The following is a 72,089-nucleotide window of genomic DNA, read 5'->3' on the forward strand; positions in this document are numbered from 1 at the left end:
AATTCTTATATCTTGAAGAATAGTTCCATAATCTACATCATTTGCCTGTCGCATATTTGTAATGAGTTCTTTGTATTCAAATATGACCAAATGTTAACGTTTCCAATACTTCCCAAAGACTTTCTGGTGTCTTCATGCACAAGCGTTTTAAATACTGGTTGCCCTTTTACAGGAGTAAGTTGCAGTAGACCACCAAAACTATCACATGTTTTCCTCCAAATAAGACATCGTATTCTGTTTTTAAAATTTGCCCCATTCTTAAAAGCACAAAGGCAAGCATTACGTTTGAGACCATGCTCACCTCATCAATAATCAGAAGCTTCATTTTCTTTAGCACTCTTGAAACTTCATAACAAGCTTCTCCAGATTGCTTGTGATATTCCAATTTATTTTCATGCTCTACAGGCAGCATTAGTAAATGATGTAATGTAATTCCTTTGATGTTGTGTGCTGACAACCCAGTTGGAGCAGTTACAACACAAGACAAATGTGAGTCAGTTGTTTTCTGTAGATAACTGGTCAAAACTTTAATTAAGAAACTTTTTCCTGTACCAGCTTGACCACTGACATACATTTGGATAGGTTGAAATGATGTGCATGTGCATTCTTTTTTTCATGAAGAAAACCATGGTCAATCTGTTGTTTCACTTGCTGATATATTTCTTTCTGTTCAATATTTAGTTGTTCTTCCAAGTTTCATAAGTCCATAATATCTTCTTGAGCTTGATGCATTGCTGTTTCCACTTCACCCATAGCGATTGCTGCTTCATTTTGAAGAATTGGTTGTCCTAGTGGATCTTGACTCAGTGGAGCAGAACTTTGACTTTCTTGAGAACTGTCTCTAGCAATCTCAGCTGCAATAGTAGCTTCTTGATCAATTTCTTCTTCAACATTTTGAGATAATTTGCAAAAACTGTGCATTCAATGCTATCTTTATATGCATTGAAAGAATCTTCATAGCACTGAAAATCTCCAAGTAATTCCAGTTCCGTACGCCAAGGCTTGAAGAGTTGCAAAAGTGCTAAAAAGTAAAATTCTCTTTTATTAGGAGTATCACAACTCAGTTTCCTATGATTAATCAGATTTCCTTTACTATGTTTCACCAAACATCCTTCTCAACCAATCACTGCATATTTGTCTTCATTTATGTTCTCTGTAGTATTTCTCTTAAAACTGTAATATTGCAGCACTTCATAGACATATGTTTTCAAGATGAGGACTTCTATTTGGATAGTATGTATCCAACATGTTTGTTTTAACAATATCTGTGCTTTCCGGTTCATTTAATGCTAAATACTCGACTTCTTGTATAGATTTAAGTACTCAATTTCGTGTTGCAGCAAGACCTAGACTAACCAAAATAATTCCTCATGACTTTGAATATAAACTTGCAGAGGACAACCGATCTGAGCATTTGTATGCTCCAATCTCTCGATGGGACAGCATCTTCAAACTAAAGCTGTACAATTTCTTACTAAGACTCTTCTCGTGGGAAATTTCTTCCCACATTTCTTTCAGCTCCGTCTTTTCTGATTTTGTTATGTATGATGTTACATACCGAGCAACAGCAATGGAATTATCCGCAACATACTGAATATCCATATTAGCATTCCACATTGAGAGAATAACTGGATTATAATCATTAATATACTTTGATTCTTCACTTCTTTTCAAATTGTAAGTATTTTTGGGAGATTTTCTAGTGATGGTATTTCTCACTGCTGAGATGAAACTGTTTACTCTTCCTTTGGATATTACTGGACGTGGAAATCCAAAATGACTTTTGGTATAAAACATTTCCTTCGACTTGTATTTCCGTTGACAGTATTTGCTGTATCGATGAGTTTGAAATCGTAACACTTGTTGCCTTAAGGTGTTTTCTTTTCTTGTTTTTGGTATAGCACATGTAACATAATATTCAATAAAAGATATAACAGCCTCATCCGACTCAGTTCCAAATTTGGGTGCATCCTTGATCCATAAAAGCATATGTATATGAGGAGCTCCTCTAGCTTGATACTCCTTTATCCAAAAGAAATCAGTAACTTGTCCAAGAGGAGGATTCTTTTTATTGCAGATAAAAGACATCATAGCTTCAAACCTCTGATTGAAATATCTGCATAAATGTACAGTATCCAAAGAACACAATTCTCCAGGAGTCTTGAATTCAATGTTTTTAATAATTGAATTTGCTTCTTGAAGAAATCCAAGTAAATCATCCCATGCGTATACAGCACAGCTTAGGGTAACAAACCACGTAGGAGTTCCTAAGTTCCTTAGCATGCATTTAAGTTCTCCATGACGACTATACCAATATTCACTAGTACCACGCTGACATGCCATTAAATTAATCAGTTGAGATTCTAAATGATCATCTCTCTGATGTACTTTATCCATAAATTCCTTTGCAGAAACATTTTGAAGATGTACTCCTATTTTTAATATGTGGTTGACTGCATATGAAAGTCCAGACAAGTCACTCTCTAACAAAAGATGAAATATATATGGGAAACATTGTCGAAATCTTGGATCTTCTGCATACAATCTTGTCCGATATTCTGATGCAGGAATCTGTACTGATCGTTCGTCATAACGTCCACCTTTTTCAGTTGGGAACAGCTGGGGAAAACAACGAGCTTCCAAACTTTTTTCCCAAACACTCATGGGAGTCCCCTTCACTTTCTTCATTTGTAATAATTCAATAGCTTTCCCCATCACGTTTTTCGAATGTAAAGGATGTACACTATAATGTTCATAAATTTCTTCAGTAATGGACATGTCCACTTTCTCAATTTGACCACTTGACATTTCACTATCATCTCCTAAAAGTATTTCTTCTTCTTCCACATACACATTTTTGTAGTAATCATTGTTTTTATAAGATACAATGTTGCCTTTTGCACTTTCCTGAAATCCACTAATTCCCGCTAGATTTTCGTACTCTTAGGGGCCGATTCCGATGTCGGACAGACTCATGTCCGTCTGACATCGGTCAGAAGCCCTGACCGACCAACCTGCTGTCGTCGGTTACGGCCCTGCAAATACGATGTGACTAAACAGGGTTCGGTCGCACTCGTATACTTCACAATGCAAGCATGCATTCCGAGCGGAATGCATGCTTGCATTACGAAAAGCAGGGGTGCAGTTCATCCCTGCATCCTGTGGCTGGCACCCCAAGGTTCCTGCCACCGGGTGCAGGGATCTACAGAGGGGCACAATAGGTGCCCTCAGGCCACCATTCGGCAGCCTAGTACCCATGGGGGCCCTACTGGGGTCCCCCAAAGACAGTTTCCGACTGCCTTTTCGTGCCAGAAAGACCGTCACGAAAAGGCAGTGAAAAACTGCCATCGTACTCCCTTGGTTGTAAAGAGTCGGCCGGGGGAGTACTGAGGGATATCCGGACGGCTGACGGGCTCTCCAAGCCTGTCGTCAGCCATCCAGAAATCCGAGTTGGATTCCTTTACGACTGAGCCCATCGGAATGGCTCGGTCGGAAAAGGATCCGGCCGACACGTTTCGCTCGGTCGGAAGGGCTCCGACCATCGTTCGGAGCCCTTCCGGCCGAAATCGGAATCGGCCCCTTAGTAGGAACACCATTAACTAGAATAATTAGTGGTTCACTTTCTTCTTTCTCTACACCAATAGTTTCAATATTTTTCTTTAAATCTAGAGGTAAATATACAACTCTTCCTTTAAATCCTCTCTGTAAATCTGTGGGAGGCAATTTACCTGTTTTAGTTAGGCTCCATACGAACAATAGCCTGAAATGGGTGCACAGATTGGTTCTGTCAGGATGATTGCAGGAGTGGACACAGAGTGACAGTGTGATTGTTGCACTGCATGACTACTACCTGGGTTTTTGCAGGAGTGAAGCAGTAGTGTGGAGGGGGTTAGGGGACTGCATAGATTGTGCACATTTGACTGTAGCACTGCGTGTGTTAATGCTTGAGTCATTGTACAAGTGCATGGATAGTGACTGGATACTTACAGTGCTGCAAATTGAGAGCAGGGTGAGTTTATATGTGCTTTTGTTTTGGCACAGTAATTAGATAAGGACATGGTTCTGTCAGGATGATTGCAGGAGTGGACAGAGAGTGACAGTGTGATTGGGGCACTGCATGAGTACTACCTAGGTTATTGCAGCAGTTAATCAGTATCTGCAGGGCGTTAGGGGACTGGATAGATTGTGCACATTTGACTGTAGCACTGCGTGTCTTAATGCCTGAGTCATTCTACAAGTGCATGAATACTGACTGGATAGTTAGAGTGCTGGTAGTTGACAGCAGGGTGAGTTTTTAAGTGCTTAAATTTCAGCACAGTGATTAGATAAAGACATTGTTCTGTTAGGATAATTGCAGGAGTGGACAGAGAGTGACAGTGTAATTAGGGCCCTGCATGAGTACTAACTAGATTATTACAAGAGTGAATCAGTAATCTGCAGGGTGTTAGGGGACTGGATAAATTGTGCACATTTGACTGTAGCACTGCGTGTCTTAATGCCTGAGTCATTCTACAAGTGCATGAATACTGACTGGATAGTTAGAGTGCTGGTAGTTGACAGGAAGGTGAGTTTATAATTGCTTGTATTTCAGCACAGTGATTAGATAAGGACATGGTTCTGTTCGGATAATAGCAGGAGTGGACAGAGAGTGACAGTGTTATTGGGGCACTGCATGAGTACTACCTGGGTTATTGCAGGAGTGAATCAGTAATCTGCAGGGGGTTAGGGGACTGGATAGATTGTGCACATGTGACTGTAGCACTGCGTGTCTTAATGCCTGAGTTATTGTACAAGTGCGTGGATAGTGACTGGATAGTTAGAGTGCTGGTAGTTGACAGCAGGGTGAGTTTATAAGTGCTTGTGTTTTGGCACAGAGATTAGATAAGAACATGGTTCTGTCAGGATGATTACAAGAGCGGACACAGAGTGACAATGTAAATGGGGCACTGCATGAGTACTACCTGGAATTTTGCAGGAGTGAATCAGTAGTCTGCAGGGGGTTAGGGGACTGCATAGATTGTGCACATTTGACTGTAGCACTGCGTGTCTTAATGCCTGAGTCATTGTACAAGTGCATGGATAGTGACTGGATAGCTAGAGTACTGGTAGTTAACAGCAGGGTGAGTTTATAAGTGCTTGTGTTTTGGCACAGAGATTAGATAAGAACATGGTTCTGTCAGGATGATTACAAGAGCGGACAGAGAGTGACAGTGTGATTCGGGCACTGCATGAGTACTACCTGGATTATTGCAAGAGGGAATCAGTACTCTGCAGGGGATTAGGGGACTGCATAGATTGTGCACATTTGTCTGTAGCACTGCGTGTGTTAATGCTTGAGTCATTGTACAAGTGCATGGATAGTGACTGGATAGTTAGAGTGCTGGTAGTTGACAGCAGGGTGAGTTTATAAGTGTTTGTGTTTTGACATAGTGATTAGATAAAGACAAGCTTCTGATAGGATGATTCCAGGAGTGGACTGAGAGTGACAGTGTGATTGGTGGACTGCAAGAGTACGACCTGGGTTATTGCAGGAGTGAATTTGTAGTCTGCAGGGGGTTAGGGAACCGCATAGATTGTGCATATTTGACTGTAGCACTGCTTGTCTCAATGCCTGAGTCATTGTACAAGTGTGTGGATACTGACTGGATAGTTAGAGTGCTGGTAGTTAACAGCAGTTTGAGTTTTTAAGTGCTTGTGTTTTGGCACAGTGATTAGATAAGGACATGGTTCTGTCAGGATGATTGCAGAAGTTGACAGAGCGTGACAGTGTGATTGCTAAACTGCATGGCTATTACCTGGGTTTTAGCAGGAGTGAATCAGTACTCTGCAGGGGGTTAGGAGACCCCATAGATTGTGCACATTTGACTGTAGCACTGTGTGTCTTAATGCCTGAGTCATTGTACAAGTGCATTGATAATGACTGGATAATTAGAGTGCCGGTAGTTGACAGCAGGGTGAGTTTATAAGTGCTTGTGTTTTGGTACAGAGATTAGGTAAGGACATGGTTCTGTCAGGATGATTGTAAGAGTAGACAGAGAGTGACAGTGTGATTGGGTCTCTGCATGAGTACTAACTAGATTATTGCAAGAGTGAATCAGTAGTCTGCAGGGGGTTAGGGGACTGGATAGATTGTGCACATTTGACTGTAGGACTGCGTGTCTTAATGCCAGAGTCATTGTACAAGTGCATGGATAGTGACTGGATAGTTAGAGTGCTGGTAGTTGACAGCAGGGTGAGTTTATAAGTGCTTTTTTTCACCACAGTGATTAGATAAGGGCATGGTTCTGTTAGGATAATTGCAGGAGTGGACAGAGAGTGACAGTGTGATTGGGTTACTGCATGAGTACTACCTGGGTTATCGCAGGAGTGAATCAGTAGTCTGCAGGGGGTTAGGGGACTGGATAGATTGTGCACATTTGACTGTAGCACTGCGTGTCTTAATGCCTGAGTTATTGTACAAGTGCGTGGATAGTGACTGGATAGTTAGAGTGCTGGTAGTTGACAGCAGGGTGAGTTTATAAGTGCTTGTGTGTGGCACAGAGATTAGATAAGAACATGGTCCTGTCAGGATGATTACAAGAGTGGACAACGAGTGACAGTGTGATTGGGGCACTGCATGAGTACTACCTGGATTATTGCAAGAGTGAAATCTGTAGTCTGCAGGGGGTTAGGGGACTGCCTGAGTTATTGTACAAGTGCGTGGATAGTGACTGGATAGTTAGAGTGCTGGTAGTTGACAGCAGGGTGAGTTTATAAGTGCTTGTGTTTTGGCACAGAGATTTGATAAGAACATGGTTCTGTCAGGATGATTACAAGAGTGGACAACGAGTGACAGTGTGATTGGGGCACTGCATTAGTACTACCTGGATTATTGCAAGAGTGAATCAGTACTCTGCAGGGGATTAGGGGACTGCATAGATTGTGCACATTTGACTGTAAAACTGCGTGTCTTAATGCCAGAGTCATTGTACAAGTGCATGGATAGAGACTGGATAGTTAGAGTGCTGGTAGTTGACAGCAGGGTGAGTTTATAAGTGCTTGTGTTTTGGCACAGTGATTAGATAAAGACAAGCTTCTGACAGGATGATTCCAGGAGTGAACAGAGCGTGACAGTGTGATTGCTGAACTGCATGGCTACTACCTGGATTTTTGCAGGAGTGAATCAGTAGTCTGCAGGGGGTTAGGGAACCGCATAAATTGTGCACATTTGACTGTACCACTGCGTGTCTTCATGCCTGAGTCATTGTACAAGTGCATGGATAGTGACTGGATAGTTAGAGTGCTGGTAGTTGACAGCAGTGTGAGTTTATAAGTGCTTGTGTTTTGGCACAGTGATTAGATAAGGAAATGGTTCTGTCAGGATGATTGCAGAAGTTGACAGATCGTGACAGTGTGATTGCTGAACTGCATTGCTATTACCTGGATTTTTGCAGGAGTCAATCAGTACTCTGCAGGGGGATAGGGGACCCCATGTATTGTGCACATTTGACTATAGCACTGCCTGTCTTAATGCCTGAGTCATTGTACAAGTGCATGGATACTGACTGGATAATTAGAGTGCTGGTAGTTGACAGCAGGGTGAGTTTATAAGTGCTTGTGTTTTGGCACAATGATTAGGTAAGGACATAGTTCTGTCAGGATGATTGCAAGAGTAGACAGAGAGTGACAGTGTGATTGAGGCTCTGCATGAGTCCTAACTAGATTATTGCAAGAGTGAATCAGTAGTCTGCAGGGGGTTAGGGGACTGGATAGATTGTGCACATTTTACTGTAGCACTGCGTGTCTTAATGCCAGAGTCATTGTACACGTGCATGGATAGTGACTAGATAGTTAGAGTGCTGGTAGGTGACATCAGGGTGAGTTTATAAGTGCTTGTTTTTCAGCTCAGTGATTAGATAAGGGCATGGTTATGTTAGGATAATTGCAGGAATGGACAGAGAGTGACAGTGTGATTGGGGCACTGCATGAGTACTACCTGGGTTACTTCAGGAGTGAATAAGTAGTCTGCAGGGGGTTAGGGGACTGCATAGATTGTGCAGATTTGACTGTAGCACTGCGTGTCTTAATGCGTGAGTCATTGTACAAGTGAATGGATCCTGACTGTATATTTAGAGCGCTGGTAGTTGACAGCAGGGTGAGTTTATAAGTGCTTTTGTTTTGGCACAGAGATTAGATAAAGATATGGTTCTGTCAGGATGATTACAAGAGTGGACAGAGAGTGATAGTGTGATTGGGGCACTGCATGAGTACTACCTGGATGATTGTAAGAGTGAATCAGTACTCAGCAGGAGATTAGGGGACTGCATAGATTGTGCACATTTGACTGTAGTACTGCGTGTGTTAATGCTTGAGTCATTGTACAAGTACATGGATAGTGACTGGATAGTTAGAGTTCTGGTAGTTGACAGCAGGGTGAGTTTATAAATGCTTGTGTTTTGGCACAGAGATTAGGTAAGGACATGGTTCTGTCAGGATGATTGCAAGAGTAGACAGAGAGTGACAGTGTGATTGGGGCTCTGCATGAGTACTAACTAGATTATTGCAAGAATGAATCAGTAGTCTGAAGGGGGTTAGGGGACTGGATAGATTGTGCACATTTGTCTGTAGCACTGCGTGTCTTAATGCCTGAGTTATTGTACAAGTGCGTGGATAGAGACTGGATAGTTAGAGTGCTGGGAGTTGACAGCAGGGTGAGTTTATAAGAGCTTGTGTTTTGGCACAGAGATTAGATAAGAACATGGTTCTGTCAGGATGATTACAAGAGTGGACAAAGAGTGACAGTGTGATTGGGGCTCTGCATGAGTACTACCTGGATTATTGCAAGAGTGAATCAGTTCTCTGCAGGGGGTTAGGGGACTGCATAGATTGTGCACATTTGACTGTAGCACTGCGTGTCTTAATGCCTGAGTCATTGTACAAGTGCATGGATAGTGACTGGATAGTTAGAGTGCTGGTAGTTGACAGCAGGGTGAGTTTATATGTGCTTGTGTTTTGGCACAGTGATTAGATAAAGAGAAAACTTCTGAGAGGATTATTCCATGAGTGGACAGAGTGTGACAGTGTGATTGCTGAACTGCATGGCTACTACCTGGATTTTTGCAGGAGTGAATCAGTAGTTTGCAGGGGGTTAGGGAACCGCATAGATTGTGCACATTTGACTGTACCACTGAGTGTCTACATGCCTGAGTCATTGTACAAGTGCATGGATAGTGACTGGATAGTTAGAGTGCTGGTAGTTGACAGCAGTGGTAGTTTATAAGTGCTTGTGTTTTGGCACAGTGATTAGATAAGGACATAGTTATGTCAGGATGATTGCAGAAGTTGACAGAGTGTGACAGTGTGATTGCTGAACTGCATGGCTATTACCTGGATTTTTGCAGGAGTGAATCAGTACTCTGCAGGGGGTTAGGGAACTGCATAGATTGTGCACATTTGACTGTACCACTGCGTCTTAATGCCTGAGTCATTGTACAAGTACATGGATAATGACTGGATAGTTAGAGTGCTGGTAGTTGACAGCAGTGTGAGTTTATAAGTGCTTGTTCTGACACAGAGATTAGATAAGGACATAGTTCTGTCAGGATAATTGCAAGAGTAGACAGAGAGTGACAGTGTGATTGGGGCACTGCATGAGTACTACCTGGGTTATTGCAAGAGTGAATCAGTACGCTGCAGGGGATTAGGGGACTGCATAGATTGTGCACATTTGACTGTACCACTGCGTGTCTTAATGCCTGAGTCATTGTACACGTGCATGGATAGTGACTTGATAGTTAGAGTGCTGGTAGTTTACAGCAGGGTGAGTTTATAAGTGGTTGTGTTTTGGCACAGTGATTAAATAAAGACAAGCTTCTGACAAGATGATTCCAGGAGTGGACAGAGACAGTGACAGTGTGATTGCTGAACTGCATGGCTACTACCTGGATTTTCGCAATAGTGAATCAGTAGTCTGCATGGGGTTAGGGAACTGCATAGATTGTGCACATTTGATTGTACCACTGCGTCTTAATGCCTGAGTCATTGTACAAGTGCATGGATAATGACTGGATAGTTAGAGTGCTGGTAGTTGACAGCAGGGTGAGTTTATAAGTGCTTGTTCTGACACAGAGATTAGATAAGGACATGGTTCTGTCAGGATGATTGCAAGAGTGGACAGAGAGTGACAGTGTGATTGGGGCACTGCATGCGTACTACTTGGGTTATTGCAGGAGTGAATCAGTAGTCTGCAGGGGGTTAGAGAACTGCATAGATTGTGCACATTTGACTATACCACTGTGTGTCTTAATGCCTGAGTCATTGTATAAGGTCATGGATAGTGACTGGATAGTTAGAGTGCTGGTAGTTGACAGCAGGGTGAGTTTATATGTGTTTGTGTTATGGCACAGTGAATAAATAAGGACATGGTTCTGTCAGGATGATTGCAGGAGTGGACAGAGAGTGACAGTGTGATTGCTGAACTGCATGGCTACTACCTGGATTTTTGAAGGAGTGAATCAGTACTCTGCAGGTGGTTAGGGGACCGTATAGATTGTGCACATTTGACTGTAGCACTGCGTGTCTTAATGCCTAAGTCATTCTACAAGTGCATAAATACTGGCTGGATAGTTAGAGTGCTGGTAGTTTACAGGAGGGTGAGTTTATAAGTGCTTGTGTTATGGCACAGTGATTAAATAAGGACATGGTTCTGTCAGGATGATTACAAAAGTGGACAGAGAGTGACAGTGTGATTGGGGCAATGCATGGCTACTACCTGGATTATTGCAGGAGTGACTCAGTAGTCTGCAGGGGTTAGGGGACTGCATAGATTGTGCACATTTGACTGTAGCACTGCTTGTCTTACTGCGTGAGTTATTGTACAAGTGCATGGATAGTGACTGGATAGTTAGAGTGCTGGTAGTTGACAGCAGGGTGAGTTTATAAGTGTTTGTGTTTTGGGACAGAGGTTAGATAAGGACATGGTTCTGTCAGGATGATTTCAAGAGTGGACAGAGAGTGACAGTGTGATTGGGGCACTGCATGAGTACTACCTGGATTATTGCAGGAGTGAATCAGTAGTCTGCAGGGTTTTAGGGGACTGCATAGATTGTGCAACATTTCACTGTAGCACTGCGTGTCTTAATGCCTAACTACGAGATTGGACAATATAGAACCAGTAAATCTCCTCTCATGTACTTATAATATCACATATTCACTACCTTTACACTCCTCTAATCTGTCAGGCACCTCTCATTAATTCAGTAAATATACATACAACTATATAAATACAATCTAAACAAATACATGAGTCATAACATACTATCTATTTAAGTAGATAACTACTACATACCAGAAAGAGTAAAATGTACTGGTTTTCTTTTGAGCTACATATTGTTCATTAAATCTAGAAATATGCAACATCATCAAACTGTACCTCTCAACAGACTTAATGAAGAAGAGTTTCTAAAACCGCACAAACTGTACAAACTAATAACAGAATCGTAATTATTAACACCTTTTATGATCATATTGGAAATAGCACAGTTGTACCTCATTTGACCAAACTGTCTATAATAATGCTATATGTTTAAACTATACCTTTTTACAGAGAACAATCATGCCTAATAAACTACACCTTATATGAACATTTTAGAAAATACACTTTCTTAGTGCATATTTAACCAATTAATAATAAATAAGAGGCATCATTCAACTATACCTATCAACACACTTAAAAATATATATATTACTGTACATACTGTTTTTTAAACAAACTTCAAATACAATATAAATTATCCCAATATACATCTGTACACTTAATAATTTAATTCAAACAACACAGTTTCATAAAAATTTCAAATCTATTTTAAATAAACCTCAAAAATATATAACTCACCTTTGAAATAAATCTGTTGACTGAAAAATCTGACATACTCAGACAGGATTTTGTTTAACACACAGTCAATATAGAACACCACACTTTCCAAAGTCAAACCAGAATTGGCAAAGTTTCCCTCTATTTTTCTATACATATACACATAAGCAACAAATGGCATTGCTTCCCAGTGTTTTTCCAATTGAAAAACAAATTTCCATTGGTCATAGAGAATAACGCTTTTCAACTGACATCTTCACCCCTTTTGCTTAATGCCAGTTTCCATAGCAACAGCTCATGCAATATTTAACTTAACTGTCAGGTCAAAGGTTCACCCCAGAATGTTGCAAATGACAACAGCAAGTATGGTTGCTTTTGCCAAGCATGCCCTTATCCTTTCTGCTGTACCTTTCCAACATTTGTTACTAACCAATAAGAAACATGCTTTCTAAACAAAGTAAAATGCCCCCTATATTTGAATGTAGAATGTTCTTAAACAGCCAATCAAATCTCTACTTTCTTAAAAACAGCATCTTGTCCACCATTTTAGAAAGATTTCATTCTACCACCTGCCTACCTCTGCTACAGACATCTTTTGATTACCTACAGAGATCCCTTCAAGATGCTTTCAGTGTGGATTGTTAGGCACTGCTATGTTTTCTGGTGCAAAAGGTATGCTGAAAGCAGAGGTATTGACAAAGCCCTAGCTTTGTAAAATGTAGACATTAAATGGATTGGACAGAGAGGATTAAAGTGACACCAATTGATGCCATTGGTTAAAACCGTTATGTATCTCCAACCACCTGACCTCATGATTGTGCACTGCGGTGGCAATGACCTAGGCACATTGACTCGGGTAGTTCTGGAAATGCTAATGAAGGACACCTTTGCAGAATTGATGTTGCTTTTCCCCCAAACTGCCTTTGTCTACTCTAACATATGCCAACGACAGAAATGGAATTGGTCCAATCAATTTTGTCCACAGATTAAGAAAGCTAGAAAAAATGTCAATAAAGCTGTTTCTGCTTATCTCAGAGACTTTAGTATGGGGTCCATATACAACAACAATCTGCGTTTTGATGGATGGATGGCATATACAGGAGTGATGGTGTACACTTCACAGATAAGGAAAACAGAGTCCTTCTCAATAACTTAAGACTCTGCATCGGCACTTACATGTAGCTACAAAAATCTCCCAATAAACACAAGGGCTCTTTTTAGAGCCACCCAATATCCTAACATATAACCTAGGTTAATAATAAAACATCTTAAATATTTTTAATGGAAGTCGCGCACCCATCGTGTTTACACCAGGGGCCGCGCTGAGAACCGCACACCCCTTGCGTTCTCACCAGGGGGCCAAGCTGGCAACCGTGTACCTCTCGCGTTCACACCAGGGGGCCGTGCTGGGAGCCGCACATCTCTTGCGTTCACACCAGGGGGCCGTGCTGAGCGCCGCACTAGGGCCGCGACTACAAATTTTATGGAAAAAAACGCCCCCTACCGTTAATTTATATTCGCCCCAGGGACACCATCCCCCGGGACCTAGCCACTTCGTTGAGGACCGTGGGGGGAACCCCAATGCCCCCATGGTCCCGCCAGCTCCCCGCGTCCTGCTGGAGCCAGCATTGCTTTTCCACATCGGAAAATGCTGACATGCAGCTCCCTGTGTGGAAAAGCAATCTGCTTTGGATTTTGGAAGAGAGAGCAGGTTTCCCTGCTCTCTCTTCCAAAATCCAAACCAGAGTTTGCTATGGTAGAGCGGGAGACGTGCTCCCGCCCTACCATAGCAAACAGCAGTGTCTCAGGGTGGGCACCTCGGGACACTGCAGGAGCCGGCCCTGGGGGGTGGTAGTCCCACGATCCATCGAAGTCTCCAGGAGGGGTGCTGTACGGCCCCCCTCCCAACCTTTGCAAAGCCCCGGGGAGGTGGTAGTCTCCGGGGCCCCCCCCCACACAGGTAATTTTATTTTTAAAAAGAGAGCACCGGGAAGGTAGCAGTCCCTGGGGTTGCGGTGGCACCCGCAGGCCCCCGCTATACATTTTTTAAATACCCCCGGACCTGGCCTACCCGGGGGCTTAAAATTAACGAAGTGCGGAAGCCCTCACTTCCTTTTTTTAAATATTTCGTCCGGATTCGCGCACCCAGCGCGAATGCGGGCGTTTAAAAAACATTTTTTTTTTTTTTGGGCCCAGGGTTACTTGTGGCACCCCCTGAACAGGATGTTTCTACCCTGCCCCCTTTTCTTCTTTCTCACCTTTGTTTCCCTGTTTTCTTCTGACTCGGTTCTACCGAGTCACAAGATGGCTGCCAACACCTCCTGGTTTGGAGTGTTGACAGCCAATTAGAATAAAGCTCGTGGTCGGGAGGGTCTGCGGATCCACCGCGCCTCTAAATATCGAAACTTTTATTTTTTGGTTTTCTCAGCAACTACTGAACGGATTTACACCATTTAAAAAAAAAAGGACACTTTCTGAATCAAGCACTACCTTTTTGCCAAATTTGGTGTAATTCCATTCAGCAGTTTGAGCTGTAGCCTTGTCTAAAGTTTCCTATGGGAAATTCATTTTCCGATTTCTCAGGAACTACTGAACGGATTTACACCATTTAACAAAAAGGGTTCTTTCTGAACCAAGGGCTACCTTTATGCCAAATTTGGTGTAACTCCATTCAGTAGTTAGGGCTGTAGCTGTGTCTAAAGTTTCCTATGGAAAATAACATGGAGAAAACACGTTTTGGGCCCCCCCTTTTTTCTCAGCCCCCTTTCAGGATAGGAGCTGACCGGAGCGGGCCACAAGTTTTGAAAATTTCGAGAAGATTCGTCAACCGGCGCAAAAGTTATTGGGTAAAGAGAAAACGCTCTTCCTATCAAAACTAGGTCCTAACTAACTATCTACTGGCGACTGTAGATAATATATACACATATATATATATATATATAAATATCATCAAACTTTTTTTTTTTTGCCCACAAGCGAAGGCGCGCTCAATGACAGGCGGATCCAGCCTTTCACAGAAGAATCCTTTATTCAGCAAAACCGGCACACACAGCTGATTATTTCATTTTGCCTTTCCCAACGCGTTTCGCAGCTCCTGCCGCTTGGTCACAGGACAGCATGCAAATGGGCAGATGCGAGAGAAAATAAGTCCCCAATAGGCTGTTTTTATCGCCCTCTGCTGGGCTTCCTTCATCACAAGGCTTGTGGGACCTGTAGTTCCGTCGCTGCAATATGACCCTCAGTGGGTTCTGCCTCGAGCATCATTATTTCAAACTCTCCATAGAGCCTTCAGTGCATAGCCAGTTAAAATACATGCAAACCTGCCATTCTGTTTGTACGATTTCAGTGTATCTGAAGTCCACAGTCCATATACCATTCCCAATGGCGGTGCTGCCTTCCCGACCTGGACCGGCGGGTAAATTTCATCAAACTTTTTTTTGCCCACAAGCGAAGGCGCACTCAATGACAGGCGGATCCAGCCTTTCACAGAAGAATCCTTTATTCAGCAAAACCGGCACACACAGCTGAATATTTCATTTTGCCTTTCCCAACGCGTTTCGCAGCTCCTGCCGCTTGGTCACGGGACATCATGCAAACATGCAACAAGTCCCCAATAGGCTGTTTTTATCGCCCTCTGCTGGGCTTCCTTCATCACAAGGCTTGTGGGACCTGTAGTTCCGTCGCTGCAATATGACCCTCAGTGGGTTCGGCCTCGAGCATCATTATTTCAAACTCTCCATAGAGCCTTCAGTGCATAGCCAGTTAAAATACATGCAAACCTGCCATTCTGTTTGGGAAGGCAGCACCGCCATTGGGAATGGTATATGGACTGTGGACTTCAGATACACTGAAATCGTACAAACAGAATGGCAGGTTTGCATGTATTTTGCAGCGACGGAACTACAGGTCCCACAAGCCTTGTGATGAAGGAAGCCCAGCAGAGGGCGATAAAAACAGCCTATTGGGGACTTGTTTTCTCTCGCATCTGCCCATTTGCATGCTGTCCCGTGACCAAGCGGCAGGAGCTGCGAAACGCGTTGGGAAAGGCAAAATGAAATATTCAGCTGTGTGTGCCGGTTTTGCTGAATAAAGGATTCTTCTGTGAAAGGCTGGATCCGCCTGTCATTGAGTGCGCCTTCGCTTGTGGGCAAAAAAAAGTTTGATGAAATTTACCGGCCGGTCCAGGTCGGGAAGGCAGCACCGCCATTGGGAATGGTATATGGACTGTGGACTTCAGATACACTGAAATCGTACAAACAGAATGGCAGGTTTGCATGTATTTTAACTGGCTATGCACTGAAGGCTCTATGGAGAGTTTGAAATAATGATGCTCGAGGCAGAACCCACTGAGGGTCATATTGCAGCGACGGAACTACAGGTCCCACAAGCCTTGTGATGAAGGAAGCCCAGCAGAGGGCGATAAAAACAGCCTATTGGGGACTTGTTTTCTCTCGCATCTGCCCATTTGCATGCTGTCCCGTGACCAAGCGGCAGGAGCTGCGAAACGCGTTGGGAAAGGCAAAATGAAATATTCAGTTGTGTGTGCCGGTTTTGCTGAATAAAGGATTCTTCTGTGAAAGGCTGGATCCGCCTGTCATTGAGTGCGCCTTCGATATATATATATATATATATATATATATATATATATATATATATATATCTTTCCACGTTTCCCACCAAAGCCACTGCTGAACTCAAAAACAGGTGCATCCTTTAGTCGCGAGGGTAGGACTCGCGTGTTACGCAACAACTTAGTCCACAGGTAAGGAGCACTCACGGGGTAATTCACTAGTTTAATAACGCAATACACAGCAAATGCATTTCGGCATTTAAGCCTTCTTCAGTGCTTTCATTGTGTTAAAAAATAGGACACAGTCTCTGATTTGCTTAAATTTCGTCACCTTCGTTATTATTGGTGGATCTGTGGCCAATGGGGGAGCTGCAATCCTGGTAACTTCTTTCTTGCTTGCTTCGGCCAGCATGGATGCCGCGTGTATCGCCATGATGTTATTGCCAATACGGTGTTTTTTGTAATTCATTGTCTGTCCATGCATCCATGTTAAACCCCACTTCTGTGGTACCGGGCACCTTCCACTGCTTCCCAAATGGGCTTCCACTTTGCCGATTCTGTGTCCTTCAGCCCCTCGTTACAGCCGCATGATGATATCAAGGCGCTCTCGCTGGTGCCATTTAAATAAACAGACAACCACCAACTTGGATAGTTAGCGACCTCATTGATTGGCGAGAAGATCCAGCGGCTGCGGTTCAAGCAGTATAGCGTTTGCATATCTTTCCACGTTTCCCACCAAAGCCACTGCTGAACTAAAAAACGGGTGCATCCTTTAGTCGCGAGGGTAGGACTCGCGTGTTACACAACAACTTAGTCCACAGGTAAGGAGCACTCACGGGGTAATTCACTAGTTTAATAACGCAATACACAGCAAATGCATTTCGGCATTTAAGCCTTCTTCAGTGCTTTCATTGTGTTAAAAAATAGGACACAGTCTCTGATTTGCTTAAATTTCGTCACCTTCGTTATTATTGGTGGATCTGTGGCCAATGGGGGAGCTGCAATCCTGGTAACTTCTTTCTTGCTAGCTTCGGCCAGCATGGATGCCGCGTGTATCGCCATGATGTTATTGCCAATACGGTGTTTTTTGTAATTCATTGTCTGTCCATGCATCCATGTTAAACCCCACTTCTGTGGTACCGGGCACCTTCCACTGCTTCCCAAATGGGCTTCCACTTTGCCGATTCTGTGTCCTTCAGCCCCTCGTTACAGCCGCATGATGATATCAAGGCGCTCTCGCTGGTGCCATTTAAATAAACAGACAACCACCAACTTGGATAGTTAGCGACCTCATTGATTGGCGAGAAGATCCAGCGGCTGCGGTTCAAGCAGTATAGCGTTTGCATATCTTTCCACGTTTCCCACCAAAGCCACTGCTGAACTCAAAAACGGGTGCATCCTTTAGTCGCGAGGGTAGGACTCGCGTGTTACACAACAACTTAGTCCACAGGTAAGGAGCACTCACAGGGTAATTCACTAGTTTAATAACGCAATACACAGCAAATGCATTTCGGCATTTAAGCCTTCTTCAGTGCTTTCATTGTGTTAAAAAATGGGACAGAGTCTCTGATTTGCTTAAATTTCGTCACCTTCGTTATTATTGGTGGATCTGTGGCCAATGGGGGAGCTGCAATCCTGGTAACTTCTTTCTTGCTTGCTTCGGCCAGCATGGATGCCGCGTGTATCGCCATGATGTTATTGCCAATACGGTGTTTTTTGTAATTCATTGTCTGTCCATGCATCCATGTAAAACCCCACTTCTGTGGTACCGGGCACCTTCCACTGCTTCCCAAATGGGCTTCCACTTTGCCGATTCTGTGTCCTTCAGCCACTCGTTACAGCCGCATGATGATATCAAGGCGCTCTCGCTGGTGCCATTTAAATAAACAGACAACCACCAACTTGGATAGTTAGGGACCTCATTGATCGGCGAGAAGATCCAGCGGCTGCGGTTCAAGCAGTATAGCGTTTGCATATCTTTCCACGTTTCCCACCAAAGCCACTGCTGAACTCAAAAACGGGTGCATCCTGTAGTCGCGAGGGTAGGACTCGCGTGTTACACAACAACTTAGTCCACAGGTAAGGAGCACTCACGGGGTAATTCACTAGTTTAATAACGCAATACACAGCAAATGCATTTCGGCATTTAAGCCTTCTTCAGTGCTTTCATTGTGTTAAAAAATGGGACACAGTCTCTGATTTGCTTAAAATTCGTCACCTTCGTTATTATTGGTGGATCTGTGGCCAATGGGGGAGCTGCAATCCTGGTAACTTCTTTCTTGCTTGCTTCGGCCAGCATGGATGCCGCGTGTATCGCCATGATGTTATTGCCAATACGGTGTTTTTTGTAATTCATTGTCTGTCCATGCATCCATGTTAAACCCCACTTCTGTGGTACCGGGCACCTTCCATTGCTTCCCAAATGGGCTTCCACTTTGCCGATTCTGTGTCGGCGAGAAGATCCAGCGGCTGCGGTTCAAGCAGTATAGCGTTTGCATATCTTTCCACGTTTCCCACCAAAGCCACTGCTGAACTAAAAAACGGGTGCATCCTTTAGTCGCGAGGGTAGGACTCGCGTGTTACACAACAACTTAGTCCACAGGTAAGGAGCACTCACGGGGTAATTCACTAGTTTAATAACGCAATACACAGCAAATGCATTTCGGCATTTAAGCCTTCTTCAGTGCTTTCATTGTGTTAAAAAATGGGACACAGTCTCTGATTTGCCTAAATTTCGTCACCTTCGTTATTATTGGTGGATCTGTGGCCAATGGGGTATATATATATATATATATATATATATATATATATATGTATATATATATATATATATATATATATACATATATATATATATATATATATATATTCACTGAAAAAACCATAGGTTTCACACATGTTATAGTTAGCTGGACATTTTACTGATAAAAAACCAATGAAATTCCCCCGTTATAGTTACTGTAGGCAACTATAACTCACGCGACCGTAATCCTCTGCTGATGCTAATACTGTATTTAGACACTTATTTGCCCATGTCTTCTTCCATTAAATTTTAGCTATACATATATTACAAATATTTTTTTTTCATAAAGACACATATGTCATCAGCAGAGGATTACGGTCGCGTGAGTTATAGTTGCCTACAGTAACTATAACGGGGGAATTTCATTGGTTTTTTATCAGTAAAATGTCCAGCTAACTATAACATGTGTGAAACCTATGGTTTTTTCAGTGAATTTGCAAGGTTTTTTAAATGCTAATTCCTAACTATAACGTGTGTGAAACCTATGGTTTTTTCAGTGAATTTGTACGGTTTTTTAAATGCTAAGTTACTTTACGCCATTTGTGGCGTGCGCGCCCACTTAACGCAGTTCGTTCCGTGCGCGCACGGTGCGCTTCGCGCACCGCGTGCCCATGTTACGCTAGATGGGCCATGAACGCACGATGCGCTTCGCGCACCGTGCGCACATGGAGGACATATGATGAGCATCGTTGTGACAGGTAAAATATATGTTTTGTTTTGCTGTAAGAAGCAATGCACAAATGGTGCCCTTCGGGCACCATTTGCACACGGGGTGGGGAGAATGTGGATATTTTTTTTTTTTTATATTATTGATTACCGTACGCGTACGGTAAGCGTAATCGGCGAAATTTTCGAAAAAATTAAAATTGCCTTTTTTCACTTGGGGGATCGTTGGGGACTCCCTCGACATGGCTAGGTGCTTGGGAGCTGTCTAAACAGCCCCTTTACATGTTTTTGCACTTTGTTTTTCAACCCCCTGTCAGAGTGCGAGAGAGAAAATGGTGGCCGCCGCTTCCTGGTTTCGACCGATTCGAATGTTTACTAAGATCTAACGGCCAATCAGAATCGCGCTCGCGCACGTCACCGTACGCGTACGGTAAGCGCACCGTAAGCGCACCGTAAGCTGGCTCAGATATATATATTGATTTAAAGGCTATTTTCTCAGAATCTACTGAACAGATTTACACCAAACCTTCAAAAGGCACTTCCTTGACCTGAGGACTACCTCTCTGCCAAATTTCATTAAATTCTGTTCAGCCGTTCGGGCTGTAGCTCTGTCTAAAGGTCCTATGGAAAAATGTATGGGAAAAACGCGTTTTGGGACCCCCCTTTTATCTCAGCCCCCGCTTGACGAATCCCCCCGAGACTTTCAGGGTAGGAGCGGAGCTCAACGCCCCACCTATTTTGAAAATTTTGCGAGGATTCGTCGACCGGCGCCAAAGTTATTCAAAATAGAATGTTGCGGATTTCCTATGGTAAGAGGGTCCTAACTATAACTATCTACTGGCGACCGCCAGTAGATAATATATATATATATATATATATATATATATATATATATATATATATTCACTGAAAAAACCATAGGTTTCAGGGGTGTTATAGTTAGCTGGACTTTTCACTTGTACAAAACCATTGAAATTCCCCCGTTATAGTTAGTTCAGCTAACTATAACTCGCGCGCCCGCAATGCACTGCTGATGACGTCACATATTACATCACTCATGACATGGTCAGTGACATCACTCATGACATCACTGATGACATCTCAAATGACATCACTGATGACATCACTGATGACATCATCCAGTGAATGTGTGTTATTCTGAAAATTAAATATGTTTTATATATGTATATCTCAAGGTCGATGGAAGAATAAATGGGTATATAAGTGTCTAAATGGATGATTTGTTTTTGAAAAATTGATTGTGTAACTGACTGATTAAGTGTATCATAGTGAATACATGGCTTAGTGAGTAATGTTTAAATATGTAAATATCTGTATCAGTCTCTCACTTTGTGTATAAGTGGCTGCATGGGTTGGTGAGTAGCTACATGGGTGTCTATATAGGTTATTAGTTGGTTTTTTGAGTATCAGTCTGAGTGTCTGCATGGTTCGGTGGGGGTATTACGTAGTGCATAGGTGCATGAATGAGTGACTCACTGTTTGTATGTGTTGAACACAGTATGTGTGCAGGACTGTATGGGTGGATGAGTGTGTGTATGGGTGTGTTAGTGAGTGAATGACTGTCTCAATAGTGTCTTTATGAGTAACTACATATGTTTTAAACTAGTATATGTGACTATTGGTGTATATATGTGAGTATATGTGAGAGTGAGAGATTGAAAGAGTTCCTGTATGAATAAGTATGTGTTTCTATAAGTGATTGTTTAAAAGACTAAGTATGTGTAAGTTTCCGTAGAAGTAAGTGTGGTGGTGTGTGTATAACTGTATATGCAAGTAAATGTATGTTTGATTCTTTATTAGCATGAGTGACTATGTGTGTGAGTAACTCTATGGATGAGTGGCATTGTGTAACAGGATGTATAGGTGTATGAGTACATATGATGAGTGAGTACATGTATGAGTGACTGTATTGGACTGTTGGTGAATGAGTGGATGTGTATGTGGATCTTAGAATTACTGAAGAGGTTGTTGGTATTGGTATGTCCATTGTTTTGAAAATTTTAGTCTCTATTTTTGAATGTGTGTATCAAAGGTTATATTAGGGTGAGAGGAGGTCTGCCACTCTATCACAAGGATGATGTCATCAGTGATGTCATCAGTGATGTCATTTGAGATGTCATCAGTGATGTCATGAGTGATGTCACTGACCATGTCATGAGTGATGTAATATGTGACGTCATCAGCAGTGCATTGCGGGCGCGCGAGTTATAGTTAGCTGAACTAACTATAACGGGGGAATTTCAATGGTTTTGTACAAGTGAAAAGTCCAGCTAACTATAACACCCCTGAAACCTATGGTTTTTTCAGTGAATTTCTGAGGTTTTTTAAATGCTAATTCCTAACTATAACGTGCCTGAAACCTATGGTTTTTTCTGTTAATTTCAAAGGTTTTTTAAATGCTAATTTTTAACTATGCCTACAGAGATAGGACATGTGAAGAAAGAAGAAAAAATGCACAGAAAGAAACAAAAGAAGTGCAGAAAGAAGCAACAGAAGTCCTCAAATACGAAGATAAGTGCAGGAAGAAGGATAACGTGCAGAAAGAACAAAAAGAAGAGCAGAAAGAAGCCTTGTTGCAAAATCATCCTGTACCCTCAACTTTTTCAGACGGATACTGGTGGTAACTGAGTCTGACTAACCAGTCCTAGAGCCAGTGCTATGTTAAAAGACACTTAGAATACAGTGAAAACACCTACATACACTAGGGAACATTATGCGTTGGGGTCCCCCTGTGATTAGCCTTACCTCCTCTATAAGCCCCTAGTATATAATAGGGCATGGGGATTAAAACTACCTCTTAAAACAGGCCACAGGGCGTTTTTGCACACGTTAACTCAGGCCCCGTCCCCTCCTTTCACCATTGTGTAAACACGCCCTGTGTCCGTTTTTAGTTGGGAGATTAAGTTCATTTGAGTCCTGAGGGTCCCTAGGGTCCAACTAGCCCACTAGGTACCTCCAGTAAGTGCCACAGAGCTGCGTTGCAGAGAGGTGTAAAAAGTGGCACGGCCTGGACCACCTCTCTGCAATGCAGCTCAGTGGCGCTTACTGGAAGCACTTGGTGGGCTAGTTAGCCCCCAGGGGCCCTCAGTATTGAAGGGAAATTATATCCCCAATTTAAAACGTGCCATGGTGCGTGTTTGCACACGTCACCTCAGGCCCCGTCCCCTCCCTTCACCACTGTGTAAACGCGCCCTGTGGCTGTTCTAAGTTGAGAGATTAAGTCCCCTTGAATCCTAAGGCTCCCTAGGGTCACACTAGACCACTAGGTACCTCCAGTAAGCGCCACAGAGCTGCGTTGCAGAGAGGTGTAAAAAGGGGCTTGGCCTCAGAACACCTGTCTGCAGCGCAGCTCCCTGGCGCATACTGGAGATGCCTGTTGGGGGCGCGTTTGCAGAGTGCTGCATGGAGGGGGCATGGCCTCCGGCACGATGCCAGTCTTTTATTTATTTTATTTTTTTAAGAAGGGGGGCTGTGTGGTTCCCCTTCTTATTCTAATTTATTGGCCCTGATGACCCCATCCCCCAGGGCCTGTCTCCTAATTATATTTTTTTGACCCCAATCCCCAGGGCCGGCCACTGTTTTTTATTATTTTTAAAAAATATATATTTATAGACACACCTAGGACACATGCACACAAAGCCATTCAAAGGGGATTCGACAAAAATTCGACCAAAACTATGCAAGAAACCCCCCTCACAGTTAATAAAACACACATCCACTGCCGGATGTGTAATACTTTTTATTTTACTCTCTGGAAAGGGGACGAACATCACTTGCGAGTCACAGCGCGCTCCTGACAGAGCCCAATGCTGTGTTACACCCACCATTGCCTGCCGAGTGCCACACACCTCTGTATTGTATTCCACTAGCTAGTGCATATGCTATGACACTCTCTAGCCCATGTGCACTGTAACACCACCCCGTGAAAATGTCATTCCACACTTGTCTTCGCACGGGTTATATTGCCCCATCTAACGTGCCTTCCTCGATGCCTATGTTATAACGCACAGTGCTATGCCATACATATTACAATTTGGGATCCATATCTTTGTCACAGTGCATATGCAACGTTACACTCCCCAGCACATATTTTATATTACAACTTTAGAGACTAGTTAGGTTACACAACACTGCCCTGTGCATATTACACTCCAAGGCGCATATCGCATAGCACGCGCTAGTGCCTGTGCTATCTCGCGCTCTCCAATGAATCTGTCATTGCGCACAATGTATTGCATATTATATTTCACGCCTGGTTCATCTTATATCACACTTTTTGGTGCATAGTTTATACCATACACTATATCTAGTTTTCATTTTCAATCGTGCTCTCAGGACTATGTTCTATATAACACTGTGTTCACCTACCCTTTTCACGGGCATTACATTTTGCGATAGGGGGTGGAGGGTCAGGGGGTGTTTTTGCCAAGTGAGCCCGGAGTCACAGTCACTAACGTCTTCTTCTTCCTGAATAAAAGTGAGATTATGCTGCATACTTGTTCATATTTTAAGTAGTTTGCACAGACAAAATGTTTTAAAAACAATAAAGTTTCTAATACCCGCCTTCTCTGAACAGTTAGCTTGCTGCCCCATCCCCCTCCTCCCTATCCTCTGTTGTGTGAATCCATGGACTAGCCTCCTCTCTCCTGCCATGCATGGTCTGATGTGCTGCCACTGCCCTCAATTTAGTATGATGTACCAGTCCACTCCTCCTGCCCTCCATTGCCCAATTCTATGCCCCATCATTGACCTCCTGCTTAAACTCTGTGCTTAGCTTGCTGCCCCTATTCTCCTTCCCCCTGCCCTCCGATGTCTTTGTGCATGCCCCTGCTCCATCCTTTTTGCCCACCATGTCCCATGGACCTGCCACTCCTATCTACTCTGAGTGTTCTGTTGAGCTGCCACTCCCCTCCCACCTGCCTAGCATTGTCAGATGACTGTAACCTGTCCCTGCCACCTCCACCCTGCCTGTCCACATGCCATGCCTCTATCCTCTTCCTCCTGTCCTACATGGTCCATTGTACTGCCACACCCTTCTGCCCTCCCTGGTCTGTTGTGCTGCAACTGCTCCTCCTGCCTGCCCCGTGTGGTCTGTTGTGAGGCCCCTTCCCCTGAACTTTCTTGTCTGTGCACAGGTCCTGACCCTCCCTTCTATCCTCCATCGTCCTTTGTGCATGCCCCTGCACCCTCCTTCTTGTCCATCATAGCCATTGTGCTGCCACTAACCCTCCCACTTGCCATGCATGGTCTTCTGTGCTGCCATGGCCCCTCCCACCTTCCCTGTGTGGTCAGTTAGCTGCCCCTGACCCCCTCCCACCTTCCCTCCATGGTCTGTGTGTATGCCATCACAGTCTCACTGTTGCTCTTCATGTTGTGTCTTGCTTCTAGTGCCCATCCTGCCTGACCTCCATGGCCATCTTGCTGCTCCTGCCCTGCCCCCTTGCCCCCAGCCCTCTGTTTACATGTGCAGACCCCTACTCCCTCCCTCCTGGCTTGTCTGTTCCATTGTAATGCCCCTGATCCGTCCCTCCTGCCCTTTATGGTCTGTTATGCTGCAGCCTTCTCTCCTGTCTGTCCATTATGGTCAGCTAGCTACCATTGCCTCTTGCCCCTCTGTTCTCTGTTGTCCATGTGCATGGTCCTGTCCCCTCCCTCTTGCTTTCTATGGATTGTTGTGCTGCACTCCCGTCCTGCATGCCCTGTGTGGTGTATTGTGCTGCTGCAAACCCTGATGCCTGCCCTGCAGGGTCAGTTTGGTGCACCTCTCCATGTCTCTCCTGTCCTCTGTTATCCAAGTCCATGTCCCTATCCCATTTCCTTCCATGATCCAATGTACCATACTTGCGAACATTTTGAACTTGGTAAGAGGGAGATTTTGAAAAAAAAACTGGGGTATTGATTTTCCCCTTTGAGTTACATTGAAAAAGAGGATATTGTAGACAGGAGACAGATCAAATAAAGCCCATTTGAGCTTAAAAACATTGGACGTTTCCTGGCTGAATCGGGTCTGTTGGCATGTATGGTTGTACTACCATTGCCTCTTCCTTCTGCCCACAATGGTCTATTACATTGCCACAGCCTTGAAGGAGGGTAGATTTTGTATCACAGGGGGCCCCTGGCCCGTTCTGTCCACACCTGAAGTATGAGACCCTTGTCCTTGCCCTGCCAGCCGCATTTGTAGGCCGTATTAAATTGACCAGCGGGTCCTGTGTTGCTATATAATTATCCTGAGACATCCTTACCACTCAGCCAGCATAAAACCCCTGTGTAGGCCCTTCTGTTCAATATGTAGGCCTCTTTGTTAAATTGACCATAGCTCTGCAATTTTAGTGTATAGCAGTCTGAAGGCAGGTCTGCGAGGCCTTCTGCTCCAAACTAGTAGCCCCCACCCTACCCGAGTGCTCCGTGCTCGGTATCAAAGTTCAACATCCCCCTGAAGCTGTCGACATACAGTAGGCTGCATCCTGGACTGGTACTTACTTCCTGGGCAGGTTTCCCGCTTTTAAGGAAGTGGCAACCGCAGAGCGTCAAGTTAGGAGAACTGAGGAGATTTTATACATGAATATATTGAATTCCTGTACAATACCCATTATTTTCTGCTTGCTCTATGGAACTTACGATAAGCGATTGGCCTGAGAGACTGACCTTTTCACCCAGTCCATTGTCAGCATTAAGTGGGTAAATGACGAAATGTCTGGTAAAATCTGCAGACGAAGCTTTTGGGTAGCATACGTAGGTAGATGTAGCATGCAAAGGAGCCCACAAAATGATATAAAAAGGGAGCACCCACAGATATCGACGGACAACTTCGCCGTCTGTATGTAGTTTAACAGGCTGTGCAGGTTTTCCCCAAGAACTGGGAGCTATTGTCTTCCTTTGCTTAAAATGTCTTGCTCTGCTTTGCTTGAAGTATCTTATTCTATTTTACCTATATGAAATGTCATGTTATGTTTAACCATTGTTCTCTTTACTTTTGCATTTAAAAGATGTTGTATTGTAATTGCAGGAATGCTTGCTCTAAGAGTAAATGTGAGTGTCCCTAGGTAACATTTTCCTTGGTGTAACTTGTTTCTCATGATGCATTTATAGATGTGTTTTCTCTCTCTCTCTGTCAGTCCATTAATTGAGATACAGAGAATATCATGACAGCTGTATGATTATCTGGATTCTGTATTTTGTACTTTATGTCTCTATTCTACGGTTTCTTTGAAGTTGCATCTTCTCATTAAACTGCCATTGTATTCTGCCTCCAATTCCATGTCTCATATGTCTGTTTTCTTCATTTTTGGAGCAAGCGTTCCTAGGCACCCCGGCTCAAATTAAGGTGCCCCTTTTGTCCCTGACTCACTCTCCTGCTCAGTTCTGTGGTGGCTCCCGGGGCTCTGGGGACCGCCCCTAGCTTCCTTGACCCGTAATAGATCTTCCCTCCAACAGCCTCTCTTGCAAGTCCTGTATTGTTGGTTTGTTGCCCCTGCCCCCCTTTCCACTGCCCTCCATAGTCTGTTGTGCTTCCACGGCCCTTCCTGCCTGCTCAGTGTGGTTAAATTGTTGCCTTTGCACCCTCCTACCTGCCTTCAATTTTCAGAGTCCGTGCCCCTGGCCTCTGCCTCTCAACAGTATCCTAATGAACAACTAGATTGCTAACATTCTATATTTATTACAAAAGTGTGGAACGCCTGACATCATCTTGATGTAATCAAAACTGTAATACCTAGAGCATTCCTTTAGAAATTACATATATGAGAGGGTCTTATTGGCATCAAAATTATGGTTAGTGCTCTAAAAGACTAAAATAAGGACATATTTTCTGAGTTTTCAAATAGCGACAAAGCACTTTTAAATTATTTGTTATCTTTATGTTTTTTTATCTAGTTGACAACTTGATTAAATGTTGCACTTAGGGGAGAGGATGTGGTGTTACTTCCAGAACTGCAGACTTTGCAACTGGGGAACCAGGTTGAAGTTTCTGCTTCAGCTCGACATTCTGTGATTCTGGTCAAATCACTTAGTCTCCCCATGTCTACAACCAAAATGAATTTGTTCTTGTGTGATGTAACCAATGCTCATGTAAAGCACTCCAATACCTGACAAGTCTGCACTATATAACACTGCAAAAACACAAAATAATAAGTGTTTTGCACACTTCTGTCATTGGGCTATATTTGGGCTATATCTGGGTGATTTTGGGCTACATTTGGGCTCTTTTGTCTCCGGTGGCCATCTTGGGAGATTTATTTGTTATGAAGTTTCCTAATTTCCTCATGTACTGCAGTCTCCTCAGTCGGAAATGCTTTCAGTTTTTTACTTTGATTCCATCATGAAGGTATTTAGATATGTCACACATTTGCCATGAATTCTGAATGTTAGCACTCTAGTTGCTCATTAGATCACTGTAGTAAAACTACTGTTCACCATGGAAGTCTGCTCCTGGTATTAAAAGTGCATGTTTCAGTCTGCATGTCAGAATTTTTTAATGAAATAGAAGAGGATTTGAGAAGTCACTCAAAATGTGCCCTCATTTTCTTTCTTCAGCATTAATCATAATTTCTATGGCAAAATGAACCCCCTCATTGTGTTCCTTTTTAAATTAAATGTTTTAAGTGTTACCAGTTTATTCCAATCAAGATGGCTTCAGGTGTGCCATACTTTTGTCATAATGAAGACAGTAAGTGCTCTAGTTGTTTTTAAGAACATTCTTGGACATTCTGTCATTGGGCTATACTTGGGCTACATCTGGGTGATATTTGGGCTACATTTGGGCTCTTTTGTCTCTGGTGGCCATCTTGGGAGACTTATTTGTTATGAAGTTTCCTAATTTCCTCATTTACTGCAGTCTCCTCAGTAGGAAATACTTTCAGTTTTTTACTTTGATTCCATCAAGAAGGCATTCAAATGTGTCACACATTTGCCATAAAATCAGAATGTTAGCACTCTTTTTGCTCATTAGATCACTGTAGTATAGCTACTGCTCACCAGGGAAAACTGCTGCTGGTATTGAAAGTGCATGTTTCAGTCTGCATGCCAGGATTTGAGAAGTCACTCAAAATGTGCCCTAATTTTTCTTTCTGCAGCACTAATCATACTTTTTATGGAAAAATGAACCACCTCATTTTGTTCCTTTTTAAATTAAATGTTTTAAGAGTTACCACTTTAATCCAAGCAAGATGGCTTCAGGTGTGCCATACATTTATCATAAGTAGGACGGTTAGCTCTCTAGTAGTTCTTTGGAACACTCTGGAAAGCTGCAGTAGAACACAAAGGAATCAACTGACAGTCTCTGCCCTTGTTGGATGTACATGTTTTACTGAGAATGTCAGACTTCATTCTCACATGACTGAGAAAGATAATGTGAATTTACAGAAAATAAGCTCTCAGTTTAGCTTATAGATCACCTTCCAAACCTCTGTGGTAAAAGCATGAGAAAATATTTTTCTCTCAATCATGATATCCCAGCAGAAGGCTTTTTCACATGGTGAAATCACCTTAGAACATACCACAATTCCTAAAATGAGTATGGTACCATCAACAAATGATTTATAATGTAACTAAAGTCTTAAAATCTTCTATTAACTGCAATGCTTTTTAATGAGGTGCTATCATGTATATTGGTCCCAAGATGGCTGCCAACACTTCTTGGATGAAGTGCTGACAGCCAATCAGATCTCAGGATGAGATGTGTGGTTAGGCTCCGCCCACATATATATATTGATTTAAATGCTATTTTCTCAGGAACTACTGAACAGATTTACACCAGACCTACAAAAGGCACTTCCTTGACCTGAGGACTACCTCTCTGCCAAATTTCAAGTAACTCTGTTCAGCCGTTCGGGCTGTAGCTGTGTCTAAAGGTCCTATGGAAAAATGCATGGGAAAAACGCGTTTTGGGACCCCCCTTTTTTCTCAGCCCCCGCTTGACGAATCCCCCCGAGACTTTCAGGGTAGGAGCGGAGCGTAGCGCCCCACCTATTTTGAAAATTTCGCGAGGATTCATCGACCGGCGCCAAAGTTATTCCAAATAGAATGTTGCGGATTTCCTATGGAAACAGGGTCCTAACTATAACTATCTACTGGCGACCGCCAGTAGATAATATATATATATATATATACCACTACTTACCTTAACCACTTTTACCAAGTATATCAATCAGGGGTTTATGATGCGCACTACTCACCCGTGAGGGTCTCAAGGCGCTGGTTGGGGCGGGGGCAGCTCCAAATCAGTCGAAGAGCCAGGTCTTGAGGTCTTTCCTGAACATGTGAAGGGTCGGGGAGCGTCTGATGTTCACAGGGAGCTCGTTCCAGGTCTTGGCTGCGATCTGGGAGGAGGACCTCCCACCTGTTCTGTTTCTGCGGATGCGGCGGACCTCTGCCTGTGCGAGGTCGGCGGAGCAGAGTTTTCACTTAGGTACGTGGAAGGATAATCTCTCATTGAGGCATTTGGGTCCAATGTTGTTGAGTGATTTGTAGGTGTGGGGGAGGAGTTTGAAGGTGACCCTCTTCTCGACGGGGAGCCAGTGGAGGTCTCGTAGGTGCTGGGTCATGTGTTCATGATGGGGAGTCCCGAGGATGAGTCTGGCTTCGGCGTTCTGGATGGTTTGGAGTTTGTGTAGAAGGGTTCTGTTGATACCGGCGTAGAGGACATTGCCGTAGTCCAGTCTGCTGGTTATGAGTGCATGAGTGACGGTTCTTCTGTAGTCGGGGGGGGATCCATTTGAAAATCTTGCGGAGGCTGCGTAGGCAGTTGAAACTGGTGGAGACGACGGCGTTGATCTGGTGTTTCATGGAGAGGGAGGAGTCGAGGATGATGCCGAGGTTTTGTACGTGGTCTCTGGGGGTGGGTGGGCTCCTGATGGCGGCGGGCCACCACATGTTGTCCCAGGCGGAGGTGCAGGGTCCGAGGAAGAGGACCTCGGTCTTCTTAGAGTTGAGCTTCAGACAGCTGTCCTTCATCCAGGCTGCCACATTCTTCATTCCTTCCTGGAAACAGAGTCTGGTGTCTTTGGGCTTATTCGTGAGTGAGAGGATGAGCTGGGTGTCGTCGGCGTAGGATACAATGCTGAGCCTGTGCTGTTTGATGATGGCTGCGAGGGGGGCCATATATATGTTGAAGAGCATTGGGCTGAGCGATGATCCTTGAGGTATTCCGCAGTTGATATTGGTGGGTTCGGAGAGGAAGGGAGTGAGTCTGATCCTTTGGGTTCATCCAGGGAGAAAGGATTGGATCCAGTCGAGGGCAGGTATCCCCATGTTGTGAAGTCTGGCCGCAAGTGTGTGATGTGAGACGGTGTTGAAGGCTGCGGAGAGGTCCAGAAGGATGAGGGCCGCGGCGTGTCCCTGGTCGAGTAGCATGCGGATGTCGTCGGTGGCGGCGAGGAGGGCGGTCTCGGTGTTGTGGTTTCTGCAGAATCCAGACTGGGAGGCATCCAGGATGGAGTTCTCTTCGATGAAGGTGGTTAGTTTGGCATTCACGAGTCTCTCAGTGACTTTGGCCGCGAAGGGGAGGAGAGAGGTGGGACGGTAGTTTTTCAGGTCCGTTGGGTCGGCCGTTGGTTTCTTGAGTAGGTGTTTAACCTCCGCCCGCTTCCAGTCATCTGGGAAGATGTTGGACATGAAGGAGGCGTTGATGGTTCGTCCCAGTTCAGGTGCGATGGCAGCAGAGGCCCTGTGGAATATGTACGGTGGGTAGGGGTCCGAAGGGGCTCCTGAGTGGGTTTTCTTCATGGTCGCATTGATGTGTTCTAAGGTGGCAGGAGTCCAGTTCATGATAGATGGCTTTTGGGTGGCGAGGGGGGGTGGTGTCTGGCGTCTGTTCATTGAAGTTGTCGTAGAGGACCTTGATGTTCAGATGGAAGTAGGAGCTGAGCTTGTCGCAGAGTTCTTGGGAAGGTGTGACGTCCGCGGCTTCACTGGAGGGTTTGGCGAACTGCTGTATAACGTTGAACAGTTGTAAAGTATATGCCTTTACCACTCATGCCTTTGCATGGTAAAGGCATATGCATGGTAAAAGTGTGCATTGTTATGGTAACGCATTGTAACAGCACTTGCGTTGTTACAACTGCGTTGTAATGGCATGTGTTGTTTTGGCATGCAATATAAATGATATATTTGCAATCAGGCAACTTGGCTGTGGAAGCAAAGCTCCTGGGGTAGAGATCAGCAGGACAGGGGGGCAATATTCAGCACAGGGGCTGGACCACCAGTGGCACAGGGGCGGCCGGGTGCAGTGAGCCAAGGCGACATCGAGGGCTCTGTGGATTTCAATGGAGCTCTCCGGTTCGGTAAAGATGCTGCAGGGTCAGACAGGGAGGTTTCCTGGAGGCGACCACTTGCTGAAGAGGTAAGTTTGGATCTTGGGTGATGCCTGGACACCGTCAGTTGTGCCACCCAAGGCCATGGGGCGTCGGGTGCAGGGGAGTGTTTTGGTGTCGGGTTCTTCTTACCAGCTCCGATTGCAGGGACCCTTTAAATTGGGATGCAGGCCTCGGCTTGAAGCTTTAGGAAGGTCGGGGATCACCAGATCCCAGGTCAGGATCACTGGGGAGACCACCTCGTGGTGGTGAGCCACTCGAACTCGGGCCGTGGGCGGTGGGTGCAGAGTGGTGCATAATTGCAGAGCCGCCTGGATCCGAATTCTGTGGGTGAGTATTGTTAAGCAAATCCGGTGCTCACTGGAGACAGAAGATTAAAGATGGTTGCATGGCAGGGTTTCTGGGCTCTGGGGGGCTGCTGGACATGCTGGGTTTTCGCTGTAGTCAGGTCGGAGTCAGGACAGGCCGGTAGAGCTGGGACCAAATCAGTTGATATCCTCTTCTTCCTGGGTCAGCACAGCCCTTCGGTCCTTCTTCTTTCTACCTCGAATCTGAGGAGGCAAGGTTCTGGCTCACCCCTAACTTCAAAATTTAGGGGCGTTAAAAGGGTGTGCAGGTCAGGACCAATGGGTCCTTTCCTTGGGTTAGTACATCCCCTATTATGCCACCCTCCTGTGGGATTGGGCATGAGCCTCTTTCTAATTGGCTTCAAGATGTAGGGTACTAAGATGTGTGCTTCACGTCACCCCCCCACCTGATGTGTGGGGTTGGCAAAGGTGGGCACACCTCTCCTCCTCGCTTGGTTTTCCTGCTGATTCTCCTGCCTAAAGTGGGGGGCAGAACTGGTGGGAGCCAGTTTCTGGGGGCAGCAAAAGGCAGGGACTGATTACAAAGGTGACAGGCCTTTGAAGCTTCCACTTCGTGAACCAGCCCATCCTGGGGGAGGAGACATGACACCTCTGCCCAGGATGGGCTGTGTTTCTGAACCCAGAGCACGGAGGCTCTCTACCCAAGGGTTCAGAAACCTATCTGCTGGGGGCAAATGGCGGGCAGCCATTTAGGAACCACACCAGGGCTGGATGTTTTTCAGGGGCCATCTCTGAGATGCCCTCTGAGTGTATTTTACATTAAATCCCACACTGTAACCAATGTAACCAGCTGTCTTTTGTTATATTGTCCCTGTAAATGATAATACATTTTTTTTTTTAAAACCACACTGGCATCAGTGTGGGTTTAATGTGCAGAGAAGTTTGCGACCTAACTTCCCAGGTTTTAGTAAAGCCATTATGGAGGTGTGGAGTTAGTAATGACCAACTCCCAGACCATATACTCTTTATGGTTTCACTACACTTACAATGTCTAAGAATGGAATTAGAGACTGTAGGGCATGGGTACTCACAAACATTCTGCCGGGGGGCAAAATTACAGTGTGGTTTTTGGCCGAGGCCCGCACTGGTAGGGGTGTGGTCAGTGGGGGGCAGGCTAGAGTACTGCCATCTCACACCCTGTATCTACTACCCATAGTAGTCACTCAGTCTCTCTGTCAGTCAGTCTCTCTCTCAGTCAGTCTGTCTCTCAGTCGGTCTCTCTCTGTCAGTCAGTCTCCCTCTCTGTCAGTCAGTCTCTTTCTCTAAGTCAGTCTCTTTCTCTAAGTCAGTCTCTCTCTCTGTCAGTCGGTCTCTCTCTCTATCAGTCTGTCTCTCTCAGTCAGTCAGTCTCTCTCAGTCAGTCAGTCTCTCTCTCCCTCAGTCAGTCTCTCTGTCAGTCTCAGTCAGTCAGTCTATCTCTCTCTGTCAGTCTCTCTCTGATAGTCAGTCTGTCTCTCTCTGTCAGACAGCCTCTCTCTCTCAGTCAGACAGTCTCTCATTCAGTCAGTCAGTTAGTCTCTCTCTCTCAGTCAGTCTGTCTCTATCTCTCTCTCTCCCTCAGTCAGTCTCTGTGTCAGTCTCAGTCAGTCAGTCTGTCTCTCTCTGTCAGACTCTCTCTGACAGTCAGTCTGTCTCTCTCTGTCAGACAGTCTCCCTCTCTCAGTCAGACAGTCTCTCTCTCAGTCAGTCTGCCTCTCTCTCTCAGTCAGTCTATCTCTCTTAGTCAGTTTCCCTCAGTCAGTCAGTCTCTCTGTCAGTCTCTCAGTCAGTATCTCTCTCTTTCGCTGTCAGTCTCTCTCTGTCAGTCAGTCAGACTCTCTCAGTCAGTCAGTCTCTCTCTCCCTCAGTCAGTCTCTCTGTCAGTCTGTCAGTCAGTCTGTCTCTCTCTGGCAGGCTCTCTCTGACAGTCAGTCTATCTCTATCTGTCAGACAGTCTCTCTCTCTCAGTCAGACAGTCTCTCATTCAGTCAGTCAGTTAGTCTCTCTCTCTCAGTCAGTCTTCGTGTCAGTCTCAGTCAGTCAGTCAGTCTCTCTCTTAGTCAGTCAGTCTCTATCTTAGTCAACCAGTCTCTGTTAGTCAGTCTCTCTCTGTCAGTCAGTCTCTCTCTCTGTCAGTCTCTCTCTCTGTCAGTCAGTCGATCTTTCTCTCAGTCTCTCTCTCTCTCTCTGTCAGTCTCTCTCTCTGTCAGTCAGCCAGTCTCTCTCTCTCTCTGTCAGTCAGTCAGTCTCTCTTTGTCAGCCAGTCTCTCTCTCCCTCCCTCAGTCTCTCTCTCTGTCAGTCTCAGTCATTCAGTCTGTCTCTCTCAGTCAGCCTCTGTCAGTCAGTCTCTCTCTGTCAGTCAGTCTCTCCCTCAGTCAGTCTCTCTGTCAGTCTCAGTCAGTCTGTCTGTCTCTCTCTGTCAGTCTCTCTCTGTCAGTCAGTCTGTCTCTCTCTCTCTGTCAGTCAGTCTTTCTCTCTGTCTCTCTCTCTCTCTGTCAGTCGCTCTCTCTCTCTCTCTCTGTCAGTCTCTCTGTCTGTCTGTCAGTCAGTCTCTCTCTCTCTCAGTCAGTCTCTCTCTGTCAGTCTCAGTCAGTCAGTCTGTCTGTCTCTCTCTGTCAGTCTCTCTGTTAGTCAGTCTGTCTCTCTCTGTCAGTCTCTCTCTCTCTGTCAGTCTTTCTCTCTCTCTGTCAGTCTCCCTCTCTCTCTGTCAGTCAGCCAGTCAGTCTCTCTCTCTCTCTCCCTCTCTCTGTTGGCCTGTCTCTCTCTCTCCCTCAGTAAGACTCTTTCAGTGAGTCTCTCTCAGTCAGCCTCTCTCTGTCAGTCTCTCTCTGTCAGTCTCTCGCCACTCTTCCCTCTCTCTCTCTCTCTCTCTCTCTCTCCACTCTCCTCTCTCTCTCTCTCTCTCTCTCTCCACTGTCTCTCTGTCTTGCAATTCTAACTCTCTCTCATCTCTCTCTCTCTCAACTCTTTATCAACTCTCTTCTGACACTCATAATATTGGGTTTACATTGCCTGCAAGGTCCGCGGGCCGCCAAGGAAGGCGGCGCGGGTTGTACTATGAGTATCACGGCTGTAGGGGTACAGGGCAGTGGCGGCTGGTATTAACGGGCGTAGGGGGCATTGCCCTGCCAGCTTCAGAAGGAACAGAGAAAAGGGACGGGAGAAAATTAACACCACCGGCATGGAGCAGCTTTAAATGGCATGCTCACTGCGGTGCTCCACTTGACTCATTTTGTACCGATTCCGATTCGAAACATTTTAATATGTCGTTGTTGGGTTTTTTTTAGGTCGAACCTACGGACAAGAGTCTCCTCCTAGAACGCATGTGTCGAGGCACAAGCTAGGAGAGTGACATCATCCTGATGGGAGTGGCTGCACCAAGCATCAGTGAATGGGCTTCAAATGGGGCGCTTCTGACGTGGCCCAGGGTGCCGTCAGCAGAGCCTTATTGACTTGAAGGGGTGGGGCTGGCCAACATCAACACAGTGCAGTGGGTGGCAACGAGTGCAGCAGTCCTTTCACCTTCGCACTGTTAGGCTGTTATTTCATTGAATGGTTGCTGGGGGTGTGGGTTATGATTGACTTCAGTTCAGCTGTTCTTCCTAGTTCCGGGAATTATCAGCACGTGACCTGTTAACTTTTAACGGTTTTTCACATGAGGGAGTGCTGCAGGCAAGACCTCTGCAGTCCTTCCATCACCTCATGAGTCCCCCCCTCGCCACTGGAAATGTCCCCGGCCAGACGAAATTACAAGCACGCTCCAAGTCACAGAAGCGGCGGCGGGCCACAGAGTAAAACAAAAGGTAACTCCGTTTGGTTGATTTTCTATGTTTAAGTGTTTCTCCCCCTCCAAATCATCACAAGCTCCCAAATGTGCCACAGCACCAATTTGTGAAGAAGCTTAACGAAGTGTGCTCATAGATCCATGTGACTGGCGGATATCCATTTTTGGACCTAATAAACATATTAATCACACGTGCCAGAGCGATCTCAGCCTTTTCTACAATCCTAAGCAGTCTTATGAAATATCTTCCAGGGTGAGGGGCTGGCTCTCTAGCTAGCCTGCAGCAGCGCATTAAGCATGCTGCTTGGTATGACTCTCGAGTCCCGACCCAAGAAAGGCACGTGCAGTGCACTTATTATCAGTGAGAAAGGTCTGTCACCAGGGGCTTCTCTCACCCATAAGAACAGAGAGGCAGTCAGGAAGGAGACCTCCCCGAGCGCAGACCTCGAGTGACTTTGCTGCTCAGGAATAGCTGCTGCAGGCAGGACGCTCTCAGCAGTGAGAAGGTAGCAGAAAGCTTGAGAGGAGAGTCTAGTTGTACAAGGGCAGAAAGAAGCTTTGAGTGATAATCACGGTTGTTACTGTTAACGGAAGTTGTGCAAATGCTGAAGGAACTGTGAGTGGCGAATGGGACCCGGGGGGACCGCGGCGCGAGCCGGGTGTCCCCCTGGGAAGGTTCGCGCGATGGTACAGACCACGCAGCGAATCACGTGTTGGGTAGGGGGCGGGGCTTAGGTTTTCACCGTTGGGAAGGCGTTTAGGCGGGAAACGAGCGCTGAGGCAGGGAGACGGTCGTTTTTTGTGCCGTTTTTTGCCTCATTATTTATTTAATTTGTATTTAACTAAAGAAGCTGGTCATGGCTGACGACCCAGCTGTTCAGAATGCGCTCCGTGTTCTGTATGAGGCAGGCCGGGTGGACTTACTGGCCCCTGGTGTTCCTGACTTAATGTCTTCAGCTGTGAGGCGACCGAAGAGAGTGGCGGCGAAAGGTGTGAGCGACGCAGTGGCAGCTTGTCTTCCTGTCAAAGGACGTGTGCAGGAGATGGCCACCAGAGGTGAACTCGCCCCTTTTTCAGCTAAGGATCCACGCGGCAGGCCTGCTCGTTTGAGCTCCCATTCCCGGCTCCTGACAGCGCGCTGCGCCTCTGCACCAGCAGTCACGGTGAGGGAGTCCGGGGAGGTCTCTGTGACTCGGGTGGGATGAGCCCGTCGTCGAGTCAGCGCCAGGGGAGGCGCGGTTTCTAGAAGCCTGCCTGCATCATCACGCAGAGGTATAGGTGGGAAGGGGAGGGGAATGTCTAGTGAGGGTGCTGACATTATGTTTATTGAGTCCCCTTCTCCTGCAAAACGGGCGTCTTTGAGGGGCGCAGAGTATTTTTTGAACAGACCCGGTTACTTTTCTGGGCATAATATTGACATTGCTCCTCCTGTTTTGTCATTGGGACGCTCTGCAGCTTTGGTGGACTATCCTAGCGATAGTGGTGGGGAGGAGGAGGTTTGTCTAGACAGGTCATCTTTTTCTATCCCTTCTGAGGCTTGTGGGGGACGCCTAGCGAAGGGAAATTATTTCGGTAAGCGTTTTTCAGTTTCTGGGGTGTCCCCTTTACCTAGGGGCCCCCCTGGGTCCAAAGGTGTGTATGCTCTCACATCAGCAGTTGGCTTGGAGCAAGTTACTCCTTCTTGTCTCCCTTTGGGTGAAGATGTGTCAGAGAATGTGGCTACGGTGGTACAGAGGTCATCGGAAGATGCTGGGCCTTTACAAGAAGATACTGTTATTAACTCTTCAGACATTGTCTCCATTTTCCCGGCTTCTCGCCCCCCTCCTTGTCACCCGCAGGTGGATTTTGATTCTCCTTTTGGTCCTCAACGTGGTCAATGGATTTGGGTTGAGCATGCTGTTCCTGACTCTTCGGAGGCGGATGCTTGTAATCATGTCTCTGGTCATGGTAAGTTATCGCATTCTGGCACGAGCGGCGAGGAGGCGGTAGGTTATTCAGTCCAGCAGGCAGCTCAAGTTTTTCCTTGAAAAGCAATTCAGAAACAGGTTTCGCCTTTTGGTAACGTGCCATTTTCGTCAAGCGGATCAGGTGCGGATCTTAATATAGCGGCCGAGCTCTCTAATCGGAGGCCTGTGACCAATTGGGAGTTTTACGATGGTGGGGTGGGTGATGGCGAAATGCCAAGTACAAGCAAGGATGTTTGTGAATCTTCAGAGGTGCAGGGTATTCAAGGTCTGGGTTATTTTGATGGTACTGACGATGTTTTTCCAGTAAAGGATCGTGGGGGTAATGATTGTTGTTCCGAACATGTTCCTTTCGTGCCTTCAACGGGTGCGGGGGCAACCAATTCTGCCAGTGTCTTACAGAAGTCAAGTGCGGATTTCACGTCGGACCAAGGGCGGCATCGCGATTATCAGCGTCGTGATGATCCTCGGGAATTTCAGAAGCGTGCTGCACAACTAACGTCAGGTAAGCCTCATTGGTGGGCTGCTTGGTCACAACCTTGGGTAGGCAAAATTTTGCCGGGCTCGGTGGGGGTGGACGAGTCAAATACATCTAAGGTGTTGGGGGTTGGTTTTGGTGGGCATACAAGGGACAAGGCTTTTCGAACATCTATTTCAGGTAATGCGGATAGATCCAGCAAAAGGTCTTCGTTGGGTAGTGGGGTTGCTGAGGTTGGTCCTGCTGGTTCAAGTCAGGTGAAGGCTACTGCTGGGACTCGGCAGAAGCTTCCTTATATGGGTCTTGCCATGCCATTAGGCATACATCTGTCAGTTAACACCAAGAATAAGATTTGGCTTCATGAATTTGTCGATATTTTTAAACTCCTTCATAGGGATATTCAAGCCAGAGAGGGGTCCAAGGAGGAGGAGTGGGAACTTTCTAGGCGGCCCAGGGTCCCAAAGTCTATAGAAAATTGGACTGCAGCTTTTTTGATATATGCTAGCGTGTATTGTGAGAGGTATCCGGACAGGGCTATTTCATTGTTTAAATACATGGACACCATTCGTAAGGCACATTTGCAGTTTGGGGGCTATGCATGGCTTAATTATGATGAAGAATTTAGGGCGAGGATCAGTATGTTTAAAGATAAACCGTGGGGTGAAGTAGATCAAGAGCTTTGGCTGCAGTGGATGTCCTCTGCTCAGCCGGTTGCGTCAACGCACACTGCAAGTGGTCTGCCGATTATATATCGGCCCTTTCTGCCTCGCCCCGCTCCAGTTGGGGCGGGGGTTACAGGAAGGGGTCACTTGCCGATGCCAGGGGCCTGCTGGAATTTTAACCGGGGCTCATGCACTAGGCAATTCTGTAGGTTCAAACACGAGTGCTCCCAATGTGGCGGTAGACATGCCATCACCCAATGCTTCGCTAAACAGCCTCAAGGGGGTTCAGGGAGTTTTCCAAGGGGTGGAGGGGGATTCCCTCAACTTATGTCAAAGGGCTCATACCCCAATTAATCTGATGCGTTTGCTGCCTTGGTTGGAAGTTTATCCTGATTATGAAGCTGCGTCCAAACTGTTTTGGGGTTTTAAAGAAGGTTTTCGCATTGGCTACCAAGGGCCTCGTGATCACCGTTGGGCTGACAATCTAAAATCTGCTAAGGAACTGCCTCAAGTGGTGCAACGGAAATTGGAGGCTGAAATTCAAGCTGGTCGTGTAGCTGGGCCTTTTATTCAAGGCCCCTTGGAGAATTTGATAATATCTCCGTTGGGGGTAGTCCCTAAAAAACGGGTTGGTGAGTTCAGAATGATTTTACACCTGTCATGGCCGGAAGGCCAATCTATTAACGATTTCATTTCCCCTGAGGATTCCAATGTCTCTTATGCGTCCGTGGATGACGCTTTGAGATTGGTACGGGAGGTAGGGGTTGGTGCAGAATTAGCAAAATGTGATATTCAATCGGCCTTCCGTTTACTTCCTATCCATCCATCGGATTTTGAATTGCTAGGTATGTTTTTTAATGGAGCTTTTTACGTTGACAAAGTACTTCCTATGGGGTGCTCAGTGTCTTGTGCCTTGTTTGAAACGTTTAGCACGTTCCTACAATGGTGTTTTTCGTTGAGGAGTGGCCACACACATGTCTGTCATTACTTGGACGATTTTATGTTCATTGGCGATGCACAACTAAAACAATGTCTTAAAGGTCTCGAATTCTTTCAGGACTTGGCTGAGGAGTTTGGTGTTCCGCTGGCTCCTGAAAAAACGGAAGGTCCTTGCACTAAGCTCGTATTTTTGGGCATAGAGATAGACACGGTAACTATGATGGCTAGTTTGCCAACTGCAAAGGTAGAAGAGATCAGGTCTTTTCTTTTGGAGGTTCTTGGTAAGGATAAGATTGAGCTTCGGCAAGTCCAACGGCTTTTGGGCTATCTGAATTTTGCTTGTCGGGTTGTTAGGGCAGGCAGGACTTTTTGCAGAAGTTTGGGTTTTGCGATGTCCGGAGCCTATCTTCCTCACCACAGAATTCGTCTTACCAAAGCCATCAAGGAAGATCTTCGGGTGTGGTTAACCTTTTTGTCAGATTTCAATGGAGTTTCTTTATATTTTCTTGGTGACAATACTATTTGGCAGATACAGATTTTTTCGGATGCCTCTGGAGCACACGGTTTTGGTCTTTTTTGGGAGGGTCGTTGGTGTGCGGAGGCATGGCCACGCCATTGGTTATCACAAGGGCGCAGTATTGCTTTCCTTGAGTTGTTTCCATTAATTGTGGCCCTGATGGTTTGGGGTGTGGAATTCAGTAACAGATGTGTAATGTTCCACATTGATAACATGGCTGTGGTTCAGCTCATAAATAATCAGAAGGCCAAAGATCTAAGGGTGTTGAGGCTTTTGCGTTTTTTCATGTTACTCAGCTTAAAATGCAATATTGTTTTTCGTGCAAAGCACATTCCAGGTGTCAATAATTCAATTGCAGACGCCTTGTCTCGTTCTAATTGGCAGAAATTCCGCAACTTGGCGCCTGGTGCAGACACCTACAAAACTCCAATCCCGCAAGACATCTGGGTGCTGGGGGAATGAGAATCATCGATTTGGTCGAGAAATCGATAGCCCCTGCTACTAGACGCACTTATCTGCAGGCTTGGTCTGAATTTTTAACTTTTATGAGATCACACTGTTTTGAAGGTCCTTTATTGGATTCCAAGTTTTGTATGTTACAGTTTGTTTTATCTTTAGTCAATAAAGGTTTATCACAAACAACCATTTCTGGCAAATTGGCTGGGATTTCTTTTTATGGTCAGCTATGGTGGGGTCAAGATTTAGTTGGGGATGTTTTGTTGCGGCGGATGCTCAAAGGTTTGAGCAGGGAGCGGACACAGTCCGGGCCTTTACGAGAACCTATTACTTTTGGATTGTTACAGCAGTTACTAGTTCAATTGCCTTTTTGTTGTTATGACCTTTGGGAAGTGTCGCGCTTTCGTCTATGTATGATTTGGATGTTTTTTGGTGCCTTTCGGGTTTCAGAATTATTGGGGCTGCGCGGACAAATGGGGATTCGGTCCAGTGAAATTGATTTTCAACGTGGGGTGTCAATCAAGTTATTTTTGAAAAAGTCTAAAACTGACCAGTTGGGTAAAGGTGTTTGGGTTAAGTTGAGTGGGAGTGGGGTTCAAGGATGTTGTCCTATTTGGGAATGGGATTCATTTGTAGGTTCCCCTGATTTCATACATGGGCCCATATTTTTGCATCAAGATGGGTCAAAAATTACTGATGCTCATTTATTGGCTGTTTTACGCAAATCCTTGAAGAGGATTGGGAGGGACCCCTTACTTTTTGGGACTCACTCATTTAGGATCGGGGCAGCTACGGAAGCGGCTAAATTGGGCTGGGACTGGGAGGACATTAAGAGGATTGGTAGGTGGAAGTCTGCATGTTGTTCTCGTTATGTCAGACTATGATGGCTTATCCGTTTGCTTTGATACAGGCTAATTTTTACTTTTCTACCTAGGTCGTGCCATCAATTCTTTTTCATCAAAAATGCGTACTTGGATCATAGGTCATTCCTTCGTCAAGTGGTCTGCTGTTTTTGCAGAACGTCAGATCTACGGCAGGTCGCTCGGACTTCCTAGCAAAGGCCACGAAGTTCTATGGAAGGGTAACGGTGGGATGAGGTGGAGCAAGTTGTTTTCTACGCTATCTGAATTATCAACTGCTAGAGGTTTTCCAGACTTGTTAATCATACATTTAGGTGAGAATGATCTTGTATCTTTATCTGGGTTATCACTCTTGAAACAAATGCAATTGGATCTAGCAGTCATCAAGAACAATTGGGTGGGTACGTCTCTGGTGTGGACCGAATTTATTTATAGACAACAGTGGAGGGGGGCCCGCAATCATTCAGCTATGGAAAAAGCTCGCAAAAAATTAAACTGTGCGATGAAGATTTTTTGCAATGCAATGGGTATTCAGGTTTTGTCTCATGATAACATTACCAGTGTCGAGTATCATCTTTTTCAGGAGGATGGGGTTCATTTATCCCAGTTAGGTCAAGCCTACTATATGATGGAATTACGGGACTTGCTGGCGGGTTTTTGGAATGAGAATCTTTGGTGTGATCATCTTTTAAAGTAGAGTATGTTGTTTTTTTGAGCAATTTTGTTTTTGGGGGTGGGCCAGGAAAACTCTTTGGGTTTTCCTGGGTGGCGGTTTTTTGAGGGTTTGGATAGTCTGGAGCGGGCTTATCCTTCCCTCTGGGGCGGGGGGAGGGTGGAGGAAAAGCTGGACAGGTAAACCAAAATGGTCAAAAAGGAAATGATGCCATTGGGGCAGTACATGGGGTAATTTATGGTAAATTTTGGTTGGGGTATTTTTGGAATTGTTTGTGGCAAAAATGTTTGGGAAGCAATTTGATAATATTTACATTGTCTCAATAAGTGGTTCTTAGTTACCTGTCCTAATAAAGTGACCTTTTTTGCTAAGTCAAAATTTGGTGTGGTCTGTCTTATTGCGCGATGGGACCCGGGGGGACCGCGGCGCGAGCCGGGGGTCCCCCTGGGAAGGTTCGCGCGATGGTACAGACCACGCAGCGAATCACGTGTTGGGTAGGGGGCGGGGCTTAGGTTTTCACCGTTGGGAAGGGGTTTAGGCGGGAAACGAGGGCTGAGGCAGGGAGACGGTCGTTTTTTGTGACCCTCCCTCCCACCCTCTTTTTTCTGTAAAAAATATATATATATATATATATATATATATATATATTAATAAAAAAAAAAATATATACTAATAAAAAAAAAATAATAAATATATATATATAATATATTGATGAATTTTTTGATCTTAAGTCACGTTTAGGACAGGTGACATTTTGTTTCATTTCATGTGTTTTTCTTTCATGCGGTTTTTTGAGGGTTTGGATAGTCTGGAGCGGGCTTATCCTTCCCTCTGGGGCATGGGGAGGGTGGAGGAAAAGCTGGACAGGTAAACCAAAATGGTCAAAAAGGAAATGATGCCATTGGGGCAGTACATGGGGTAATTTATGGTAAATTTTGGTTGGGGTATTTTTGGAATTGTTTGTGGCAAAAATGTTTGGGAAGCAATTTGATAATATTTACATTGTCTCAATAAGTGGTTCTTAGTTACCTGTCCTAATAAAGTGACCTTTTTTGCTAAGTCAAAATTTGGTGTGGTCTGTCTTATTGCGCGAAGGCGAGCCTGTCTCACTTTTTATAGAGCTGTGTGAGTGCTAAAAGGGGTGTGAGTATTTATGCAGTTGTCACTGCTTAAGTGAGCTGTGAGTGCTAACTACAAGAACTGTGAGGCAGCTGCTAGAAGGTTTCAAAACTCTCCTGGAGCCCCTACAATTGCTCAGTTACTAAGGTAGCTCAGTCCGGTGACGCAAACACGGCAGACGTTTATTGCAACAGAATTTGTGGGCTCATCTTTCTAACTCCATTAGCACAGCTCAAGGGGTTAATGCTTCCGTTGCAGAGATCTCTGTATAAACCTCACATCTCACGTACGAATTGTCTGTACTACTGTCTTGTAACTTAGTCCTTTGGCGGCTAATTACCATGAAAAACAATGTTGAAAGTGGTAGTTTAATTACATAAATGATATTTTGCATTCAGGACAGTAATGCAATAATAGCTAGATTTGAATGTTGTTCCCTCCAATGGGAAAAAAAGATTTCTCTTGGAGTGAAATGGTCTACTGCAATACCACCCCCCTCAGATAATTAATGGCCCTCATTTACAGCCACATATAAATAGGAAGCCTTAAGGTAGCTACCAGTGTAGGACAACTAAATAACATCAGTATTCATTTTCCTACCATCTTAGAGTGTGTAGCTATGCCTTTTACACCTACAGCTTTTTCACCATTTTCTTTATGTGGTGTAAAATGCACGATTTGTACCCTATTTTTCAAACTCTTCCCTATGGACAACCCTCCGTTCCCTCTGTGGGACAGATGGGCTTTCTGGCTTCGCTCCCTTAATTTTTGTAATTTGGGACCGTCATTACGGGCCACCAGTTTTCAATGTCACCAGCCACCCTGGTACAGGGCTCATACCACTGTACCCTCACCTGAGGGCTAGTGTACCCTGCTAGAGGGGTGACTTACCTAGGCCACAGGAAGTGGGTTGCAGACATGGCACACAGGGATGTGAATACGGGACGACCGAGGCAGAACAGGTATCATGGAGGGTGAGATACATTGATGAAAGTGTGACTACAGGGTCCACCCCCTTGACCGATCCCAGGTAGCAATTAGCTACTGTCGCTGAAAAATGAATGCGACGCGGTGAAACTACAGTCGGTTGTAAGTACAATCCATTAAATAGCTATATGCCATAGTGTGCATATTAGCTCATATTTCGGTCCTGACGATAGCCATTTGACCTTGTTGGGTACATAAGAATATGGCTGAAACATGTAGACCGTACACAGGATATGAAGGATCAAATTTATATCCTTCACATATCCACCACTTTTTAACATTGACCAATACTCTCATCAATAAAATTAAGGTCAAACAGGACTGAGTATTTGAGCCAATTTTAAAACGAGCACCACACTTGAGCACTATTCACTCACTAGCACCAATTCACCCTAAAAATAACCAGTTCCGCTGTAATCAGGCGTCGCAGCACACCCTGGAAACATTCGGTGACCAGGGTGGGAACCCTACGATGAAGCATGTCACCTACTATGTAGGTTAGGGAGGGTTCTTTTACAAAACGTAAGGGTTTCTTAGGCAGTACTAATATTTGGACCATGCACCCTAAATGAGGAGAGAGATGTATATACAATAACTCAAAAAAGACCCATTCTTTTTGTTTTTCATAGCTTTGTCTTGGAAGAGGAACAGGCTTGTTTCCTGACTTCTCACTCTCATATTGTTGTTGAGACACAGGTATGTGTGCCACGTCGACTCTTCACTTTTCTATGCATCAAAACACACAGCCTGCAATGGCAGTGTGTGAGTGTTAAAGTACTGGGTCTCTAAGGGTGGCACAATAGCTGCTGCAGCCCTTAGAGGCCTTCCCTGGTCACAGTGCCCTTGGTACCATGGTACCTTTTACAAGGGGATTACCTGTGGCAGAGATGTGCCAATTGTGGGTACAAAGGTACCGTTTGGGGAAAGAACACAGGCCCTGGGAACCTGAATGGCAGGGACCCAGGGCACATCAAGTCAAGTTGCAAAATATGGCAAGCAAAAAGTGGGGGTAACCACACACTTTCCTACAGGTGGTGCTGAAGATGGTGCTCACAATGCATGTTTGCAAGCAGCAGATTTTGGCACTCATTTCGACCTCATTGGAGCGGCAACAATAGCGGCTAGGTGGGGGCTTATAGCAGAGGGCATCAAGAATGTAGGAAGATGGTAATCAGCAGCCTACAAATGCTATGTGAGGCTCCCGCAGGGAGGAGGATTCTAGTACGCCTCTACCCCACTGCTCCCCAGTACTTACCTTGGGATGCCTCATGGTAGGGTAAGGCGGTCAGAGGTGTGAGGGAACAGAACACAGTGCTCACAGGCCAGGCCTGCCATTCGGCAGGCACACTGAAAAAGTATGGTAGCGAGTTGAGCCTAAAAAGGTGATGGTGACTACCCCTTCCCTGCATAGAGGGTGAAGCTACGGCTCAAAAGGGCTCCACTTGGCAGCACTAAACGCCATACTCATGCATGGCGAAGAAAGACTTTTATGATATGCCACGAATGTGTCTGCACCCTTGATTTATGACTTGATTCACGGTCCTTGATTGATTCATGACCTGATATTGATTATGGTGTTTTGATTTATGACTTGATTCACGGTCCTTGATTGATTCATGACCTGATATTGATTATGGTGTTTTGATTTATGACTTGATTGCTGACCTGGTTTGATTTATAACTTGATTTATTGTGTTGATGAATTATTTACGACACTGTTGATTTATGATGTCAAATGATGTGATTGATTTATGATGACAAGCGATGCAGGTGGATTTATAAACCCAAATATGAGAGAAGCATGGGTGACTGTACAGCACATGAATAAAGCTGCGGCCGGTAACTTCAGTTTAGCCTCAAAGTAAAATAAAATGCCTCACAGAGAAGGCCCGAAAGCACTTTTGCAGTTGTCAATTTTCTCCTCCGGGAAAGGGGGAGACCAGTCTGCGCTTTTAAGGTGAATGCTGTACGTTCGATAAAAGACCTACGCGTTAAAAAGAGTCCTGGGAAATCATGGGAAGGAGTGGCAGATACCATGACTAAAAAGAGATCTCAGCTATTTTGTTTTCTACTTTAGCTGTTGGCATCTTCCTTCCGGTCAATAGGAAAGTTTCAGCCCCCATTCTTTGTCATATTATGTAGCTGCAACATGAGCTCCCCGCGCCTATACATTCTTGACGGATCAAAGATGGATTACTAAACTTTGTGTAAGGCAATTTAACAAAGTAAAATGAGTATTTGCTTTTAAAGGTGCTGACCCACACTAAAGTAGAAAGAGACAAATCTCTCAAACTGGAGAGTCCTGGCTGGCTTGAAATAGCAACAAAAACTATTCATTTATTTATGTGTTTAATAATTTAATTGACGGTCTTATTTGAGGATCTTTAACTGCAAAGTAAAATTGTACTTTACAATATAAAAAAACACAATGACAATAGGGGCGTACATCGAATAAAGAACTAGAAGAAACAAGCAAAGTCATAGTACAAGGAAACAAACAAAGCTGGGGATTGGGAGGTGGGAGATGAGATGGAGAAAGACCAGCAGAAGCCTGCTGGAGAGATGAAAGAACTACACGGAAAGAAGCATAGAGATAAGTGCATAGGAACGCTGTGAAGAGTAGCACATGTGTAGGTAAGGAGAGTGAGGAGCATCAGTACTGGCCTGAATTAGCCCAAGTAAGGGGAGAAGTCTAAGGACAGGAGTGAAGAACAGAATTTGGGCGCGGAGTTGCCAACAGAAGGTGTGAGGTGCACCTCATACAGTCAAGAAAGAGACTGAAGAAAGCTGTGGCAGAGAGTTCAATAAGCACTGAAGGCATCAGGAAGACGCACATCCAGGCCGAGGACGAGCAAGGAGGCATCTTCGAGATGCAGCAGAAGTTAAGGGGGAGCCAGAGGGAAGTAGAGTAGAAGCACCAACGCGGTCGAGCAGCTTGCTCAGCCCGAGTGGAGTGTAGGAGGGAGATCACGAGAACATCGAGGTAAAAAGGAGGATGGGGCAGTAAGAATAGATCAAGCATCTCGGCTGGAGAAAGTGCAAAGAAAGCAGACAATCACAGGAGGCGAAGATACCAGTCAGGGCTTTTTAGTTAGACGCAGTCTGGGGAGTTTCAATATCAAGCCCATGGGTTGAGGTCGGCTGACAGGGAGTTCCACAGGAAGGCTGCAGCTCCGGAGAAAGATTGACACTGAGCATGAGTAGTTTTGAAGATTGTGGTTTCCTACAAAAGATTGATTTTCTCCTCAGATCTCTTGTACCGCCTAATAATTTTGAGGAGGGTAGAGAAGTAGGGTTGTGAGTTACACTGGACTGCTCTGCAGGTTACATATCCCAGTTTGAATTGTATTCTAGCCTCAGTAAGAAGCAAATGCAACTCAGTGAAAATCAGAGAAATGAGATGGGCCTGCTTTTTTTATAACCAATTTTATTGATTTTTGAAAGGAAAAACAAAAATAACAACACAGCACTGGTATACATTTCCAAATTGATACATTGATGTACCTTTCTCACCAGTTGGGCACAGATATAAAAAGCGACCCAAACACATCTGCTGTTTGAAGGGGAAAACCTCTTCATTCCACTTGAGCCAGCCATTTGCCCCAAATCTTTCTGTGTTTGGCCGGACACCCCCTGGCCTCATACAATGGTTTTTCCTGCGCTGCGCACCAATCTAACCAATCTACGCCTTTGTGCCATTTTACTATGCTCGGGGGGAGGTTGGATTCTTCCAGGCCGCTGCAATGTCTCACTTGGCCACCATGATGGCAGTACCTAGGAAGAGCTTGTCTGCCCTGGATTCGTCTTAGCCATTCATGACCCTCAGGAGTAGGTTCAGGGGCTTGTGTGGTACCTCCCAGCCCAACACGCCCGTTAAATTCTGATTCCAATGCCTCCCAGTATGGGGTAAGACACGGACATGCCCACACCATGTGGAAGAAGTCGGCTGGTTCTGAACCACAACAAGGCGGGACACTGATGTGGTTCTTAGGCCTGCTCTGTAGAGACGACCGGGGTGAGATAAGCACCATGAAGGTAGTACAGTTGGACCAGGCGTAGTCTGGCCAAGGAAGGGATGGTTTTTGGGGCCATCAAGTATCCCGCCAGTCCTCGTCCTCCAGGGGTCCCAACCAGGCCTCCCACCGGTGCCTGAGCGGGACAAGCATTGTTGGACTATTGTTGGTTAGGGAGCGATATATCCTTGAAACTCCTCCTTTCCTTAAATTCCTCATCATGATCTGTGCTTCCATTTGGGCTGAATTTGGGAAATGATGTGCCTGCTGGTATATATGAGGTAAGGGCATGGCGTAGCTGCAAGTATTTGTAGAACTGAGAGGAATGAACGGTGTAGCTAGTCTGTAGATATTGGAATGATTGTAGGTGATCCCCCCAACCACACATCGCCAAGTTGCGAGATGCCAATGAGGTCCCACTTCCTGAAACCCTTTAAGGCCCCAACCTCTTTAAGCCAGGCTCCCTGCCATAGGGGTGTCTGTTGTGTCAACTTGTTCTCCCAGCGGGTGTGACGTAAGGGAGAGCGCCAGGCCAGTAGGACCGATCGGGTCACTGTCGGAATGGCTGAGGGCACTGGCCATCCGTATAGCATTGCCTGAATTCCTGGGAGTCCCAGCTCATCCAGCTCGATCCTGTAGGCTGGGTCTGACCAGCCGCCGTCAAACCAATCATGCAGGACGAGTAGTCGAGTCGCTAAGTAGTATAGGGAGAGGTTAGTCGTACCCATACCCCCGTCAAAGGGCGGTATCTGGCAGTGGATGAGGGCCATTCAAGGTCTCGAGCTGCCCCAAAGGAATCTCGTGGCCATACTGTCCAGTTCTTTGAACCAACTCTGTGGAAGGTGGAACAGGGTATTCTGGATGATGTATAAAATTTGGGGCAATATCATCATTTTAAATAAGGCTATACTCCCAAGAGGGTTGAGTGACAGGGTTTGCCAGCTTCTAAGGTTCTCCTTGTCTTTCTTGACCAACGGGGCGATGTTGAGTGACCATGCCAAATCTGGGAGGAGCGCAATCCAGATCCCTAAGTACTTGAATGATTGCCGTCTAATGGGGATGGTTGACTGCATTCTCTTGAGATGTGAAGGGGCACTAAGGTCGATTTGCCTGCATTCAGACATAATCCTGATACACGCTCGAAAGCGCGGAGGAGCTGGAGGCATCTGGAGGCATCTGGGTTCAGACTGCCTTGGGTTTGCCAAGAAGAGCAAGACGTCGTCCGCTTAAAGGGCGATCTTGTCTGTGTGGGAATCACTCCATTTCCAACCTTGAACCTGCCCATCTGACCGAAAGAGCCACGCCAGCGTCTCCATCGCTAGGGCCAAGAGGAGGGGCGAGAGGGGGCATCCCTGTCTCATCCCTCTGCTGACAGGGAATAACTCTGACTGCGTCCCATTTATAAGAACTCACGCCCTGGGTTTGGAGTAGAGGACCTGAACGAGGCGGCAAAAATGAAGGGGCTAGTTCTGCTGCAATCAGCACGCTATCTAGATACTGCCAATCGACTGTGTCGAAGGCTTTTTCAAAGTCCACAAGTCGAAGGGCCAGATAAGGGGTGAGAGTGTGACGGTTCTCTAGGGCTAGGCGGAGGCGCCGCAGGCAGTGCCTTGTACCATGTGCCGGCATGAAGCTGCATTAGTCCGGTTGGACAAGTTTACAGGGTTATGGTCGCACCCTTGGGCCAAAATTGTAGCATATATTTTAAACTCCATGTTAATGAGCTATATAGGACGGTAGCCCGTACAGAAGGGTGAAGGGGGTTGTTTTTTAGGGATGACAACTATAGTTGCCATATCCCTTTCGGGAGGGAATGTCCCTGATTCCACAACCTCAGCAAACAGATCGTGGAGGTGGAAGACTTCTCGGTATGCGGCATAGTATTCTTGTGGAAAGCCATAGGGGCCCGGAGTTTTCCCAGCCACGACCTGTGCAATGGCATCACTTATCTCCTCCCCGGTGATGAGGAGGTCCAAATTGTCCGGTTCAGCCACACATAGCCGGGGAAGTTGAAAGCCTCCCATGGTAGCCAGTTCGGGAAGTGAGGCCTCAGTCTTCTGGGCCGCGTAAAGCTGAGAAAAGAAACCAGCAAATGCTTGGGCTATTGCAGGAGATGTGCGATGCGTAGCACCAGACGAGTCCTGTATCTCTGGGACTATTCGGTTCACCAGAGGATAGGAGGCCAGTCGATGTAGTATTTTCCCGTTTTTGTCGCCCCAGCCATATACCCAAGCCACAGAGGACCTCCACAACAGCCTGGAGGGGAGCAGTGAGATTTGCTTTATCTCATCTCTCAGAAATGCAAGTTGCCTCTTGTGGCTTTCATCCGCCGTGCTGGTCGTGTCACACTCCAGACGAGTTGCCTGGGCCTCGAGGAGTGTAAGTCTGCTATCCTGGGCCAGCCGCTTATCCTTGAGTTGACCTCTGGTGAAGCTGCAAATCGTGGCTTTGCCCGCTTCCCAGAGCGTGCTGGGGGAAGAGACTGAGCCCTGGTTGGTAAGGAAGTATTGCCAGAGTTCCTCCTCTATCGCTTTTTTGAAGTTTTTGTCCTGGAGTTACCAGGCATTGAGTCTCCATACGGGGCGCACCATGTCCGCGGTGCTTCCCAGGTGTAAGAGAAGCGGTGAATGGTCCAAGATTCCTCGGGGCAAGATGTCAATGTCTGTTTCTCTCGGGCAGTCGGGGGCTGGCATAAAGATCATGTTGATGCGTGCGTGCGTGTGGTGTGCCTCGGAGGTGTGAGTGTATTGGGTGCGTCTGTGGTACCACGTTCTCCAGACATCACACAGACCCAGGGATGCCGCCCAGTCTGACAGTCGTTTCGTGTGCAGAGTCCTACCAGATGAGGGTGCACCTGAGATGTCAAGATCTGGATTCATAACTGCATTGAAATTACCTCTGATCATTGTCTCGCCTATGGGCGAGGAGGAGACAACCTCACTAACCCTTCCCAAGGTAGCAGCAATGATAGCGGGTGGCACGTATACGGACTGGAGAATTAGGATGTTTCCTCCCAGCATTCCCGAGAGGGCCACAAAGCTGCCCTTCGGATCCCTGAGGACCTTAACAGGTACAAAGGGGAGGTTGCGCCTTAAGAGTGTTGCCACTCTGCGTGAGCCCCACTCAAAGCTGGAATGCCAAGCTCTGTCGAAACCCATAGCGTGTGAGGAAGGGACAGTGATTCCCCATAAGGTGAGTCTCCTGGATCATGAGCACATCGGGAGCATGTCTGTGCGCGTGTCTCAGGGTTGCTGTGCGCTTAACTCGATCGAGTAGGCCATTGACCTTCCACTACATGATTCGGAGGGGCTCTTCCCCATTTTGACGAGTGTGCCATGGCCTATGCGTGGGGGTCTAGGAAATGTGCGGCCCTGGTGCCACGGGGGGGCTGGCTCGGGCTGTAGGCAGAAGCACTTTGGGGTTGTGGGTCGCATGCGAGCGCGAGCTGGTGAAAGAGGTGATTGCTGCAAACATCTAACAACAATCAACTAAAACTGAGGACAACTGTCCCAACCCCGCCTCCCCCACCCTATACTTCCGGAACTGAAGCATCTGTTGCCCTGATAACTTCAAGACCAACACGCTAAACTGCTGCGCCTAGCGTGGGAGCTGCGTGGTGGACCCCTCCTTGAACCAGGATCTGACCATTGCATCAGCAGAAAGTTTGATAAGTCAGTTTTGTGGAACATTGTATCTCAAGCCTCTAGTCGAGCTTCTGTCGGCTGCTCGGGAAGACACTGCCCACCTGTTGCTGCTTCAGATCGCTAGGCTTTGCGAACATTCTGTCGATGGATTCAGTTTCAAGAGTGCTGGGGTGGTTTTCCTCTACGAGTGATCGTCCCGGGGACTGGCACCATTGCTGCGGTTGTGGCTTGACGACACCGGGTGGGATCCCAAGCCCTGGGTAGGTATGGTGGGTGATGCTGAAGCACCTCTGCAACCCCAATTCCCCGTTTGTGAGCGAGTTCGTCTTCTCCAGGCTCCAGGAGCTGCGGATGAGGAAGTTCCGCCCCGGGGCCCCGAGGTTGAGGCCGTGTCCTCAAGCCTGAGAGGACATTCCTCTGTCAGCCATGTCCATGCCGACTCCGGAGACTCAAAAAATGGGCATTGTCATGGAAAACGACCCAGAGGTGGATCGGTAAGAGCCATCTGTATTGAAATTTGAGGGTGCACAACTTTTGTTTGACGTCTGTGTACGAGCGCTGCTGTGCCTGGACCTCCTTGGTGTAGTCCGGGAAGATCAATATGTGGTGGCCTTGGTAGATTAGGGTGTTCAGAGAGCGGGCTTCTCATAGAATTGTGTCTCTATCTTTGAAGTTTAGGATCCTCGCGATGATGGGGCGATGCGGGGCGCCCGGTGGTGGTTTGGGTGCCAGGGATCTGTGCGCCCGCTCCACTGCAAACCATGCAGATAGTGTGCCTTCAGGCATCCATGTTTTAGCCCAATTCTCGACAAGGATCGCTGCTTGCCCCTGTTCGGACCTCTCAGGATAACCCACCAGTCGGAGTTTGTTGAGCCTCGATCGTTTTTCAGCATTCGGCTCTTCTGTGCAGCTCTTTTGTGTGGGTCCTTAGTTGGGCGACCTGTTGTTTCAGTTGATGGACGTCGTCTTCGACCATTGATAGCTGGGATTCTGCTTTGGATTTGCGGGCTGTGGTGTTGCGAAGGTCTTGCCTTATTTGCGCCATGCCAACTGAAGCTTGTGAAGAGCTAATGGCCTGATGGATTGTGGTGAGGTCCCATCCAGGGGGGAGGGGGTTTTTCCTCTGGTGCCTTCACCAGAGCCAGCTCCATTTTTGGTGAACTGGTCAATCTTGGTTTGCGTCACGGCTGGCCTCGGTTCCCGGTCCTCCCCATGCTGACCAACACCTGGGGAGCATCTCGACTGTATAGACAGAGCTAGGTTCTTTGTTCCGATTACTTTGGTGGGGTCGGTGAACAACCGTCAAGCGACCCACATCTGGGATAGGGATGATTATTTCAAGTCTCTGGATGGTGGGGGGTCCTCCTCTCCGCCAAGGAGGGCGTGGTAGGCAGGTCGGCTGGTCGGTCTGATCGTTCGCTAGACCCTCAAGGTGACCCGGCCCCATGTCTCAGGCTCATCCACTCCGGACCTGCTGGGTACCAGTAGATTAGCAAGGCTGCCAGGGCTCCCCATCCCCAGTCCAGTTCAACTGATTACTGCAGATTGGGGGAAAGAAAGACTCTCCCCATGGTGTGTTGGTATGCCGCTGGGGAGGAGGCGTCTTCCCAAGCCAGGGTTCACCCCAGGTGCAGTGTCCGGGCTCCTGCACAAGGTCTGTGGCACGGACGGTTTGTGAGTCTTTTTGAGGTTCCAGTGGAAGACCGAAGCCCCTGCAGGTGCTCAGTCTGATGGGGTTGTGGGGCTGAGGGGGGGTGTAGGACAGATGTGAGGCAGATCTAGTTCAGTCCTCTAGAGCACCACCCCCCTCTGGGTCCCGACCAATCCGGGGCACAGGGTCACCGACCCGATCGAGGCCACAGCTGGCCTAAAGGGCCCAGAGTCCTCCGGCAGCATGGAAACAAACTGACCCGACACTCGCTCACGTTGGCCGGGGCAGTACCGCTTCCAGGGCATCGGGCCCCAGTTGTTCCCGGCACTCAGCCTTCCTCGGGCTGCTGGCGGTAAATGAGGAGCAGTGGATGACCTCCTTCCCCCAGGCCGGCCAGCACAGATTGTGGCAGGGACTACTGATTCAGGACCCCAGACCTCGTCTCGCTCAGCCCAGGGGATGCCACTCACGTTGCGTGCTCCTGGGGGTGCGCCCCACCCGAGGTCTTCATTCTGCCATCCAGGGCCTCTCAGGGGTGAGCCGGCTGGGGGGCACAATTCCCGAGTGATCAGGTCCCCAGGTTATGATATGGGCCGCGGCGGGCCGCTCACCCCAGGCTCACTCCGGCCGTGCTCCACTGCCTCGGCGACGTGATCGGATCCATCTGGCCCTCCTCACTTGGTGCCTCCCCTCCGGGGCCGCAGGTCCCTCACTCATCGCCGGTGCAGCTGCAGATGGGCCATTGCAGTTCAGCCTGTTCTGGAATCCTTCAGTGAGGAAGCAGGCACTACTCTGCTGCAGCCTGGGCGACCGGCGCCGGGGCCCACAATCACGCCCTGGTCCGAGCTGGTCGAGGAGCCCAGCCCGCCATTTTAGATGGAGCCGCTTCGCAGACCGGGAGCCGGGTGCAGTCTCAGGCGGCCATCACCGTGCTTGAATCAGCCTCAAAGGTACACTGCTTGTAGTAGCTGGACGGGATCTGCTTCTGGGGGTGATGATTTCCGCCGATAGGCTTGCTAGGTGAGAGGGGATGACGGAGGGGTCTGGAACACTCTCATTGTGCGACCGCCATCTTGACGCCCCAAGCCACGCCCTCCATTTATTTAATTCCAGGGGAGATAATTATTGAATTCAATACATATAATACAGGCAGGCAGAGTGTAATATATCTACATAATATTAACGAAAAATTCAGGTAGTGGTGTTCCTTATAAGGGAAATAACCGCACATCCAATAAGTACACGTGTTTTAAAGCATCAATAATTGGTGTGAAATATTTGTAAGTATTGCTATATTGGCAACCGGGTGCTACATCAGCTTCAAACACCTACTACCAAGAGGTGTCAACAGCTCATTATAAGATAACATGCTTATAATCAAACACAACAAAAGAAGCTACCACAGCACACCTTTTTAACCTAAGTGTCTTACTTATCCAGAAATAGTACTGGTCCTATGTTCACTCAATTGGTCATAAGGTTAATCACACATGATGAGGATGATGAAAAAAGTCCAATATAATCACTTATTTCCAGTAAGTTTCATCAGTGGAAATTTCTTGTATCCTTTATTAATATCCAGAAGTTAAAAATTCCCAGCACACGATAGCCAACACGTGTTTCGTCTGTACTCAGACTTTTTCAAGGCAAAAAGATTATTTGAGAATCTTGACAACTGTAATCAGAGAAGAAGTCCGTCCCCGCAACGCATCATATTGAAGGTTTCTAAATCTGAGTAGGGGTATCCAAAATTTGTGATGATCAAGAACATGCAAAAGTGTAACTGTGCCACACCTGACATCCGACAAGGTTATGGGATCCCAGAACAAAGAACTTTGCAGAGCACCAGTCAACTGAAAAGTGAGCTCCCAGCGCTTATGTGTATGCAACAACGACAAAGTAGTCTTGGCGCAAAATCCACGAGTGGCAAGCAATAGAAAAATATATGGCAACAATCCAAGGGGATTGATGCACCTTGGCCACCAGATTTATTTTTGGGCACTTTTATATAGCGCAAACCCAGGGTAGTTGTAACCAGCGCTTACACTTAAGTTAACATAGATGTCCTTATGTACTCTTCTTTTCTCGGAAAAAATGGATTTACAGAGACAGCAGTGCATTATACGTAAATAGGCAAGATTCCCTTGAAAGACTGCTTTTTACAAAGGGCCACTAAACAGTTTCATTGGGAACCCTTGTATAGCTCGGCACTGGCCACTGACCCATGTAAATGCATAGAGTCAATTTTTCTTTCTTGGAGACTGCAATCAGGGGCTTACTGAGTGCTTAGGAACAAGCAGGCCTTCTAGTGTGTGATGATGTAATGTATCACTACATGGTTTTCCATTAAAAGAATGAAAGAGTATGGGAAAATATGTATGCTACTCTGAAAACTATGGTAGGAGATGTTCTCTATGCTGCAAATGGTGGTGGGTTATGTAAAGCAGAGACTATTGGATGAGACTGAAAAACAGGTAGCAGGTAAGCAGGTAGCAGGTAACAGCTAGAAGGTTAGCAAAAGGGTTGTAAAATGGTTGCCACTTTTAGAAATGTTGCTCTGACAGACAGTGCATTAAATTAGTAACTAAGTAGTGAAGTTAACTGAACACAAAGCCGTTGTGGCAACCCTCCCATTGATGACCTTCTCTGTGAATTCCCTCACTACCATCCTCCAGCAGTGCCCCAAGCTTTTCTCTTACATACATTTCTTTTTTTATATGTCTACTCATTGTTCACTTACATTCAGTTCTTTGATTCTGGTACATGTTAGTCACAGGTTCTTTGCAGCAGGCGCAGGAACCCTTTGCGCTACTCTAGGATGAGCTGAAACTGCCACTACACAAAACTCCCCTCTCTCTCCAGCAGGAGCATTATTCACCGTCATTATCATGATATTTTTATTGCTGCCTGAAGACTGATGGGCACCCAAGGAAATTAGAAGCACCTGCTTTCAAGCCCAAAGGTTATTGTAAAAACACAGCGACCCCCACCCTACACACTCTGTAAGGTCAGTGCCAGGTGAGGCTGCACAAATGTCCTAAAGCTGGCCCTGATTGAACACACACAGCAACGGCATTAATCCATCTTGTGTTGTGTGAAACAAAGAAAACATTAAAAGCAGTAGCGAGCTTTTGAATAACAGCACTATTCACCAACTTCTTCGTGCTGGGCCGAAGCCAGTCCGATCGGAAAACAGCAATTTCAATATTTCATTTTATCAGCCTTGACCAGAGGCATTTGTACAGCACACTTTCTAAAATGTAATTGAAAAGTAGCTTCGATACTTCATTGTGAACAAGGGCTTACAAAATCATCATACAATAAATTATTGTTTCTTGTAACATGGGGGAGCTCACGCGTGTTACAAACCGCGCAGACTCACTGAAATGTAAAGTAAGCATTTCTTGTGAATTCGAGCACCACTGACACAAAAAGCGAAAACATCATGTATAATACTCCCTGCTCCGAGCTCTAAGGGGGCCCATGGCAACACTAACAAGGAGGTCTACCAGCACTGTAATGCCACTGCACTTCAACACCAAGAAAAAGGCTGTACCTTTCATTGGCATCAAATTTAAAGGATGTGGCTAGTGCCCGTGAAGCAACTATGTGCGCGCTTTGCAAGAGTGTGTGCGCGCTGGTGGAAGGAAATGTGCGCGTGCGCTGGTTACAGGGAATAATGGTCAGGAGTCATTCCTCCTTCAGAGAATATGTGCTCAAAGAACTTGAGTTTGTTCTTGTGAAACTCACACATTGCTGCATTCAGAGTGAGATCTGCATCAGCAAGTAATTGGCACTCTTGTGTAAGATCTTTGTCATGTTCCTTCTGTGTTGTTCCAAATACCAATATGTCATCACTGTAACTGAAAGCATGTGTAACAGTTTGAATTATTTGGAGTATAACATCTTGAAATATTTCTGCAGTCAAAGATATTCCAAAACTTAGGGGGATATTTATGAGGGCTTTACGTTATTCTTGCATCACGCAATGTGGTACATGCATGACTCAAACCTTTCAGTCATATTTATAAAGCCACACAAACCCACTTTGAGTGGAATCGAATAAATTCACTAATATCGAGTCAAGCAACGCAGCGCAAATCGATGCATTGCTTTACTTTACGCAAGGGGGTGTTTCATGGACTTTGCAGTTTTTTTTAATGCATTCCCAGATTTACAAGGACTTGTAAACCTGGGAATGCGTCAAAATCTTATGCCTTCCCAGGGGAGGCGTGACAAGGAGAAATATCTATCTTTCTCTTTGTTTTTTCATTTTTCTATGTGTGCTTTATTCTTTATGCTTATTTAATTCCTCTTTGAAGTTCTCTGAGAACTTTGAGAGTCCTAATGCTCATAATATCAAGACTCTACAACCAGTAGCCTGAGAAGACGCATGCAGAGTTACACTACCAACCCCTCAACAATGCAGTGTGTGCTACCTCTTAAGGTAAACATTTTAAGAAGATTATCAAGAGACTATGGATAAGTAAGATGAACTACATTATTTTTTTCAGTGTTCACTGAATTACAGTATATACATAGAGATGGTACCCAGTAAATTGGTAAAGTGTGTGGACTATGGAATGCGTAGCTGAAACAGGTTCATACTTTCTCTCTTGTGTGTGTTAAGAGAGACTATCTAACATCACCAAATGTACTAAGAGTTGTCAAGAGTGCTCGGAGGCTCATGGGCGTGGCCTCATCTTGCATGTATGACTGGAGAGTGTTATAGAAATGTTCCCCTAAGGCATAGTGAGAAGCATACTAAATGCAACTTGATGATCAGCAAAATAGAGACTATCGGGCCTCTAGAAACAGGTATAGTGCCTAACCGCCAGGCAATATTTGAAGGAAATACAAAGTGCTAAGTTGTTTCGAGGTCTATTAGAATATTTCCAAGACACAAATCATTAATCATCAATTAGATGCTGTTTATTCTTTATCATTTCATAAAAAAGACAAATGGCCAACATGTGTTTGACGAACCGTATAAATTACATTTGTTGCTTCATCAGGGCCATGAGCTAATTTAACGTATAGATACGAACCTCCTCATAGGCTACGGTTTAAGTTCTTCATCAATATTTACATTTCACCATTAATGTTAAGAGCATTTCTGTCCTAAACATTCGAAAGTGGAAAAGGATAAGAGGATAAGTGATTAAGTGAGTTTTGACCAATTTTCAAAAATTTTCCAGCATAAATCAGTTGTAGTGTTGAATAATCCCAACTGCCCAGCAGCTGTTATCAGGACGGTTTTGAAAAACAGTCTAAACTCACCTTATCACTTATCCCCAAAAACTTTTGTTTTCTGAAAATCTTTTTTATTAAACATATAGTCGATCCATCATTATAATCAAATAGCAGCAAGTAGATGTATTTTGGCAATATCAGGATTAAGAGATACAACAATACATACACATGGCACAGATTATAGTCGTAGCACCTAATACACCTCATGTTTACTACTCTAGTATTGCCTCGCCTCTGCCTCCCCATCCATCTATGTCTTATATTTCTCCCATGGGTTTCACATTTTTTCCCATTTTTTGGACATCCTCTGCTTTTGTATACACCTCTTTCTGCCTGCCTGCACCAGTCTAGATCCTGCTTCCAATTGGTAAGTCTCGGTGGGTCTAGCGCCCCCCCATGTCCTTGCTATGATTCATGTTGCCACCCCTGAGGCCAGCATAAGCCACGTCTTTGTGTGTGTGGGCTACTTAGTCTCTCTTATCCAACATTTTAATATTAGAAAAACTAAATACACCTAGCCTACATATGTATGCAAAGTATTAAACACACTTACAAAGCAAATAGCATCCCTCAGAGTCTCCACTAGATAGAAAATCACAAATCCCACTGTTACAGAACATGTCAGAGTTGTGTGTGCTGGCTGGAAAATGTGCAACAAGGTCAATAATAACACAGGATGCATCACACACATCATGTATACTTAAGGAGTGAGTTTGTCTGATTACGGAATAAAAACACATTTTCAGATGATGGACATATTGCTACATGAGTCCCATCTACCCTACCAATAAAATGTGGGAATAGGGCAATACAGTAAAATGAAAGTTTGTCTGTAAAGTGATAAGTCACTTTGGGAAATAGTCCCTGCTATTGAAATTACGTCCTTGTGCCTGTACTTGGACATTAGTTGGTATAGCATTACTTCTCTCTGTATGTCTTTCTAGTAGGGGTTTAAGTTTAGCTATAAAGTCTAAAATTACCTGGCTACTAAGCCTATATTTTCAAATATCTCCTTCTCAGTTTGTTAAAAAAGGGTTATCCTAACCCAAAAAATCCTTTCCTGTCTTCTCTTCCTCCTCTACAGACCAGCCAGTTCTCGCAACCTCCTCGCCATCACATACAAAGCAGCCATTGTGAAAGGGCCTGAAGCACTCTGGGGCTCTTTAAATAGGTTGCACCTGATTAGCACCTGATTCCATCTGGTGGTAAATTGCAAATGCAAAATCATAATTTGCGGCTATGTGCAATTTGCAAACACTTCATTCATATAAATACTAAATCACTATAAGGAAATTCCAAAAACGATTCACGATTTGGAGTCTCTAAATTCACTCTTCCTTCTATTTGCAAAAAGGACCATCAAAAATGCCTTTAGTACATTAGAAATCCCTATGTCATCAGTCGGTAACCAGTTTGCAACTGTTTACCGAATGGCTAAACGTTCGTACATATGGCCGTTTAAGACGCCAAAATTAATGTATGATGTGATGAACAAAAACAAGGCATTGTTTTTAACATTCAGGTCTAATTTTGCTTGTACAAAAATGGGGCTTTGGGGGGGCGTCCGACCGCCAGGGAGGCTTGCACCCCCTGGGTTTTTGGGCCGGTGGTGTAGCCCAAGCACAATTGGGCTCGTTGGGCTATTTTTGGGCTGGCGTGAGCGGGGATATTTAACCAGCCATTTCAAATGCTGTGCCACCATTTTGGGTAAGGTGACATGGCAGCCGGTGGGGTTTTAGGGTGAGAGGAAAAGTTTTGGTGAAAGCTTTTGTAAGCCTTAATGGTAGCGTAGGTAGGAAATAGCGTATCTGCAATGGTGAACAGAGATCCCCGGATGGAGGAGGCAAGGCGTCTCCCAGCAGTGGTGGATGCGGAATGCATGAACCTCGTGGTTCCGGCAGCAAGAGAGGCAGCACAGCCTATTTGGCATTCAGCCGGTGGTGTGGCTACGACGGTGTGGGCGTGCTCATCGCAGCGGGCTGATGAAACGGAATTAATAATAAGGTATGTGCCAGGGGCCGTGAGGTAAGGGCAGCCCCAGGTATCACACGAGTGGAGAAAAGGGGAGGGCCACTGTACGTCATCCCGCTCTTCAGTTCGAGGAAGGGAAGGGCGGAGCTGCACTGAGCAGGCAACGGGATTAGGTTACAGCAGCTGGGGGAGCCGCGTGTGACACACAGGAAGGGGAGAGGGAAGGGGGCTTAAAGCTGAGATGTGGGGGTAGGAAAGGGCAAAAATGTCTCATGAGGGGGCGGGGCCAAGGGTTTTAGTGGCATCAGAGGGAGTAGGTGAAGGGCCAGTGTTCAAGGTGGCAGGCCTCTCTGTGGTACAGCAGCGGGGGGACCACACATTTGGTGAGAAGACATGGGGTGGGACTCAGCGGAGGAAGAAGACTAGCATGCAGGTGAGGGAAAGTGTGTCCTGGGTGGGGGTCAACAGCAGTCATCGGGGAAAGTGGGCCTTCGGTGGGGAGGGAAGCAAGCAAAAGGGGGTAGGCAGGTTGACCCCAATGGGGTGCCCCAGCATCACTGGAGTTGGTGGGGTGGTTGAACAGGGTACCTTGGGGGCTCAGATCGCAGTGGTCAGGGCAGAGGGAGTGGAAAAAAGAGGCGCAGTCAGGGGCCAAAGAGGTGCCAGCAGTAAGAGAAGGGAGTGTGGGGGCTGGAACAGAGTCCAGCGTCTGCCATAGTAGTGGCAATGCTGGAATGGAGTGAAGCGGAGGAGTAGGAAAGGGGCATGGTGGAGGGCCAAGCAGCGGTATGTACGCCACCATCCAAGGTATGCATTCGCCGGGGGACAGGGAAGTTTGGGGCCAGCACGGAGGGGGGCACTCGGAAGAGGTAGGGAGGGAAGGGGTAGTACAGCCTGGAATGGGAGGGTGCACAAGAGACAAAGGGGGAGCATAGGGTACCCCAGGGGAGGTGCAGGGTAGTGGGGTATATTGGCAGCGGTGCTCTATCCCAGTGCAGGCAGGGACACTAACCCCAGCTTGCCGGACCTTACTTTTTTTTTACAGGATCAACAAGTGCAGGATTAGGCAGTCTTGAGTGAGTCGCATGCGGCTCCTTGATACAGAGGTGAAGAGATGGCACGGTCTGGGGTGGCAAGCCAGAGTGCGTCAAGGGTCAGTAGGAACACTGCCACATGAAGGTTGGGGGTGGTCTTGGTGGTGCAACAGCCTAGGTGGGTCAATGTGACCTCTGGGGCAGTGGTGAGACAGTTAGGGCAAGAGCGCCTGGTCTTTGACTTAGAGGAGGTAATTTGCATTAGGTGACGGAGTGCAGAAGCACGTATGGGAGATCAGGCAGGTCTTGGAAAGGGAGATATGGATGTCACACAATTGGATTACAATGAGGATGGCATAGTGGAGGGGGAGATAATTTAGGAGGACACAGGGGGGGCTCAGGAGGGATGGGGTCCCAGTAATGTTGTGCCTAGTATGTTTAAGATACAAGAGAAAGGAGATGGCTACCTGGCCCAGGTCAACACCATTCGACCCCCCTGCACAACTGGTTAGACAGCTGGATCTAGTAGGGACACCGACCTTGTCAGGGGACAGCATCATGCAAGGATGAGGTAGAAGAGGGGGGAAAGAACAGCAATAGGTCGCAAGTAAAGGGTGCAAAGGAAAGTCATGAGATTAAGCTACAGAATCTGCCATACATGGATGTGACGAAGCCACTGGGGGCACGTCTCATGCTGACCACAAAAGACAAAATATGGAAGGAAGAGGTTGTAGAGATGCTGAAGTTACTTCACAGGGAATTGAGGTCAACAGAGGGATCAAAGGAGCTGAAGTTGTCAAAGAGGCCTAAGGTGCCCATGACAATAGAAAACTGGCCAGAGGCTTTCCCGATATTTGCGAGCGTTTATTGCAAAAAGTACCCGGAGAGGTGCGTGTCCTTGTTTAAATACATTGGTGTGATTAGGAGGGCACAGGTGACTTACGGGGGATATGCGTGGTCACACTATGATGAAGAGTTCAGAGCCAGCCTTGCATGGAACCCGGATGCCAAATGGGGTGAGGTTGATTTGGATCTGTATCAACAAACAATGGGATCAGTTAAGTTTAGGAAGACCACATACCTCCCCTTTCAGAATCGTCCCATCCTTGGTGGGGGGGAAGATTCACACCAAAGAATTCAGGGGTGACCAGGGGGTCTGTTGGGACTTTAATAAGGAAGCCTTCACAAGAGAATACTGCAAATTTAGGCATGGGTGCTCAAAATGTGCGGGACAGCACCCATTGGTGCAATCTGTTGGTACAGGATACAACGGTCAAGGCAAGCAGTCTGGCCAGGATTTCCAACAAAATAGTGTGTACAACGGGCAGCAAGGACAGCAGATGGCTGGGGGCAGGGGAGGGAGGAAGCACAGGGTTAAATGGGAAAAGGCTCGTACACCCATTAGACAAGGGTGTCTAGATGCTTGGCTGACCTACTATCCACGCAAGGAGGATTCATTATTATTGAGTCTCGGTTTCAAAGAAGGGTTGAGGCTGGGGTATGAGGGTCCTAGGTATTCCAGACAGGCTTAAAATTTGAGGTCAATGGCTTCATACAAAGCAGTAGTGCCGGACCAATTGCTCAAATAGGTTAGCAAGGGGTGCATCGAGGACGCATTCCCAGAGTGGCCGCTCAGGGACTTGATCATTTCCCCTATTGGGGTGGTGTCAAAGAAGGAACCAGGCCAGTATAGACTGATACAGCACCTGTCCAGCCAGAGGGAGTTTCAGTGAATGATTTTATATCAGGAGACCTGACATCCGTTTCGTATTCTACAGGGGGAACAACCTTTACAACGCAACTTTTACAACGCACTACACTTACAACGCATTTTTTACAATGCAACATCCACTACAACGCATTCCATTACATCGCATGACACTACAATGCATTTTTAAAAACTACCTTTACAACGCATTCCATTACATCGCATACTACCTTTACAACGCATACCATTACAACGCATAATAATACACTACACTATCCAACACTTACCCTACTGTTGCACCCCCTGGAGTTAGAATAGTAATTTTTACCCCTATACTATCCAACACTTACCCTACTGTTGCACCCCCTGGAGTTAGAATAGTAATTTTTACCCCTATACTATCCAACACTTACCCTACTGTTGCACCCCCTGGAGATAGAATAGTAATTTTTACCCCTAGACTATCCAACACTTACCCTACTGTTGCACCCCCTTGAGTTAGAATAGTAATTTTTACCCCTATACTATCCAACACTTTCCCTACTGTTGCACCCCCTGGAGTTAGAATAGTAATTTTTACCCCTATACTATCCAACACTTACCCTACTGTTGCACCCCCTGGAGTTAGAATAGTAATTTTTACCCCTATACTATCCAACACTTACCCTACTGTTGCACCCCCTGGAGTTAGAATAGTAATTTTTACCCCTATACTATCCAACACTTACCCTACTGTTGCACCCCCTGGAGTTAGAATAGTAATTTTTACCCCTATACTATCCAACACTTTCCCTACTGTTGCACCCCCTGGAGTTAGAATAGTAATTTTTACCCCTATACTATCCAACACTTTCCCTACTGTTGCACCCCCTGGAGTTAGAATAGTAATTTTTACCCCTATACTATCCAACAATTACCCTACTGTTGCACCCCCTGGAGTTAGAATTGTAATTTTTACCCCTAGACTATCCAACACTTACCCTACTGATGCACCCCCTGGAGTTAGAATAGGAATTTTTACCCCTATACTATCCAACACTTACCCTACTGTTGCACCCCCTGGAGTTAGAATAGTAATTTTTACCCCTATACTATCCAACACTTTCCCTACTGTTGCACCCCCTGGAGTTAGAATAGTAATTTTTACCCCTATACTATCCAACACTTACCCTACTGTTGCACCCCCTGGAGTTAGAATAGTAATTTGTACCCCTATACTATCCAACACTTACCCTACTGTTGCACCCCCTGGAGTTAGAATAGTAATTTTTACCCCTATACTATCCAACACTTACCCTACTGTTGCACCCCCTGGAGTTAGAATAGTAATTTTTACCCCTATACTATCCAACACTTTCCCTACTGTTGCACCCCCTGGAGTTAGAATAGTAATTTTTACCCCTATACTATCCAACACTTTCCCTACTGTTGCACCCCCTGGAGTTAGAATAGTAATTTTTACCCCTATACTATCCAACAATTACCCTACTGTTGCACCCCCTGGAGTTAGAATAGTAATTTTTACCCCTAGACTATCCAACACTTACCCTACTGTTGCACCCCCTGGAGTTAGAATAGGAATTTTTACCCCTATACTATCCAACACTTACCCTACTGTTGCACCCCCTGGAGTTAGAATAGTAATTTTTACCCCTATACTATCCAACACTTTCCCTACTGTTGCACCCCCTGGAGTTAGAATAGTAATTTTTACCCCTATACTATCCAACACTTACCCTACTGTTGCACCCCCTGGAGTTAGAATAGTAATTTTTACCCCTATACTATCCAACACTTACCCTACTGTTGCACCCCCTGGAGTTAGAATAGTAATTTTTACCCCTATACTATCCAATACTTACCCTACTGTTGCACCCCCTGGAGTTAGAATAGTAATTTTTACCCCTATACTATCCAACACTTTCCCTACTGTTGCACCCCCTGGAGTTAGAATAGTAATTTTTACCCCTATACTATCCAACACTTTCCCTACTGTTGCACCCCCTGGAGTTAGAATAGTAATTTTTACTCCTATACTATCCAACAATTACCCTACTGTTGCACCCCCTGGAGTTAGAATAGTAATTTTTAACCCTATACTATCTAATACTTACCTTAAATGCAATTTAATATTATGCGTTGTAATGGTATGCGTTGTAAAGGTAGTATGCGATGTAATGGAATGCGTTGTAAAGGTAGTTTTTAAAAATGCGTTGTAGTGTCATGCGATGTAATGGAATGCGTTGTAGTGGATGTTGCGTTGTAAAAAATGCGTTGTAAGTGCATGCGTTGTAAAAGTGTGCGTTGTAACGACATACATCCATTCTACAGTGGTCGTAGACAGGGGACTGGTGGAAAAGGTGGGCAGAGGTGCTGAGATGGCAAAATGTGACAAAAAGTTGGCCTTTCGGTTACTGCTGGTGCACCATGATGATTTTCAACTTCTAGGCATCCAGTTTGATGGGCAAATCTTTGGGATGTTCTATCTCATGCGCCTTGTTTGAATGTTTCAGTTCCTTCCTGAAATGGGTCTTCTCATGACAAACCGGTAAAGAGAAGGTGACACACTACCTTGATAACTTCTTCCTGGTTGGCCAATCCTGTTTGGCAGACTGTCAGCAGCAGCTGGCAAGGTTCCAGGAGCTCATGGGGGTACTTGGGGTACCCCTGGCACCAGAGAAGACACAAGGTTCAAGCACGGTGTTGTCATTTCTGGGTATTGAATTGGCCTCGGTGGCTATGGAGGCACGCTTATCGAAGGATAAAAAGCTGTATATGCAAATGTTGATAGATGACATGTTGGCCAGAGAGAAAGTGACAGTGAGGGAGGTGCAAGTGCTACTAGGGCAGCTAAATTTCGCATGCTGGGTGGTCAGGTGCGGAAGAACATTTTGTAGGAGATTGAGCAGGTCATTGGTGGGGCTTACGCTGCTGCACCATCACATGCGCTTGGCTGCAGGGACAAAGGAAGACTTACGCATGTGGCGCAGGTTTTTGGAAGAATTCAATGGCATCCCCATGACAGTGCCTGAGGAATGGGAATGGGCTATCCAAATATATTCAGATATGGCATGTGCTAGTGGATTTGGTCTGTACTGGCAGAGCAGGGGGTGCGCCGAGGAATGGCAAAGACATTGGAAGAATAGGGGCAGAAGTATTGCCTTTTTAGAGCTCTTTCCCCTAGAGGTAGCTGTCACATTGTAGGCACGGAGTTTAGCACACAAGAGGGTCATCTTAAGGGTGGACAACATGGCTGTTGTACATGTGGTCAATAAGCAGTCCGCCAGGGACAAACAGGTGCTTAAGTTGTTGACTGTCTTAATTCTTAGTTGTCTCAAGCATGATATTCTGTTTCAAGCTAGACATGTGCCTGGGGTGGAGAATGACATTGCAGATGTTTTGTCTCGTTCGCAATGGGAAAAGTTCCATGGGCTGGCCACAAAGGCGGACATTTGCAAGACACCAGTGCCTGCAGCTATGTGGGATGCTGCAATTAGTGGTAGGCTCTTTGGCCACTTCCATTAGGAGTGCATATAGTCAGGAGTGGCAGGAATTTTTAGAGGGAGAGGCGCAGAAGAGGGCAGAAGCATGGGCGAGAGAGGAAGATGTTCAGTTTTTTTGCCTTTGATTGACAGAGGTCTGTCTAAGGTCACCATTGCAGGCAAGCTGGCAGGGACTGCATTTATGGGCAAGCTTTGGTGGTGTTATGCCCTGTCCGCAGGAGAGGGGGGCAGACGTATTCTTGAGAATTGGGCCAGAGAGATGGTGCCTAGGCCCAGGGTTAGGAAGCCAGTGGAAGGGTAACTTTTGGCTAGGCTCTTAAGGATTATACCAAGGATCTGCAAGAATACTGGGGAAGCGTTGTTGTTTTCCGAATTAATGTCATGGATGTATTTTGAAGCATTCAGAGCGTCAGAGTTATTGGGGAGGAAAGGAGTGGCAGGGCTGGAATGGAAGGAGATAAGAGTTGGGGGGACTAAGGGGCATATTATCATGAAATGGCGTTAAAATTATCGCTGCTTTAGCGGCAGAAAACTGCCGCTAAAGCGGCGATAATGGGCTTGATAATATGCCTTTGAGAACTCCCATAGAAGCCCACGTTCTGGTGTCAACATGGGCTTCTATTGGAATTCTCTGCGGCATATTATAAAGCCCATTATCGCTGCTTTAGTGGCAGTTTTCTGCCGCTAAAGCGGCGATAATGTTAACGCCATGCTTGATACTATACCCCTAGGTGCGGTAACGATCATGCTCAAACAGCCAATGACGGACCAAAGGGGAATAGGAAAAGTGGTAGTAATGGGGGCCATTGCTGATAAATTTGTATGCCAAGTATATTGGGGAGTGCACTGAAGGGTCCGACTGCTGGGGGTCTACGGGACGTTTTTCGCAGGGTGTCTGGGCAGGTGGTAACTGCTGCGCAGCCATTGTGGGTGATGTGGAGATCTTTGCTACAGCTGGGTAGGCACCCGGAGAGCTTGGCATTCACTCATGCAGGATTGGGATAGCCACTGAAGCAGTGAGGCAGGGTTGGGACAGGGACAGAATCATGCATTTGGGGCATTGGACTTTGGATTGTTTTAAAGATATATCAAGTTAGGGGAGCCTGGAGATTGCAACATGTTGTTTTCTATGTACTCACGCATGTGTCTTTTCAGGTGCAGTAGCAGGGCCGGAGTCATCAGTGCTGTCCATTTGGATAATCGATCTTTCCTTTGTTAAATGGGTGGAACGGCATGAACTTCAGAAGGGATGAGGTTTGAACAATGGGTTGGACAATTCGTTGTTTAACATATTTTGGCACTAAAAAAGGTGGTATGAGATGGCACAAACTCCTGCCCTGCTTAAATAATTTAATACAGCGACACATTTGCCCTGAAGTTTTAATTGTACACTTAGGGGAGAATGGTCTGGTGGTATGCAAAGGATTAGCTTTACTGGAGCAGATGAAAAGGGACTTGATGGAGATCAGACAGCAATGGTCGGGATGCTTTGTTATTTGGATGGAATTTATCCTTAGAAAACAATGGAGGGGGGCCAAAAGACCCGCTGCTATTGATAAGGCAAGGAGGAAGATAAATAGGGACCTGAGATTATTTTGTAGGGAGGAAGGTTTTGGTAGAATACAGCATCCTAATTTGAAGTATGTGGCGATATATTTTTTCAGGGGGCATGGAGTGCACTTGTCTCGCTTCGGGATGGAGCTATTCTTGATTCAGAAAAAAGAGGTTTTAGACAAGGTCTTAGACACACCAAGGTATCCTAGATCTTCCTAGGTTGGGGGCCAGAAAAGTCATAGAGAGGAAGGGACTTTTCTGAGTGGCGTCTGGTAGCTCGTTTTTATATGTTTACAGTTTAACTTTATGGTTGTGAACAAGTTACTACGGGAGCAGGCAATATGGTTAAGATAGGAGATACTTAGTTAGGTAGATGTTTAGAGAAGGAGACAAGAGGTAACAGGGTTAAAGCTCAACAGTAATAACCGAGTAGGGATTTTTAAATAGTTGCAAAAAAAGATAACGGTGGGGAAATGATAGGCGTGGGGGAGGAGGCTATGTAGGTGAATCAATGTATAGTGAGGTGTACTATTGTAAGGCACAGGCCAAGAGTAACATTTTGAGGTGCACATGTCTTCAATAAAGCAACTCTTTTCACACATATTAGAGCGTGATGGTGGTCTGTGCTGCACCTTTCAGCCCAATGGGGCTTTGGGAGGAGGTCAACTGCCAGGGAGACTTGCACCCTGTGGTTTTTGGGCCGGTGGTATAGCCTGAGCACAATTGGGCTCGTTGGGCTATTTTTGGGCTGGCGGGAGGGAGGATATTTAACCAAACATTTCAAATGTTGTGCCATTATTTTTGGTAAGGTGACACAGCAGCCGGTGGAGTTTTAGAGTGAGAGGGATGGTTTTACCCACCCTCCTTCACTGATGAATTTAGTTTTTTTTTCTATAGGCAGCTTTAGGATATGGGCTATTTTCGGTGATCATAGGTGCACTGGGGTCAAATAATGTAATGGATTGTTGCTTGAAGCACGTGCAAGGCATCTGGTAGGTAGTTTTTACCTGTATACAGTTTCATTTTAAGGTTGTTAACAGGCAATAAGGTTAAGATAGGAGATAGTTAGGTAGATGTTTAGAGAAGTAGAGATGAGGTTACAGGGTTAAAGTTCAACAGTTAATCACCGAGTAGGGGTTTTTAAATAGTTGCAAAGAGAAGATAAGGGTGGGGAAACCGTAGGCGTGGGGGAGGAGGCTACGTAGATGAATCAATGTATAATGAGGTGTAGTTTTGTAAGGCAAAGCCCAAGGGTAATGTTGCGAGGTGAACCTGTCTTCAATAAAGCATCCTTTTTCATACATATTAGAGCATGATGGTTGTCTGTGCTGCACCCTTCGGCCCATAAAACGAAATTGATACTAAACTAATTCTTCTAAACAGCGAATAAAAAGCAAAGGCGAGAGGGGACAACCTTGTCTGGTAACTCTATGCAATTTAAAGTATGGAGAGAAAGGGCCATTAACAAAAACACTGGCTCGAGGCCAGAATATAATAATTTAATGAATTAAATACATTTGGGACTAAAGCCAAACGATTGGAGAGTGGTAAACATAAATTTGCACTTGACGCGATCAAATACTTTTTCAGCATCAAGCGATAAAGTAGCAAGGGGTATATGATATTTCTTAGCTAATGAAAGAATATTAGAGAACATTCTTGCATTATCCTCAGCATGTCTGCCCTAATGAAACACCACTGATCGGTTTAACTAAAAGGGGCAGGACAGTTTCTAAGTAGGAGGCTAGAATCTCAGCAAATATTATGCAATCATAATTAATCAATGCGATAGGCTGATAATTATTACAAAGGGTGAGCTCTTTATCTGGCTTAGAAATGATAATCAAGGCTTCATGAAACGAGCCACTGGCCTTTGAGTTCATAAGTAAAGAGTTTAAAAGTTCTAACAATTTGGGGGCAAAAAAAGATAACAAGAGAGGAAATTAATTTAATAGAAAATCCTTTAGGGCCAGGAGCTTCAGCTGTTTTTAGGGATTTGATGGCATCAGTAATTTCTTGAAGGGTTATGTCCGCTTCTAATGCTTTGAAGGTATCAGGAATAGAAGGAGGGTTGGGGAGACCATTAACAATATTTCCATATCAGGTTCTGAAGGGATGGTATCGTTTGTATATAATAAATTGTAGTAGGATTGGAAAATATTGGAATGATCATAGTCAGAGGTCGCAATGGTGTTATTAAATTCCTTGCAAATGGGTTCAATATTCTTAAAGGCTGATTTAATCTGTCAATAAGTGGCCAACATTTTACCAGCCTCATTTTGACCTCCATGGAATTTGGATTTAACCTTAAGCAAAATTCTACATGCATCAATAGTAGCACGTTTATTGAGAGTAGATTTGGCTGTAATTAATTCATGAACCCACATGTATAGATGGCCCTATTAAAGAGATGGAGCACTGTTAAAATGTAGAGACTTTATGTACAGCAAAGAAATAGAGGATGCATGTGATAACTTACAGTATGTTACATGATAACTCTTTGTATGAAAATAAGCGAATTGTTATAACAGAAATACGGTACTGAATAAAAGAATAATGTATTGTATATGACCAGAAAGTTAATAAAGTATGTTTAAAAAAAAAAAAAGTCAAACGGAGGAGGATTTAGAGGTTAAGTAAGTATGTTCAAGTGTTTTAATTTGTTGAAGCAAGTTAAGGTATTGGGAATTTAGCTTATTTTTCCTTTTAGCTGAGTAATCAATAGTGAAAGCTGGAAAAGATGCTTTAAAGC

Source organism: Triturus cristatus, chromosome 3_1 (genome assembly GCF_964204655.1).
Source record: "Triturus cristatus chromosome 3_1, aTriCri1.1, whole genome shotgun sequence".
Taxonomy (NCBI): domain Eukaryota; kingdom Metazoa; phylum Chordata; class Amphibia; order Caudata; family Salamandridae; genus Triturus; species Triturus cristatus.